This window comes from Papaver somniferum, chromosome 5, assembly GCF_003573695.1.
Source record: "Papaver somniferum cultivar HN1 chromosome 5, ASM357369v1, whole genome shotgun sequence".
NCBI lineage: Eukaryota > Viridiplantae > Streptophyta > Magnoliopsida > Ranunculales > Papaveraceae > Papaver > Papaver somniferum.
In genome coordinates this window covers 119,000,068-119,072,156 of record NC_039362.1, presented here as the reverse complement: position 1 = coordinate 119,072,156, position 72,089 = coordinate 119,000,068, and the positions used below count along the sequence as shown (strand labels likewise).

At 36.3% G+C, this 72,089-nt stretch overlaps 1 protein-coding gene and 1 pseudogene across 1 annotated transcript; both read left to right on the top strand.

The window, feature by feature from the left end:
* Nucleotides 1-29,802: 29,802 nt before the first annotated feature.
* LOC113282509 (protease Do-like 9) lies at nt 29,803-34,408 on the top strand. Its single transcript, XM_026531529.1, has 9 exons — nt 29,803-30,215; nt 31,897-32,096; nt 32,186-32,366; nt 32,466-32,657; nt 32,948-33,180; nt 33,329-33,430; nt 33,545-33,595; nt 33,674-33,778; nt 33,914-34,408. The coding sequence occupies exons 1-9, from the start codon at nt 29,834-29,836 to the stop codon at nt 34,010-34,012; spliced, it is 1,545 nt and encodes a 514-aa protein (XP_026387314.1). The 5' UTR covers nt 29,803-29,833; the 3' UTR covers nt 34,013-34,408.
* Nucleotides 34,409-36,259: 1,851 nt separating this feature from the next.
* On the top strand, nt 36,260-40,081 carry LOC113282508 (annotated as a pseudogene).
* The last annotated feature ends 32,008 nt before the right edge of the window (nt 40,082-72,089 follow it).

The window sequence follows — 72,089 nt, the reverse complement described above, 5'->3', positions numbered from 1 at the left end:
GCCTGTTCAAGAAAAATTTGATTTTGGTAAAGCATCTGTGGGAGATAGAAGTTCACAATTAAATGGAAGTTCTCCAAAGTCTGTATCCAATACAGTACCTCCAATTGACAGAGAGAAATTTGATATATATTTTACACCTGTTACAAGAATTCATCAGCCAACTGAAACACTTCAACATTCTAGTGCGTAGTTATACTTCAAGAATGTTTGGTTCTTTACATAATGAGAATGATGAACTATGAGTGGGGAACATAATACTCTTGATCATGCCAAGGTATTACAGTTAATAGAAGACAATGCTGTGGAAAAGAATGTTATCAAGTATATTAATGGTAAGGATGGATCAGTTTCAGAAGAAAGAATTTCAACTACTTCTTGGTCTAAAATTATTCAAAACCCCGCAACATCAAAGCCTATTTCTGGTGAATCAAGTACTGTTGTACCAAAGGTAATACCTCAACAACCACCTATTATATATAACTTTAGGAAACATCAAGGAAAGGGAGGTACTAAAAACCTCCAATCTTTACAACGAAAATTCGCTTCTGGAGTATAAGGGGCCTTAGAAGAACAAGGGATCAAAATAAATTACGGTCATTAATAAATCAATTTAATCCTTATTTAGTTTTTGTTCCAGAACCAAAAGTTGTTTGTAGTGCTTCTTTTTATAATAAATTGAATCTGCCAGGAATGCAGAATATGGTGATTCATAATTCAGTAGCTAATAAAAAAGGTAATATTTGGGTTTTCTGAAATAAATCATTGCCTACTCCAACTGTGATGTCAATGTCTAGTCAGATGATTACTGTTAGTATTGGATGAGTGCTTGTCTCTGGTGTTCATGCTCATGTGGGTGTTGTTCAGAGAAGATTTTTGTGGGATGAAATGGAACTCATCAGTAAATTGAACCAGCCATGGTTAGCACTAGGGGATTTTAATTCCATTATTTCTTAAGATGAAAAAGTTGGTGGAAGGAGCCCTAATAGAAGAGAAATGCAGGAATTTGCAACTTGTCTTGACAACTGTGACTTAATACAAGCTCCCAAAATAGGAATACTTCACTCTTGGTCTAATTGTCAACATGTAATAGCAGAATCTTATGTAATTTGGATAGAGTGGATCCAAAAATATGCAGATTGGGGGTACAAAGTGGGTCTTAGAATTGCTTTTGATCATGTACCTTTGCTTGGAGGAAGTGCTAGTATCCGTAAACCAAAAAATATTCCTCAAAAATCTCAAAAAATGTGGTTGTCTCATCCTGGATTTATGGAAGTTGTTTCTCAATGTTGGTCTGAAGAAATTAGTGGAGATTCAGCTTTTGTTTTCAAGCAAAAATTAAAAAGACTAAAGAATATCCTCAAAGAATGGAAGTGGCAAGTTTTTGGAAATATTCATGCAAAGCTCAAAGAAGCTGAAGTACAAGTACAAGATGCTATGTTACTCTCTGATAATAATCCAACTGATACTGAGACATTGGAAGAACTGGTAAGAGCTCAAAATAATTATAATTCAAAGAAGTCAAGCTAAGCACTATGTTGAAACAAAAGGCTAGGATAAAATGGTTCAAGGAGGGTTCTACAAATACAATTTTTTTTCATACTAACTTGAAGATCGGACAAGCTAGGAATTTCATCACTGAACTGCAGGATACTAATGGAGATATCATTTCAGATCAAGAAAAAATTGTAAAAATTCTAGCTAATCATTATGAACAGAAATTCAAATTCAAGGAAGTTGAAAAAGTGGAATATTTTATTGATATTATTCCAAAGGTTATAACTGATGAAGACCAACAAATGCTAGATGATGTTCCAACTGAAGAAGAAATTAAGTCAACAATTTTTAGTATGGATCCTGATAGCTCACCAGGACCAAATGGATTTTCAGGATGTTTTTATACAGCTTGCTGGGAAATTATACATCATGATGTCGTAAAAGCAGTTCAATTCTGTTGGATCAGAAAATTCATTCCAAAGGGTCTAATTTATTTTTTTCCTTTTTGGAGTTGTAATTTCCAACTTTGGTTCTTCATTCTAATAAATATGATGTGATTTAGAAAAATAAAAATAAAAATGATTCTCCAGAAAAAAACCTCCGACGTCAGCTAAGCCACATAATCGTATTTCTGTCAAAAACATAGATTCTAATGATACTGACGATGAGGATATGCCACAGTGCTTCAAGTGTAAGGGGTTCGATCACTTTGCTAATGAGTGTCCAAATCATAAGAAATACACTGGCAACAAGAGTCTTGCTGCAACACTTGATCAAACATCTGATAATTATGATTCCGAAGAGGAAGATGGTTCAATTGTAGCACTCTTGGGAGAAGTTGTCAATTTTGATAAATGTAGCAACACTCATATCAATCTTGATAATTTAATTGATGACTCTTCATCAAAATCATTGGAGGATGTAATGGATTTTTCGTATACTAAAGAAAATTTTGTTAAAAATTGGGAATACGTCCCGTTTTCACTAATTCGTTTGGGGATCTATCCCATAACGGAAAAAATTAAGAAATCTATCCCAGAGAGAGAAAAGAAGTGTTAAATCATTAACAGCCCACATGTGTGGGATTACACATGCGCCAATTTTACATTTTTACTCTTCACGTTTACATTTTTGTCTCACTGTGAAATGATGAACATCACTGAACATTTGGAACCTGGGGATGGAAGGACAAACGGGCCTCATTGGTAAGTCACGAAGGACAAACTTCGTTAGGTGTATGAAATTACCCATCACCCTATCAAGCCAGAGCAGAAAATACATAAAAACAATTTGAGAACTGAAGTTAAAACTCAACTGTGGAAAATTTGTGATGATTTGGCAACAAAATAAGAAGATTTCATGAATGTCAGACCCAAAAAACAATTCAGGGTAAAACAAAAGTTCATTAATACAACTGAGATTTTTATATCAAATGGACGATATATAAAACAAAAGTTCATTTCGCTCAAACAGACGATAGGTTCATCAAGGTGCCGTCCAATAAGCTCTCTATAATGCGTCAACCAACATGTATTGTGATGTTGCATTCTGTAGCACCCTTGGACTACCTATTGGTACATTACATCATCACTAAAATCTGTATTCTTGAGCATTTTTCCTTGACCAAATCTCACACGGAATGCTCCATTTCCTTATTTCCACTATTTTTGTGTATCTATTTGAAACCTGCACGAAGAAGAAGAAAAATATTAACATTGGTTGAAACTTGAAAGGAAAAAAAAATAGTACAAAATGGAAAACTAAAAAATCGTAGTATTTAATGAAATTCCAAGCACACAAAGATAAAACCTTGTGGCGCGCTTCAAAGGTTGATGTCAGTGGAAAATAATAACCCGCCTCCTCCCACTGTTGGTGTACGTTACATACAACTAACGACAAAAAATTTCCCGTCAGAGAAACTAGAAATTGCTGCTGCCAATACGCATTTCTCTCTGCGACACCCAAGTACAATATTAATGTAAACCAATCAAGCATATGTCAGTGTAAATGCAAATATTCATCAAGAATTAGAACTAGAAGATAAATGCTCCTAAGACACAATCCCAATATAAGTTACCGCGTCATTTTAAACACAAACTGAGAAGGGAGGTGAAGTTGGTTACTATTCATTTAAACTGCGTAAGAGTATGCGCTGGTTGGTTCTCTGGTATATGTAATCCGGCCAACGTAAAACAAATTATTGTACCAGCTCACATTAAGTAAATTACACCACTAGGTTATGGAAGTTGGAAATTTGCAAGCCTTCCAATCAATAAGTAAGCAAGCCTTGACACAGGACAAGTTTCCATCCTTGTAGTTCTGGGAATCCCTTGAAAATTAACATAATTGCTTATCTGCTTGCAGCCTTATAATGGATCCAACAAGTTCAATAGTACTAAAAGTGGATAGAACTTAATTGAGTCGTATATAGAGAGCTTAAATTGGAAAAGAATCATACTAGAAGCTTTTTATAATGATATCCCAGGCTATTATTTATCATCTCATCTATGTCTATACAACCAAATTACAGATAAACAATTAATCAAAGATAAAGTAATGTTATTTAACCCATAAAACTGATGCTTGAAAAAAAAAATCCACAATCTCAAAACCATAAAATCAATTTTATATAAACCCCATACTCAAAGTTGCCATTAAACAAAAGTTGACCAAATTAGATGTGATATACAACGAAAATTGGAATTGGGTTGGAAGTGCTTACCAGTTTTAAATCACCACGATCTTGATTTGAGCATCTTTACCAACTTTGATGATGAAAAAATCCCAACGTCTCTAAGATTCAAGTTCTTCTTCCTTTAACCATACATAGTCATCCCGAAAAACAAATAGACGAACTCGATCTTCACTATTTCACTCGGTCCATCTCTTTCTTTCTCTTGGTCTCTCGACTTCTCTGTCAATCCTTTGAGTTTCTCTCGATTTTTTTCTCTACGGAGAAGAAGATGCAAAAACTATTATCGTATAATCATGAGGGTGAAAATGTAAAATTGACGCATGTATAACACCAACATGTGCTATATTAACCATCTAACGGATTTTTTCTCTTACTGGGATAGATTTCTTAATTTTTTTCCGTTATGGGATAGATCCCCAAACAAAATTGTGAAAATGGGACATATTCCCAATTTTCCCTTAATGTTTCAGGTATCCTGTGTCTAGCTGCTAATGTTGTTCCTGAATCAATCTCCAAACCAACATGTCCTTATTGTTCCAGTGAAGGTCACGGACTCTCATAATGTTTCAAGTACAAACATAAACTAAAGTATGCCAATAAACTGCAATAGAAGGCTAGTCGTTTGGCAAACATGCTTAGAATTGTTCAAAAGTCCAATCCTGAGGTACTTAAAGTTAAATATTATTCTTCTAAAAGATTGATTGATTCTAAGAAAAAAGAAAATCTCAGTTAAAGAGAAAAGTTTGGAACAAACGTTCTGTATTAAAGGATATTATTTTCGTGCAGGAATCTAGTGATGAACAATCTAACGGTCAACTCAACACAATCTAATTATGTTGAAATGTGCATCTTATGTCATGTGCCCTTAAAATAGACAAGAACTATGCACATTAGGGCTTTGGATCAAGATTGAATATTATTGCTTGGATTTTTATCTCGTATCTGTGCATCCTAATATATGTCCAAGTAATGGTATTGGAAATTTTGATCCACGAAACCTATAGAAGGATAAAAATAACATTTTTATTTTTAGGTTTTATGTATTTTAGTGCGTGAACTTATGGTTCCGAAATCCTCATGATAATATCTTCTACTTCAAGACTCATATCTCTTTCACAAGAAGCTTTGCATGTTGAGCCAAATATATTTGTGTTTCACAAATCCATTTTTTTCTTACGAATCATGGAGGCTTCAAGCACATCATATTCTCGTGGAACCTATGCTTCAATGGTTGTTGATTCTTATCCAACCAAAAAGGAAGAAGATATGTCCTTTCTTTTTGTCTCATCTCTTAAGAGGAAAAGGAAGAATCTGAATAAACCTAGTATCTTTTTAATCTCCTAGATAAGTATTTATTACTATGTGATATCATCTAAATAAGTTGATATGAATAGTTGCATTTTAAGTATGTTATAATGTGAAATCTCAAAACTTCCTTAAGACTTGACATATCTTTTAATTGTTTTCATTACGATCCCGCAATTTTCGTGCCTTTGTTAATATTATTGACAAAAGGGGGAGAATTATTTAGTAGTTTCATACTATATACATATGGTTTACGGGTTATTATGTGGGGGGGGGGGGGGGGGGGGGGGGGGGGGGGGGGGGGGGGGGGGGGGGGGGAATCAATAATCTATAGGTTCTACCTATTATGCAAAAGATGTAAGTATTGATTAAGGGGGAGAAACATATCACTGTAGTATTACTTCAGAGTTAAGATATAATTGAACTTTGGAGAAACGAATGTTTCTGTATAACGACGACTGAGAATATTTGTTTTCAAAAGTTGTTATCGTTATGGAATCGGTTCTTCAACAACAACGATGCTGAGTTGAATACATTCAGAATCAATGCAACTTGGAATTACGAAGAGTTCAAGGAGTTGAAGATGCCAAGGAAATCAAGACATTGTGGATTCAAGAAGTTTTCAAAGCTTTATTTTTTTATCCATATGTATTAATAGTTTTGTCACTAAAATTGACAAAGGGGGAGATTTTTAGAGCATCGCTCGGTCGAACTCACAAGTGTTGTTATCTCAAGCTTGTTATCAAACTTAGTTGTCAAAACTATATCTTAATGCATACCACAGATTGTATCATCTCCTTTACTAAGATAAATCTAATCATTCATTCTTTGAAATGGGAGATTGCGCAATAAATTGCTTATGCCTAGGAACTGCACGTTTACTTCCATCTCTTATATCCCCATCAAGAATACCCATTTCATCATCACCCTGGTAGGTATGTGACTTCATAAGAAATCGAACATCTAGACGAGAACCACGACGAATCATCAACAGAGTGCGAGTTCGAATCGAACTACTGTAATTGAATAAATGTATCAATGAACTGTAGTTACACAAATCTACAATTGCATTTTTGTAAACAACACTTAAACCCTTCTTTGTATTTAAGAAACTAAATCTGATGGTCAAATTGAATGATGAAGAACGATAATCAATTTCTTGAACGAACTAATGGACCTATTTCTTGAAAGAAACACCAATTTCTTTCAGTGCAAATACATTTTCAGATGATAAAAACCCTTCAGAACTAGATCCATCTGTACATCCCCTATCTTCTCAATACATCAAGCTTGAATCAGATGAAAATCCTTCAGAACTAATCTATCAATGCTTCCCAATCTTCTCAATACATCAAGCTTGTATCAGATGATAAAAAATAAAATCCTTCCAAACTAGATCTGTTAACACTTCCCCACTTCCCCCACCCCAAAAAAAAAGTGTATTACAGAAAAACGAGAAGAAGTATGGTTAGCACCGAATCAGGGTTTTGGAAGAAAAAAAAAAACAAAGATTTTTTTTTAAACTTTTAATGGATTTTTGCATCTGAATATGGACAAATATGATTTATTTTCAGATAATGTTTCCTTTTTTTAATCAGAATTTTCAGATATTGTTCCCTAAACCCACTCCTCTCTCTTCCACACTGAGGTGTTGGTGTGTTGCAGAAGATTGGACCTATTTGTAAATAAAAGTATTTTAGGTCCTTACAGAAATAAATAAATTGTTTGATTCTCAGGAAGAACATAAATATAGAACAAATTTATAAAGAATGAATGAAAAAGGCGATAAGGAACGTATATTTTAGTAAAAATTCATGAAATCCTAATAAATTTCTTAATAAACAAAAACAAATGACGACATGATACTAGATCTCCAAGTCTGTTGTCGGATACACGGTAGTAATCATCGACAATAAGGTACAATGATGAGAAAGGTAAACACGATACACCCGCTAAAACATAATATATATTATCTTGGCAAGGAGGTATGTTAGTGCTCTACCCGTGGAGCCATCTGTACCACTGACATGGTACGTCAGAGAACACATGTTCAACAATAAAAATTAGTTAATTACGAGTTGGAATATGATTTTTATAATATAGATTAATTTTAGTGAAAAAATGTAGTCGTGTAAGAGCATCCACAGTGGGCGAGGAAGACTAAAAATTTGGGTTGATTTTCTAATGCAGCGGGACGGAGTAAAGATCAAAACCCAGCCCACGATCAAAACCCAGACCATATTTAGTCGCGACCAAATTCCAAATCCTAATATAGTCGGGCGTAAATTTAAAATCCGTTTGTTGTCAGGCGTAAACTTAAATTGCGTTTGTTAACGGGCGTAAACCAAATTTACGTATGTTGGTGGGGCGGAATTTAAATTTACGTTTGTTGCGGGCGTAACATAAATTTACGCCTGATGAGACGGACAACAGAATTCCGCGCGTTGCCAGGCGGACACCAAAATTCCGCCTCTCTGGGGCGGACACCAAAATTCCGCCCCTCTCAAACGGACTTTTTTTTACGCCCAGTAACTGTTATCAGAAAGATTATGAAACATGAAATGAAAATTTTCGAACGTTAGAATGATAAATTTTTCGAACGTTGGCGTTGGAGATTGCGTAGCAGATTTTTGACCGTTGGTAAGATATTTATCTTTTTCGAACGTTTGAAATTGAATGTTAATAACGGGTTTATTTTATACCTATATATACCAGATGACTTCCTTTAACATTTTCATATCATTCGTTGTATTCGGCAAGAAAAAAATAGTATCAGGAAGAAAAAATAGTTTTCCATATTTCAAATCATTTTGAAAATTTTCATCGAATCGTTTTTAATGGCACCACCACGAATAACAAGAGGTCCAAATTTTACGACAATCGAAGATGTCACGATGTGTAAAATTCATTTATCAATATCTCAAGATCCCGGTGTTGGAGCCGATCAATCAGAGATTGCGTTGTGGACTCGTATCAAGGATGATATTGAAGCTCATTTACCGGATAAACCAGAGCGGTCTTGGAGTTCCTGGCAAAAACGATTTCAGGGAATAAGTAAAGAAGTTGCGTTGTTTTCGGCAAAACAGGCGGAAGTAGAAGGTGAATATCATACGGGATGGGGTCCGGAAATGACCGTGAGTATTCTCTCTGTTTTGAAACAATTATTTTCTAATATTGAGATGCCCATGAACCTAATTGTTTTTAAAAACATTAACAGCTCGAAGAAGTAAACAAACGGTTTAAGGAATGCAATCATGGAAGAAAATTTAGGCACGAAGAGTGCTACCCAATTGTCATAGAAAATATAAAATATAATCGTCGATCGACTTTTGTTTTTGATACGACGCACGATTTGGATAGTAGCGTGAATACCGAGGAAGATGGCACTCAAGTCGAGCCCGGTGACGACACAGATAAAGGAGACATAGAGAATACATACCTTCGTCAGATGGGAAAAAAGCAGCTAAACGACTGAAGAAAACCGGGCGAGAGAAATCCAACCGCCAAGAGGAATTGATGGGAATAATTATTACACAGCAAGAAAATTTCAATTCTCAATACCGGGAACAATCAAGATTCAAGATGGAACAAAAAACGGCCGAGTTTGCACAAAAACAAGCTGAACATGCGGCTAAAATAACCAAGGAGACCGCAGACGATGAATTTCGCATCATGATGATGGATCTTTCCAAATTGGATCATGTACAAAAGGAGTACTTCGAACTTCGAAAGGCTTTAATAGTACGGGACAAAAGGAGCCAATTATAATCGTCAAAACGGGATAGTTCGAACCTTAAGTATTAAGTCTAATAATAAGTGATAATAGTTTTAGTAGTTTATTTACGTTTTAATATGTATTAATTTTGTCATTAGTCGTATTATTATGTAATATTGCAGTTTTAATTTTATCTTCATTTAATTTAATCAACTTTAACTTATTTTGTAACATCTTACTTTAATTTACCAAGTGATGAGTATATGAAATAGAGTTAATACATTTCAATAAAATTATTCGTTAAAATAAAATCACATAATTTTTTCATATGGGAAACAACATTTAATTCCAATATTTTGTCCTCGTCTCCAACCTTTTAATTCCCATATTCTGCCCATATATGTTCGATTAAGTCATCGCGCAAGCGAATATGCCTATCTTTGCTGCGCATATGACGTCGGCGTTGCTCAGCTCTAATTTGGGAAAACTCCTCACTGTTGCCTCTTAATATATTAACCGGTGTCGGGTTGCTACGATGATCATAAACATGTGGCCATTCACCGGGTAGACGCTCATCCTCGACTATCATATTATGTGTGATAATACACGTTTTCATGATATAGGCAAGCACATCTGGATTCCACATTCTAGCAGGTTGTTTGATGAATAAATAAAATAAGATAAAGTATTTGACAAATTTTGTAAACTGTTTTTCAGTGAGCTGTTTGTCGTATTGAAATGACTACTCGCTGAAATTTGATAAAGTATTCAAATAACTACTCGCTGAAATTTGATAGAAATTTGATAAAGTATTGAAATGACTACTCGCTGAAATTTGATAAAGTATTGAAATGACTACTCGCTGAAATTTGATAGAAATTTGATAGAGTATTGAAATGACTACTCGCTGACTACACATAACAAAGATAAATAACATAATAAATGTCTAGTATGACTACACATAACAAAGATAAATAACATAATAAATTCAAAGTTAAACCATATAAATAGTCATCACAGGCTAAACATTTCCCGTATCCGGAGGCGCCGATCGCGGTGGGATAAAAGCCATTCTCTGAATGGGCCTGACCGAGGACGTTGAAGATGATCCTTGACTCATAGAACTCCACACTTGTGGTGGCAATGTTTGGGAAAAGGCGCCGAATCCAATGGAAGGTTGGATGGTGTGTGGCGTTCGGAAAAGAGACAGTTGATACTCCAATTCCGTGATCTTATTATTCTGGTTTCCTATAAGTTCATCTTTCGCTAATAGACACTCCATCCTATCTTTCGTTTCTCGTAATGTAAAATCTCGAAATTGTTTAGTAAAATCAGCATATTCTTGGAATAATGCATAACTATCGCCCTGTCATGAAAAAATGAGATAGATGAGATTTTTTTTTTTGAATTAGCAATGTAAAGTTGAACGAACACTTACGGGCGATAATTGTTGTTGCGGTGGAATAAGAACATGTTCATCTGGTTTTCCAAGTTCGGTAGAATAGAAGTCACTGTCGTACCCAAATGTTTGGACCTCCCAATCAGGATGTGTCACATATTTTCTGAAATTAGTAACCTTTTTCCAATACTCTAAATATACTTCATACTGCACAACTTGCACCACCTCGGTTGCATCAACAAAACTGTCCGCTAGCAGGAGTTTTGCTTGGTCATCACCCAAATGCCCAATAATTACATGTAGTTTGATGGGAACAGCAAACGAGGGATGGTTTTGCCTCCAACATCTTTCTCCCATGTAAACATTATGATGTATAACCAAAAAGGGAATATAATTGTAGTGAGTACGTTATTAATTAGATAAATAACGAAAAATAAAAAACTATGTTATTGACGATTAATATTAATGATATAATATAAAAAATCATGTCTAACTCACAACGCCATTCCAAGAAAATATCCATCTCGAGTCCGACAGCTTCCTAGCAGACTTTCCCATCTCAGAACTGAGGACGTCGGTGTATGATTCCCATGGGTGCCATGTCACTTGGTCAATCGTCAGCTGATTCAGTAAAATCCTACAACGAATAATATCATTCTGACACCTCCTTCCATTCCATCTAGAAATTACATGCCATTTCTGTTCATTACCGGTCATTGAGATGTCTGGTCGACATATGCCTAGGTATTCATACCCCCAAAACTAGTCCATAAAATTAATGAATCAAATTAATATATCCAAGGAAATAAACTTTAATGAAAATATACTTTACGTTGAAAATTAAAATAAAATCGATTACCAAAATACCTCTAATATTTGGAAGGGCCCGCTTAGTGCCTTCTATTGTTTCCTACAAGCTTGTCGGAGACTTGCATACAATCTCGAAAAGGTACTACCGCCCCAGTCAAGGTCGTGTATTTTATCAATTTCTTCGAAAGCAGCTAACCATCCAGCATCAATATAGTTCTTTGCATTAGAAAAGAAAAATTGACCCAAAACATACATAAAAAAGGCAATTGCTATTCTATGGGCGAGGAGAGAATCTTCATTAGCCGCCACCAACTTATCTTCTTTGAAGTATGAGCTTAAATATGTAATTGTAATTGAGTTTGATACCCACGACGCGCCTCTTGTTCCCTGTGTGATATCCGGAAAAATCTTCTCACGGACATAGTCAAATTGGTATAGGCTCGAATCATACGGAACTACATAACCATCACCGATACTCGGTCCAGTTAACATGACCCAATCTAATGGCGTGAACCCCATCTCACCAAATGGAAAATGGAACGTGTTGGTTGTATCCCAAAACCTCTCAACAATATAATCAACAACGGCATGTTGGGTAGCGCTACACTCTATGTTCAACAATTTTTCCCACCCCGCTTTTTCAATCAAATATTTAACTCTAGGACAATGTATTGAAATAAATTTATAATAATGAATTACCGATGCCAGACATCCACGATGTTTAAACTTAAATGTTGGTGCGTCTGAAAATGTAATGTCTTCAGTAGCGTGCGGCTTATCATCTTCCACTATAGGAAACCTCCCTAACCCGGGAACATCGACCTCCTCAATTTGACCGGTAGAGATTAAGTTGTAATCAGCTTCGGTAGATTTTTGTCTCTTGTTGGTCTTTTGGCGACCACTAAACCTCGATATAAACTTGTTCATTCTACGCACAAACATGTTAAATACATAATTAAAAGACCAATCCACGAACCATAATAGACATAAATTTAACCGAACAAAATTTCAACATCATAAAATTCCATAAACATAAATTTAACCAAAAAAATAATTATCCAATTAACTATATTTATAACTATTTATAATTAACAAAAAATTCAATTAAATTACGAAACTAAATTAACAAAAAGATAAATTAAATTAAATCACGTAACTAAATTAACAAAAAATAATTATCCAATTAACTATATTTATAACTATTTATAATTAACAAAAAAATAAATTAAATTACGAAATTAAATTAACAAAAAAGTATATTAAATTAAATCACGTAACTAAATTAACAAAAAATAATTATCCAATTATTAATATTTATAACTATTAAATAAAACAAAAAAATAAATTAAATTCCGAAACAGTAACAAAAGTAATAACATTAACATTAACATACTATTGGATTAAGACGTGATTAACCCAATTTTAATAAGATTTGATTAACCCAATATGAATATCCAATTAGTAATAAAGTCTGATTCAATTTTCAACGTAAAAACCCTAAATAAATTCGAACAAAAAATACAATACATGATATTATTATTACACAAATTGAATAAAGAAAGTAGAAAATACATACCTTATAATGGAGTTTTTAGGGTTTTTGTGGAGTTTTTAGGGTTTTTGTGCGGTTGGTAGATGGGAATGGAGAAGAAGAATATGAAGAATATGAACTGAAGAATATGAAGAATATGGAGAATATGGAGAAGAAGAATATGAACTGAAGAGGGGCGGTGAAGAGAAGAAGAATATGAACTGTGGAAGAATATGAACTGTGGAAGAAGAAGGCTCGTGTAGAAGAGATGGGTTGTGGTTGGGAAGGAAAGGCGGTATTGGTGGAAGGGGCGGTTGCTTAAGAGTACGCCCAATTTCATCATACGGACAGGAAGAGTACGCCCTAATGAAAACCTAATGGGCGGAAATTTTGGATACGCCCGTCTCAGGCGTAAAAATATTTTACGCATGACAAATTCATCACGCGGACAACAGATGTCCGTCCGTACAATTCATCACGCGGACACCAGATGTTCGCCCGTCTGATCTCACACGTGCTGTGTGACCGTGTTTAACTCGGGCGGAATTTATTTTTACGTTTCTTCGAGCGGTCATTTGGAATCCGTCTGATCAACGGGCGGAATTTAAGATTCCGCCCCATACGAAACGTAATTTATATTTACGCTCGATAACAGACGTGATTTATATTTACGCCCGTTTGAAACGTAATTTATAATTCCGCGCAGAAATGAAACGTAACTAATACTTCCGCCCGTCTTCATGCGTAAAATTGTTTTACGCGCGACCAAATTTGGTCTTCTTCCCATAACGTCACAATACAGATTAAACTCATATTTAGTCTTTTTTTTTGGTCTTTGATCTTTGAGTTTAGTCGTACCATTGCAGTCGCTCTAAGGCTAGCTTTAACCTTTGACACCGACGTAAGAAGGTCAGCTGTAAAAGTATCCTGCGTGATGCTCTTGACTCTCAGACAAAAGATATCTAGGAGGCCAAGCATGTATAGAACTACCCCTATTGAAGTTGGGTAGTGAATAAACTGCAAGAGTAATAATAAGATTAAAATAAGTATACGTCCTTGTTTTTTTAAGGATAAATTTTTGATGGGGCGTTTTTGAAGGGGGCATGGGGGACAAATGATACAGTGACACATGTCTTTGATATTAGTGAATTCTGTTTCCAAAATTACAAAAGAAGTATATTTTTGGAAGAAAATTTGTTTTCTTAATTAGTGTTAGTATTTTTGGAAACAAAATTCATGGGAATCAATTAATATCAAATACATGTGTTAACATACCGTTTGTCCCCCCATGTCCCCTTCAAAAAACGCCTCCATCAAAAAATTTCTCCTTTTTAAGCATGAAAAATTATAAGTTCCACGTCCAGGATAACAATAATAAATAAGTAGCATGATATATATATGTAGGTTTGCGCAAAACATTATTAATTTATAATCAGTTTTTCCTTCTCTTTATGTCTATCAAATCACATATCAACATAAACATAAATAAGGCCATTCAAGACATATGTCGCAAAGGAAGGGGCTAATTTTGCTGGAACAGAATCCGAGATCAGCAAACTGATGAAATGAAATGTCATGCAAATGACAAAGGATAAAGCTGATCTTCGAATCAAAGGCCAACCAGTTGCCAAAATCACTGTGTATATTAGATTTATGGAAAATATGGGCCATAGTACTGCATGAACAAACCAGTACAAGATGTACATAAAAGAAAAATATCAAATTAGTAATATATATATACACACATTACTACACCATCAGACTGTCCACAATCAACCCTTTTCAAAAAAAAAAAAAAAAAGATTGTCCACAATTATTTCCTAGCTATTACAAAAATGTGTCCATGATATTTGTTTGACAGAACAACACAATCAAACATTTCAATGTCCACAACATGATGTTAATACTAGTTCCATTCACTACTTAGCATTTTGACTTAAGAAAAATAGATGGTCCACTATTCATATCATGAGAAGTTTTCCCATATTTTTTATATTCATGTGGATACATGTTTCATGGTCCCAAGCCCAAACATAGAGATTGAACGAAAAAAGGAACATATAAATAAATTCATAAAGAATGATATGGTCTCAAACTCCAAACCCTAATGATTCTGTGTAACTAAAAGGGGAAACGGGATTTGGGGATTATTATTCTCACACAAGAACTTAAAAATTAAATTAATGTATAAAAAATGAATGAAACCCTAATACATTTATTCGTAATTTATTAATAGATCGAACATAAGCAGATGATGTTGAATATGAAGTTACCAAGAGAAAGTGGTTATGGAAATAGAAAAAGGTCTCTGACATTTTCCCTGAAATATCCATGGTTTTGATATTCAAGAAAGATGTGAAATACTGCAGTAGTATGTGTTTCTCGCTCTCTCTGTCTGTATCTTTTACCCAAATTTGATTGATAAAACGTTTCTCTCTTTACCCAAATAAAGTCCTTAGTTCATTTAATGAATACATTAGTATTTACATAATAATATTAGTTTTTGATGAACGTGTGAAGTTTTGATAGCATATCTTTAAAAATAATTTCCCAAATCATGTTTTTTTTTTTAGTTACAAATGTTTGGTGTTAGACCATACCTAAGAATAATTAACATCAATTGTATGTCATGTATGCCTCAAAAGTTATATGAGTATGTTGTATATGCTTCGTGTACATGAGTATAAACCTCCATTATGGAAAAACCATATGCTTCTCATGGTGAATCTATCTTTTTGTATTTTTCATGTTAAAATGCTTGCAGTGTACTAAGTAGTCGTATGTCAACTTAGTTATGTACGTGAATCATTGACATCATGTTGTGAACATGTAACACCTTTTTGTTTTTGAAATAAGGAGTTGAAATGTTTAATTATTTTGTTATGTTAATGAAAATTTAAGAATATTTGTATGTGCTGACTTAAAATAGTTGAGTTCACATTCTTGTAATGGCTGGGAAATAGGATAGAAAGCCTATGGAAAATCTGATTATTGGGGATTTTTAAGTAATGTATGTATATTTATTGTATAAATTCAAGAGTATTGTCGATACAAGAGTATTCTGATTATATTTATCATATCGGCCGTTTCGAACCGATATAATCGGTCACCATATCGGCCGATAAAATCGGTAAGGATATTATTGTAATATTAATAAAAAAAATGTGTATTTCTTAAAAAAAATTGACTGTAATAATATTAATAAAAGAAAATTCTGTTCTTCATTTTTTTAAATGTTTTTCCTATATAAATCCCATGTTAGGACTGTTGAGTTATGACATTGACCTTTTCTCACATGTTATACTGTTGACTTTGAAGTTAAATTTCTTGCTTTATTTTGAAATATCAATTTTATTTGTTTCTTTTAAAGGATAAGAGATACATGCATTTAAAAGACAATCATATATCATATACCGTATATAAAAAGCTTACAGAAAACGATCACACGGTTTATCATATATGCTTATCTTATTCTTATTTATTCTTGCAGGTTATTGTATACCCAGTTCCAGTAGGAGTAATATTGTACCTGCTTGGCCTATTCGGCGTCCTTTGGCTGAGAATAAAAAGCATTATGGTGTAAGAATAAAAACAGTTAGATGCACCTTGTTATATAAATACCTTAAAGTGTTATTAAACGCATTTCTCGTGTTGATCTTTACTTTAATTCAACATAGATTGTTATCTTTATAATTAAAGAATTATCACTAGGTCGTAAACTCACTATGTTTATTCAAGGGTCTCCTTTCCCCCCACGAAAGATCATTCATGGAGTATCTATATAGGTCTGAATGTAAAAAAATTAGTGGTGTACTCAGTAACATGGTCTCTTCATAAACAACAACAACAAAATTAAAGGAATGGATGATAAGGCCATTAAGTTTCTAACTATGAGTTTCAGGGATAATTATCCCCTAGTCATAATGTTGGTGTTCGAAGAATATGAAATCTATAGAGTACTTGTATATCCGCTTGAGCGAGACAAATATTTTATTTTATGATATTTATTGGAAGGCGTGCCTTGTAGATAACGTCATGGCTCCAACCGAACACGTGATATATGGATTCAACGGTATTCAAAATATCTCGATAACAGAGATAACCTTGGTAGTAGTTACGGGACCGATTACCATCAACACGTGCTTCGACGCCATTAACACGAAATCATCATACACAGGTAAATTGGAGAGAAAATGGATACACCGGATGCACAACATACCATCAAAGCAACACAAGAACATTGAATTTCATACATTATCTAGACTCACGGAAATCGATGGAAACCAAAAAGCATCAAGAAAATACAACTAAGTGAACGTGCACGAATCAATAAATGGAGGTCGCACATCAAACAACCACAGTCAAAAGCATATTAGAGAGTGATTAATAAAGACATAGCAACTAAACCAGGATTTCAAAACTAGCTTGGGTACTACCGAAACCCTCTGGAATATATTAAATGCAAAATCATGTAACAAACAACAATCAACTTATGAAATTTAGAAAAATAATCAGAGATAAGTAAAGGCCAACACTACGAAGGCGCATGCTCTAAATTTTTTAATTTTAAATGACCAATAAGGAAATTGAAAATCTTGATCTTAAAGTAAAGTATAAGAGTAATCCCTGACCATCTAGGAGTTACAATATACAAATTAATTTTGTCGTGATACACCTTTCTTCTTTATTTAAAATTGAATACCAAAAACTTTAAAACTTCGTTGTTCATATTTGTTATAACCCTAAACCATCCGTGACCTCTTCTTGTCTTTGTTATAACTCTCTTTTGCTTCTTGATCTAAAACCTTATTTATTTAATAATATTTGATTTCTTCAAGGTTGACCAGTTATTGAAGGATAATTCTCTATATCCGATTTTCGACATCAACTATAAGAACAATTACCAACAGAAACAAGACCCACTACAAAAACAACATCAAGATCATCAATAACAATATCATCAACTGCAACAATAAAAGCTCTCAGGACCTAACATCGATTCAAATGTATTTCTACCAATTCTGAAAAAACCAACAAACCTTTGTTATCAAAAATTTGTTTTGCTTTCCTTTCCCAGAAGATTGCACATAATTAGTTGACTAACATTCTCTTCGGACTTAGCTGATATAGACACTTTATCAATTAGTAATTAATTCAGTGACTATTTAAAACTAGATCATGTTCAGGAGGTTTTCTGTAATTACAGTTTCTGCATCTCAAAAGTTTTAGAAAAAAGAACTAAAATCGTAAAAGTACCCAAAATCACCGAATATATCATGCCCATGAAAGCAACTTCACAATTTTTTTTTTGATAAATATATCTTTTTGTTTTAGGATTGAAGGAAAATTAATTTTAAATAAGAGTCTAAGATATTGTGCGTAATTTTTTAAAACATAATTTTTTAAAACATAATTTTTTGAATGAAAAAAAAAAGGATTCCAAAACCAAGTAGAGTTATCTGGACCAATAAGATTAGCCGAAACGAACACCCATTATATAGGTGCACAAATTCAGATTCTTTGTTGGTAAGGCTGATTTGCATAGTGTTAGAGGTATTATGGAAATTCTTAATCATTTTGGTATTCATTCTGGTCATCTTTTTAACTTTCGTAAATCTTGTGTTTATTTTAGTAAAAATATTGGTGAAGGGGGTTGTCTTGATCTAGCAAAAGCCCCAAATATGACTCTGATTATGGATATGAGAAATATATTTAGGTGTTTCTCTTTTCTTATGTGGAAACAAATGTGAGTCTTTTGAACCTTTAATTCAATCTTTTGAGTGTAGACTCAAAAATCGGAAATGAAAGACTCTAAATCAAGCTGGTAGATTTTTTTTTTTTTTGCTAGGAAAAATTGATCTTATTAAAAGTAAGAGAATTACATTTCAGAGTTGAGAAAATCAGGGACATTTCCCATCCATTCTCCTGAGGTTCTAGTCCTCCTACTAAACTTAATTGCTTGATCAGCTAAACTTATATGGTTTCTTTTAAGAAATTCAAACTTAACCAAATGAAACATGAACTAATTTTTTTGCAGTCTTCTAAGACTGATTTATTATAACAAAATATTTGATTACTAGTAGAATTAAAAGCATCTATTACTGTCTTAGCATCACTGATAACACACATTTTCTCGAGTCTTTTAGCTTTTTCCCATGTAACTGCCTCTAGTAATGCTAGACTTTCAGCTTCTTCTGCATTCCTCACTGAGCCGGCTTTGAGTTTGCATCCGATGAAGGAACTTCTAGTGTTTAACATGATCAAACCAATACCTGACAAGTTAGTGTTTTTATCATATGCAGCATCACTGAAAACAAGCACACAATCATCTGGCAAGGAACTAATGATCATGAAAATATTTTTCTCTTCAGTAGAGACTGCAAGGACAGACTCTTGTGAGATAGCATCATTCAAATATGTATCAGTGTCTGTGACCAGTTTCATTGCTAGTCTAGCTGTAACATGATGGTTTAAAGTTTTTCCTTGGAAGACACAAGAACATCTGTCTTTCCAAATACTCCAAGCAATAGTGAAAACAACAACAGCCTTATCTTTCAATCTGCTGTCAGAAATCCATTTGACAACCCAGTCTTGTAAGATGAATAAAGAGTTACTATCTTGCTCAATAATGTCAGCATATGGGGTTAGAGACCAAACAGATTTGGCAAAATGACAGTGCAATAGAATATGCAAGGAGTTTCAAGAGAATCAGTGTTACACATACTGCAAGAATTATTATGCCTATCAACAAACCTAGCAAGCACTGAGTTGGCAGGGAGGATGTTTTCATGGCACTTCCATATGAATATCTGAACTTTAGGGAGAACTGATAGTTTCCATAGGGTTTTATAGAAAGGATTACTTCTTTGAACATTATTCATGTAACCAATCTGACCAGAAATGACTTTATAAGCAGACTTAACAGTGAAAAGGCCATTTTTAGAATGAGGCCAAATAAGTCTATCACACCCTGAAAAAGGAATCCTAGTATTAAGGATATTCTTAGCATTGTTAGGAGTGAAAAAAGCTCTAACAAGCTCAGGGTTCCAAAATTTAGTGTCATTATCTATGAAATCAGAGACAACAAGGTTTGGATTGGGATTAGTAACAAACAAAGGCTCACAAGAATCAGGAATCCAATTATCTCTAAAGGCAGAAATACTCTTACCATCCTTAACTTCCCAAACATAATGTTTCAAAATGAAATCTATACCACGACTAATACTCCTCCAAGCCCAGGAACAATCATCCTTCTTAGAGTAGTGAAGAGGGTGACAATTTTTAAAGTATTTGCATTTAAGAATAACCAACCACAGAGCACTAGGATTGTGAATCAACTTCCAAGCAGTTTTAGATAAAAGTGATAAGTTAACATGCTTAAGATTTCTAAAGCCTAACCCACCTTGATATTTATGAGAACAAACTCTTGGCCAAGATCTAAAATAAATACCTCCAGTTCTAGACTTACCCCACCAAAAATCCCTTTGGGAAGCTTCCATACTATTAATAATACTGTCAGGTATTGTGAAAGTATTCATGTGATAGATTGGAGAAGATTTTAGCACATTTTGGACCATGACAGATCTACCAGCCTGGTTAAAATACTTACCTTTCCACTTAGCAACCCTTTTATCAAAATGATCATTAAGATAATTGAAAGAATCAGTTCTAGACCTAGTTATAAAAAGGGGAAGGCCTAGATATTTTTCATTCAAAGCAATTTTCTTGACTTTTAAATCATTGATGAGAGAGACATCATGATCAGGATGAACATTATTACTAAAGAAACATCCAGATTTTTGAAGGTTAATCACTTGACCAGAAGTCATACTAAAATCCTTAATTAATCCCAACAGATTATTAACTTCAGCATGAGAGGCTTTAGCAAAAATAAGACAATCATCGGCGAAGAGAAGATGGCTTATGCTAGGGGCATTTTTGCTAACTTTTATTCCATGAATAAGGTTATTCTCCTCAGCATGAATGAGATATCTTGAAAAAGATTCCATGCAAATTATGAAAAGGTATGGAGACAAGGGATCTCCTTGTCTCAGACCCCTAGTCGGTCTATAGGATTTGCATGGATATCCATTTAACATAATGGATATGCTAGTGGTGCTAATGCACTGATGTATTAAGTCACACCAATGCTCAGAAAAACCAAAAGCAATAAGAATATCTCTTAAGAAAAACCATTCGACTTTGTCAAAGGCCTTAGACATGTCAAGTTTAAGGCCCATGACACCCCATTTATCCTTTTTCCTCTTCCTTTTCATTGTGTGAACCAGTTCATGAGCAATGATGACGTTGTCTTGAATATTCCTATTAGGGACATAAGCAGCCTGGTAAGGGCTTATCATTTTGCTCAGTAAAGGTTTCATTCTATTTACAATAATCTTAGAAATGATTTTGTAACTAGAATTACACAACGAAATGGGTCTAAAATCAGAGGGACTAGAAGGATTATCAATTTTTGGAATCAAGGACAAGAAAGTATGGTTCATATCCTTTAATAGATGTTTAGATTCAAAGAAACTATTGACTGTATGCCAAACATCATCTATTAAGAGGTCTATATTTTCCTTGTAGAACCCAGATGGAAAACCATCGGGCCCCGGGGAAGTCCAGGGGGTCATTTGGTTTATGGTATCAATAATTTCCTGCTTAGTAACAGGTCTAAGCAGTGTCAAATTATCAATATCAGAGACACAAGGGTCTATGCAATTAAGAATTTCAGTATTTATATAGGGATTAGAAGTAGTCCCTATAGAACTGAAATGATTCACCAAGAGGGTTTCAAGATCAACTCTGTCATTAACCCACTGCCCATTATCATTTTTGAGAGCACTAATATGGTTAAAGTGCTTTCTTCTATTGGCATAATTATGGTAGAAACCAGTATTTCTATCAAAAGATTTAAAGTACGCTTGTCTAGATTTCTGGGCATAAAAGTCTTCTTGAACTTTTTGCCAATGTTCTAGATCAAACTCTACTTTTTTAATCAATTCTACATTCTCAGAGGAATGAGGAAGATTAGTCAGATCATTGAGTTGATTATTTAGAGTCCTAACCTTATGATCAATATTACCGAAATGTTGGATATTCCACAATTTAAGATCATGTTTAACAAACCTAAGTCTGTTAGCTAATTTGTATGGAGAAGAACCTCTAACATCTTTAAAGTAAGCATTGTTGATTACTTCCCTAACAGATGGATCACTGCTCCAACACTTGAAATAACGATAAGGCTTACTACCTTGGTTAGACATGGGATTAGTCTCCAAGATGATTGGTATGTGATCACTGCCTATAGTTTCAATACGGTGGACCACAGAGGAACCATAACGAGACAACCAGTGACCATTACCAAAAGCCCTATCAAGTCTAGCATAAATACAATCATTGCCGGCCTGTCTGTTGTTCCAAGTAAATTTATTCCCAATGTACCCTAAATCTGAAAGATCAACATTATCTATAATAGATTGGATTTCAGGGTACTCTAAAGTTGTGGGAGTGGAGAAAGAAGATCTTTCATGGGCATGCATAGTAATGTTAAGATCACCTATGATTACCCATGGAAGATTGACTGTAGCACCAATTTTCCCAATGTATTTCCATTGTTCCATTTTCTCTTCATGGTATACAAAACCATAGAGAAAAGTGGCTAGAAATTCAGGCTTACTTGGATTATCAGAAATCATGACATTGATCATTTTATCGATGTTATGGACTATTTGACATTGAAAACCAGTTTTCCAAAGAAGAGAAATACCCCCAGCACGACCAACAGAGGGAAAAACCCATGAGTTAGGGTAATTGAACCTCCTAAGATATTGATTCATATTATAAGATTCATTTTTAGTCTCACATAGGAATATCATTTCAGGGTTTTGACCTATGATCAAGTTCCATAGAGAGTTTCTAGTGGTGGGTTGCTGAATCCCTGACAATTCCACGACAAAATTCTCGTGGTGGGGGTATTTAAAAGACCAAAACTGCAGATGTAAAAATTGATACAAACTATGAAGTTACACAGAAAGATGGACTGAATGTCACACACTTTGACTAAACACCCACAAGACCAGTAAACAATGATATTTATGGTATAATAGATAACTAAACAAACAACACAACACACACCAGCAATCAAGTCACTTAGTTGAGTCTCAACATGCCAACTGAAATTTTTAGGAAATAACAAACCAGAGAACAGATTTTTATGAACAGAGTAGTCAAAAGACAAATCAAACAAATGCAATTCAGCAGAACAACTAAAAAGGTTATGATCACTCAAAGCACAACTACCCAAATAAGTGGTTCTGACCAGAATTTCAACAAATCAATCAGTGAAAGATATAATCCCACATCACTTGTTTAACAACTTAAACTCAGATGTGGGGTTATAAGAATGCAAGAGATAACAATTAAAAGTGATTCTTAAGTGGTCTAAGTAACAATTTAGATTCCTAATTAGGGTTCGGATAACAGTAATTCAAGGGAAAAAAGAGTAGAGAAAAATAAAAATTAGGGTTTGAATTTTTAGGGGAAATAAAATTAAAGATTAGGGGTACCTGATTAGCAGCCCCCATGTTATTAATCAGTGAAATTTCTTCCTCAACAGCTGGATCTACTTCAATATCCTCCATCTCCACACCTTCCATTGGTACTGTTTGATTGTTGGCCAACTCGGACTGGTTGCTTTTCATCATGGCTTCAGTGAGTTTCAGATCAGTAACCTTTCTTGAATTTTTGAGCAGAGATGGGTTTAGTTTCTCCTTGATTGAATCGCTTTGAGAAGTTTCAGCAGCTACATTTCTCGACCTTTTGGTTTGTCTCTCTTCAGAATTATCGATCTCATCTCTGCCAATATCTACGGATAAGGACCCATTTTCTATATTGGCACCCATATTAGACATAAGGGCACGAAAAACAACAGCACCCGAATCACCATCAGCAATAGCTTCCACTTCATAATCTTCTTGTTCTAGGCTCCATATTTCATACTCCTCTTGGGACATTGAATCAAGTTGTTGTTGTAGTGCAACTTGCTCACAATTATCATCTGAATGATCAACCACCCAGCACTGATCACATATATGATATGGTTGCTTTTCCCAATGATATTTAACCCAAGATTCTCCTCCAGATGCTGTTCTCAACCAAGCACCTCTCTTCAATGGGGGATGTTAAGTTCATTCGAATTCTGGCCTTCACCATTTTACCAATCCTAGGATGAGCATTTGGAGGATCAATCGCAATTTTCTCTCCCAAATCTTGAATGATTTCGTCTATCAGCGACACGTTTAGATGTACCAACTGGAGATTCCTGAACTTAATAGTCCAGTTTTGATAAATGAACTTTGCATCAGCCAATGGAACTTTGGGATTGTAGATTTCCACAACAAGTAAGTACCCTTTGACAGTCCAAGGAGCTTTCTTCACTATTTCTTCTTGTTCTTTGTCTGTGATGAACTTGAAAACAAAAAGATTAGGACCCATAACTTTAGTTTCTTTGTTTTTGTATTTCTTCCAAATAGCATTAATCTCTTCTAGAACTTCTCTGACTTCCAAAATTTGGGGGCAAATGATTTTACCCATTACACTGTTAGACCATTCGTCAACAGCTTTGTTGACCACTTGAGCAGATCCAAGGGTTCTTCTTTGAGGTTTAACCACCCCAATATTGGTATGTTGCATTTGAGAAGTGATACTGGAGACTTGAGGTTGAGAGTTAGTCTCCATAACAAGGAATTGAAGGTTGAACTGAAAAGTTTGTGCAGAGAAAAGATACTCTGTATGTTTAGGTTTTAGGTGTGGATGAAGAGGCGAGAGGAGGGTATAATTTATAGTGGGAATATGATTACTATGAAAACCTATATTTGCATTTACAAAGATATTTTTTGTCCATGGATAGTTAAGATATATATGGAAATGCAGATTCTTAGAATTATTTTTCCGTCGTGGCTCTAGAAGTTTGTAAGGTAATTCCTTTCATCTAAAATTAAGCCGAGAATATTTGTGAAAGCTGTAATCTCTTAATTGCAATGAATAATTCCTGCGACAGCTGTAATCTTGTACCGGAGAGGGAGAAAATTCAAATTTTGAATTTCAGAAAATGGATCTAAAATTTCTGAAGATGGATCTTGAAACTGGTTGAACAACTTGATTTTTGATGAAAATGCTTTATCAATATTACAACTAACTTAATAGCAGACAACTCTGAGCAACCTTGTTGGAACCATCTCGGAGGTGATGGAGAACACCACTGTTGGAAAACGCACTACTGCCTTAGAATATCCCATGGCTAACATTCGAAATCGGAACTAGTGTTGAGGAAGAAACCACCACTGGATCAAACACCACTGCTTAGATTTGCGACTGATTAATAAACATGGTTACTGCTACAAGAGATCAGCTATCCATGGAACCACACAACATAAAATGAAACTTTAAAAGGGTTAGCAGAAAGAAACAAGAAACACAAAAAAGAGAAGAAAGAAAATAAGTAAGAAATAAAATTAAAAAAGAGATAAAGAAACTATGGAAAAGAAAAAGAAACTAAAACAGATGGATGATCAAACCCTTTCACAATATGCATCATCCAATGAACTTGTTTCCTCAGAAACTTAAATTTCCTCTGAAGCTGGTAGATCTACCATGGTAAAACATGTCTTGAATTCTGTCCCCTCTTATCACATGAGCTGTTTTACGATTCCTAAAACTCTCCTGAATAAAATGGACTCACGTCAAAGAATATTTTGGTGGAACCATCTTGACAGTAAAGGTATAAAATTCATTGCTTGTAACCACCTTCAAAAGCCAAAAGCCTTAGGTGACTTATCTTTCAGAAACCTTGAATTTTTCACCAAATCCCCCCTTCTTGGAAAATCTGTAACAATCCGGATGGTCTGTTTGAGAAAGTCATCAAGGCCAAGTATTCTAAGAATAATGAATTTTTATACAAAAACAAGCTAAATGAGGATAATTTTTGAATCTAGAAAGGTTATATGGTATTGAGATTGTTAAGAAGTTTCTATGAGGGCAGTTAGGTGTGGTAGAAAAACTAATATTTGGTTAGATTGTTGGGTTATATGTCTTGACAGTCAACCTTAACCAGCTACCAGTTCATCTAACTATTTGAGTTGTACTTTTTTTCATGAGATTTTTGTTGAAAATACTATGGATTGAAATGAGGATCCTATTGTCTCTATTTTCTCATCTGGAATTGCTGAGAAAATCCTTGGTATGAGAGTACCATCTACAAGTAATTATATTCTTATTTGAAAACCGTATAAAAGATAAATTTTCTAAAATTCATACAATTCTCTTTGTAATTTTGAGAATGATAATAATCTCAATTCTACTGTTCCAATAGAGATATGGAAAATTCTTTGGCAACTAAAAGTTCCTTATAGGATACAACTTTTTATATGGAAATATCTTCGAGATATCCTCTCTACAAGGGATAATATATTTAGATACAATTTTCGTACTAGTATGAAATCTGTACAACATTTGTTTTTTTGATTGTTCTTTTGCAAGATCTATCTGGTTAGGCATAAACACTAATACAAGTGATTTCTAGTCTCACTTTTAAAACCTTATATCTTGGATTATTGGTCTGTTGAATTTTGCAGGAAGTAACAACCAAACTTCATGTCCTCTGTTTTCTGGGGAGGCTGTACAGATGTTTGATTGCACTTTGGTATATCTGGAAGGACGAGTGCAATCTTATCTTTCAATACGGTAAACAAAATAGGTAAAGGAGCATTCCTAAGATCCTTGACACTACTGATCAATGTGTTAGGGTTGCTTAAAACGGTAGAAATGACGAAATTTCTTGTGTGCAGAACCAAATTTGGTTGTCCCCAGTTCAAGATTACTATAAAGTAAACATGGTGCTTCTTATATTGAAATTATAGGGATTGACAATATTGGATTAACTATTAGAAATTATGTAGGTTCCTATGTTGGGAAAAAAAAGAAATATTATAATAGAGGACTGAATGATGAATATGGTGTTGAACAACTAGAATGCTGGACTATGGAGGAAGCATTTACTTGGGATCAAAGCTTGGGGTCCGAGAAGGTTATTTTAGAGTTAGATTGTGAGACCATAGTTATTTAATGAGGTTGATCCAAGTGTTTATTGGTCAATCCAAAATTCCATTTTAGACATTGCAAATAACAAGTAGCTGACAGTTTTGGTATTATTAGGTCTGTTCATAGACTAGCTAATAGCGTACTCATTCTCTTGCAAAGAAAAAGGCAAGGAATGAGAGTAATGATTTTGAATTATGTGATAACATTCCATTGGACAAAATGAGTTGGCTGAAGAAAGATTATCATGGTGTAATCATTTCTAGTAATTAGTAAAAAGTTTATTGCATCAAAAAATAAAATAATTTGTACTCCTTGAAATGGCTTTATCCGAGGGAGGATCTATATATGGACTAACAAGATTTGTACCAATTTTTCTTTAGAGTCCAAACGACTTGGGCTGCACATGGGTCAGTTTGGGTCGGTTTTGGCCTCACCCACCACCCAACCCACTGATGGCGGGTAACAGAAGTTGTCACCCGCAATCGACCCAACATCACAATGGGTCGGTTTTCACCCGACCCACATTACAGCGGGTTTTGGTCGGGTTAGTGGCGGGTTACCCACCCATAAAATAAAATAAACATTACATATTTAAAGTAATACAGTTACAGTTACTGACAAAGTGTTTACATAATAAAAATCCAGAGAAGTAAGAAGTTGATGCAAAATTGCAAACTCCAAAGTGATAAAGCTAACAATAACAAGAACATAGTTCAATTTTTCAAATCTCAAAAGATAAAATAGTGCATTAATATTGAGTATTACCTACTATACTAAAGCCTAAGATCATATAAAGCGACCAGCAGAAAAGATGTGGATGTTTTACCTCAGAATGCGCTGAAAGCCTGAAATAAAACGAAGTATGTAAATTAGTTACAATAACAAAGATGAAACAGACAAACAATGAACTCAGAAAGATCAAGCTACTGACAATGATCCTTGGCGTCATTACCTTGTCTAAGCCAATAGGAATCAACCATCTATGACGATGGAAGAAGCATCAAGGTCACCAAATAGCTCTGCATCCATTGTGACAAGCAAACACCCACATTGTACGGATGATTTACAGAACATCAACAAACTCAAATATCATTTCATATTTCCAATAAAGTATACCAAACACATTATGAGACAGTCCCCCTTCACCAAGAAGAGAATCAAGCTTCATTCATAATAAAGTCAGAACTAGTAAAGCTATCGATATTACGTGATCAACACAACTTCGAAAGTTAACATGACCAACATCAAAAGATAAACAACAAAGCTGAATTACTTGTAAACTAAAGTGTGTGGCCAAGTTGTGGCTTTATTGCTGTCTTCAAGACTCAAACTTAGAAACCACACCAACCTAAAGTAATCAAAGACATGCCAACACCATCAAAGCCAATGCAGAGGAAACAATAACAATTTATGGAAACCCATATCTTTGGCATCATCAACAACAACACTAGCTCATTCAATACTAGTTATAACAATTAAATACAGAGACAAAATCAAACCAATCTTGAAAGCATGCTAACTGAATCATTGTTGATGACTGACCTATGTCTGTTTCAGTAGACAAAGTAATCAATGAACCTTTGTTTTTCAATTCCAAGACTTTCGGTCTTCTTCAGTTCTAATCAATGAACCATGCGCACAAGAGCTAGCACACGAATATTTTCATATCTGTAACAAAAAAAAAATCAATGAATCAAACAAGTGACTGAAATTGAAATCATCAGTACCCTAATTGAAATAAAAAACAAGTAATTCATCACACCCTAATTGAAATCACCAGTATAAGCACTCAGATTACATAAAGCAGATAAACCCCAAACTGAAATTAAAAAACAACACCCTAAACAGATAAACCCTAAATTGAAAATCACAAGAAATCACATAATCAAAAAATTACAAGTTTACAGCGGTTCCTAGTCTTACCTTCCGTTATTGGTTTGCTGCTGGTGATGCCGGTGATCCACAAAGCGAATCTGATTTGAGAGATGAGAAGGGTTTCGTGAAAAATGGAGTATGACTGTATGAGAAGGAGAGAAGAGGCGGAAGAGAAGGGTTTCGTGAAAAATGCGATTAGGTTAGGTCTTTTATTTCATCTCTTCAACGACTGCGATTTATTCTAGGTTAGAATTAGATAATTTAAGGGTCAGGAATAGTTTTGGGCGGGTGGGTGGGTCGGTTCGGGTGACGGAAGTTTCTACCCGCAACCGACCCAACATACGGTGGGTTCTCGCGTGCCTCACCCATAGTCGACCCATGTCTAGGTGGGTTGAATCAGGTGCGGGTATTTTTTGGCGGGTGCGGGTTGGGTCGGTTATGTGCATCCCTACAAACGACAATGTATTTGGAGCTCATATTTTGATGATAGTTTCTCTTATTAAACTCTAGAGTGCTACCAAAAATGAGTCCAATTCGAAATACCAAACTTCACCGTCTACAGATTTTAATTTCGATCGCTAATTTTCAACTGTTGATTTTCAAAGTTATAGATAACTGTGTTGTGCATCTTGAACTGTGCTCATTTTTTATACGATTGTAGAGTTTTTCATAGCAAAAACGTATTACCAAAATATTGGCTTCGAATTCATTATTGTTTAGACTCTAAATTTCCTCATACCCAAAAACTAGTCTATTGATAATTCTAATCAGCTTCCTCCTCAATCTAGGGCTGAGCTTCCTCCTCAATCTAGGGCTGGCGCTGCCCTATGTAACAAGTTAACAACCCTTTAAAACCCACTCAGTGAGTTCGTTATTCTTTGTATTCACCGTAGCTAGGGTTTTACAATGGTAGACGGAAAGAGAAAAAGAGGTCAGAAAAACCCTAAAAAATCAACCGAGGAAGAAGAACCCTCTAATTCATCTGCATCTATGGATATCGAAAACAATGGGTCAGACTTTGCAACAACAGAAGTAACAACAAAAGGGGTACCATTAATGGATGCTGTAGTCAAAGTATTTTGTGTTCATTCTGAACCTAATTTTTCATTACCATGGCAAAGGAAAAGACAGTACAGTTCAAGTAGTAGTGGGTTTATAATTAGTGGAAGAAGAGTATTGACAAATGCACATTCAGTTGAACATTATACACAAGTCAAGCTTAAGAAACGTGGGTCTGATGTTAAGTATTTGGCTACTGTATTAGCTATTGGAACTGAATGTGATATAGGTAAAAAACAAACTTGTCTAACCTCTTATTTTCTGTGATTATGGTATTATTTTGAGATATGGGTTTAATTGTATAGTAAAAAGGTGTATTCGATTTGGTTTCAACATCTTTGGTCTTGAACTCTTCTTTGTGGAATGTAATGTTTGATTGATTCATCTTGGTTGATGGGAATTTGGAGGAGAGTAGAGCCAAATAATTTGGTATCTGTATAAAGGAATTGGTGTATAATGATATGGCTTATGGATTAGTGAAAACTAATTGGAGTTGAGTTAACCTTTAAAATCTTAAATTAACCACTGCTAGTCACTTATATATGCGCTCTTAGGTATCTTCAATATGCGTTGCGAAAGAGATCAAAAAGCTTCCATCGTTTTTAAGTACTAGAAACATTTGTTCACTTTGCTCTTGTATCTCATTGTTTGATTCATCCGTTCCCACAGATTTATATTAAGAAAATGGTTCAGATAATACATTATTAGCTAATTGTATTGTTACTTGTGTGCTGTAGTAAATATGGATTATGGGTTAGTGAAAACAAACTAGAGTTGCATTGCATCATATGGAATCTGTAATTAGCACTTCTAGTAGTTTGTATCTGCCTTTCAGGTGTTATCCATCTCTAATGTTGGAGAAACTTGAAAAAGAATAATGAATTAGTGTTTTCATGTTAGAAAGTTTGCTTACCTTGTTCTTATATCTAATAAATTAAACTTTGTTTTCCTGAAATTGATGTTGGTTGTTGAAACTGTAGAGGAGGGTGAGTGTGTGCATTAGTTTGGGTATCTGTATGTAGAGAAGGATGTAAGATGGTGTGATGATAACATTGGGATTGGGTAGTTGAAGTGGTCATTATCGTTTAGAGTAATGAGCAATGTTAATGCAAATTTTCGCAAGACCTCATGTGCTTTGTGTGCTGGGCAAACTAAAAAATAATTTTATAGTTGGGTTGGTGAAAACAGACTAGAGTTGAATTACATTCCTATGGAATCTACAGTTAGCCTTACTAGTTGTTTGTATCTACCTTTTAGGTATCATCTATCTCTATTTTAAGAGAAATTTCAAAAAACTTGATGAATTAGTGTTCTCATGTTAGAAGCTTTGTTCACTTTATTCTTATATCTCATTGATTTGATCCGTCCCTTCCTACAGATTTATATTAAGGAAATGGTTCAGGTAGACATGATTAGCTGAAGTAGTCCTATGCTTTTGAGGTAAGGTTAAGAAAGCTCAGTTTGTCGTTTTTGAACTACCACATCCAAAGAGCAAGAAGCTAGCAATGAATATATTTCCAACATCTATCATGTAGATAATAATTTTTTTTTGATGCAAGGTACTAAATCTAGTGGATTTTTAAGTTGTCAGTTTTTTTGTGGCATTCGTGCCTCTGTTTTAGAAGACAATTTTTTGGATCCAAAGTACTAAATCTAGTGGATTTTTCAAGTTGTCAGTTTTTTTGTGGCATTGTTGCCTCTGTTTTAGAAGAAGTGTAATAGCATATCTTCTGTATGTATTTGGTAACGGATATTATGATTATAGTTAGACATAGATGACATAGATGACCATTGAAAGCTTTTGGAGTAAATTTTTTGAACCTAAGCTTATATAAGCAAACCACCAGTACAGGTAGTTCATATTTAGAATCTCATACTGACAACCAATATGTTCCTTCGTGATTCAATAGCGATGCTGACAGTCAAAGATGATGAGTTCTGGGAAGGTATCTCACCAGTTGAATTTGGGTCCTTGCCTGCACTCCAAGACGCAGTCACTGTTGTTGGATACCCTATCGGTGGAGATACAATTTCTGTCACAAGTGGTGTTGTATCACGCATGGAGATCTTGTCTTATGCACATGGGTCCACTGAGCTATTGGGATTGCAGGTTCTCGATTTGGGTTCTAACTGTTTCCTTAGTTTCTTATATACTGCCGAGTTGTTCTGATGTTTTTAATTCCTGAGTTACTTTTACAGATTGATGCAGCTATAAACTCGGGAAACTCTGGGGGCCCTGCTTTTAGCGATAAGGGGAATTGCGTGGGTATCGCCTTTCAGTCTCTTAAACATGAGGATGTGGAGAATATTGGTTATGTGATACCAACAACTGTCATTAACCACTTCATCGAAGATTATGAGAAGAAAGAGGAATATACAGGTAAAACCCTAGTATATTCTTCGTTGGCTTGTCTTAAAATTTCTGTAGACTTTAGGAGCTCGTGTTCGTGCTTACTTTAATCATTTATATACATGCCAGGTTTCCCAACCCTTGGAATTGAGTGGCAGAAGATGGAAAATCCCGATCTTCGCATGGCAATGGGGATGAGTTCACATCAGAAGGGTGTCCGCATCAAAAGAATTGAACCTACATCCCCAGAATATAAAGTTCTGAAGCCATCTGATGTTATTCTCAGCTTTGATGGAATTGATATTGCCAATGATGGCACAAGTAAGCAAGTCTTTATTACGTCTCGTGTTATTCCTTAGTTAGTAATCGTAAACTTATATTGTTCCTTCATCTTCCATCGTGACATTTGTTTCATTGTTCATCTCTATTTATCTTGTTCTTATTCACTTCCCATTAGTTAGCCCTATTTTGAACTACACCAATATGAATTACTAAGATTGATGTGTTTAACTTTTGCTTTTATGACTTCGAATGCTTTGTTAGTACTAGTATGAATAATTGTTGCCCCTTTGTATGGGTGCTATTTCACACCTTTTTGGTGATATTTGCAGTCCCTTTTAGACACGGGGAGCGTATTGCTTTCAGCTATCTTGTTTCACAAAAATACACCGGAGATAACGCCATTGTTAAAGTTCTGCGCGATTCAAAGATTCTCGAGTTCAATATAAAGCTACAAACCCGCAGACGGCTCATTTCAGCAAACATACAGGGAAAACCTCCTTCATATTACATTGTTGCTGGATTTGTGTTTGCCGCTGTATCAGTTCCATATCTCCGTTCCGAGGTGTGACTAACTTTATAATGTCATCACTTCTACTATCTGCTTCTCTTATATCTTTTAATCATTTAATCCGAGTCTATACCTTTTCTTGCTAGGATGTGTGTGTACTTCTCGCGACACCTATTAATATTTGTTTTTTATGATTTACCAGTATGGAAAAGATTATGAATATAACACACCTGTCAAACTGCTGGACAAGCACTTGTATGCAATGGCGGAGACAGAAGATGAACAGCTTGTGGTGATCTCTCAGGTTCTTCTTTCATTCATTCTTTCCTCTAGTTTTGTGTTTGCCAATTTCTTTTTTTAATGATATTGTAGTTTGGCCTTAAGAACTAATAGTAAATGGTCTTGGCGATTTGTGTAGGTGCTTGTATCTGACATAAACATCGGATACGAAGACATTGTCAATACTCAGGTAAGAACAGGATATGAGATACTACAAGTTTTAAGTCTTTTCTCCTTGTGTCTTTGGTTCTTATGCATACTTGTTCAGGTTCTTGCTTTTAATGATAAGCCTATCAAGAATCTGAAGGATTTGGCGAGCATGGTCGAGAACTGTGATGATGAATATCTGAAGTTCGAATTGGACTACGAGCAGGTCTCTTTCTGTCTCTCTCTCTCTCTCTCTCTCTCACACACACACACACACACACACACACACACACACACACACACACACACACACACACACACATTTCATGGTTCTTCTCTCATCATGATTGTTCCTGTGCAGATAGTTGTTCTGCAAACCAAAACAGCCAAGGCAGCAACACTAGATATTCTTTCAACTCATTGTATACCTTCAGCAATGTCTGCTGATCTCAAGACATGAAGCAGTAATGCGAGAGAGGTACCCAGCATCACTCGACTACCCAAGTTATTTATTATTACTCAAAACTCTTTAGAGTAGTGACATTCGACTATGTCCTTCCAGAAAATATAAAACACTTGGAGGTTTTCAAATTCGTTAGATTTGTAGAAGACCCACAAACACACACACACACACACAACAGAAGTGAGTTTCTGTGCTACATGGCAACTATTCATTTATTTGGTGATGGAGGATGGCATGAATCAAATTGTTATCCCTTGCCAGTTTTGAAAATTAATTGTTGAGAACAAGAAATTGTAACGTTGATATTACATTTTTCTTTTTGCTGTCGAAAGAAAGAAGGTCCGATATCGTAGGAAAACAACTATCATAAATGACACTTTTTATTTTGGTTTCTGTTATTTTCTTCTCTGAGGGAGAGCAAGAATCTTAGTCAGGCACCTATTCAACATATCATTTCCTAATTTGAACCAAAATAAATACCCCTTCTTAATATACCCAAACATACATATTGAATCAACCCCGTGAATCAACATAGATCAAACACTTCAAACTTCTTTTTGCTCTATGACTGCCTTCCCGCATTTTGTTTTTATTCAGTAATCTCTATTTTAACACGAGGAAGAACTATAAAACCAGACATCCTGCTGCTTTCAAAAATTACGAAAGCGAAGCTTTCTTAAACTTGGATATTCTAAAACTAGTCAATCATGATTAACATCATAGATCTCTGAAACTTGGAAGTTCGAACCCCCCAAAAGAAACCCATGAGTGAAGCAGGAAAAGAAACTTGAAGCTTTCTATTTAAGGATAAAGTTAGACCAGTTTTTAGGATTGTAGTCCGATACCTGGAATTGAATATAGCTGACAAGGGGAAAGAAATAAAATCGAAAAAGAAAAAGTAATAAACATGTGCAATTAGATTTACTGTTCTATAAAGATCTTCTTCCTCCTACATAGAGAACACCAGGAACTACAGGAAGAGAAAGAGGCGGAGGTTCTTCTCTGGGTATGGAATCGTATTTAAATCCGAGTTACAAAATATATGGAATAGGTCCTAATTAATGAGTCGATTGTGACTTTTGCTCTCCTCATTCACTGCGCGCTCCCTGACCCCCTCTAATAAACAAAAAACTTTTGTTTTCTTGATGAAATTCTGTGACGTCTCACATCACATTTGTGCAATTGCTAGCTCATCTTTATGCACCTATCGGGATATATCCCTAAGATGCTTCCTGCCTCTCAAGCACTTCACTTTTCTTTAGCGGCCCTGCGAGGCTTTATTTAATTTTTTACTTTTTTTTTTTGTTCCTATCAAAAAGTTAATCCTACTTGAGCTTGGTAATTTCGAAGAAATATCCACGAAATCAAGATACGGAGAAAAAACGTGGAATAACTATTTGTTTAGTCTGATTAGAGCAACTGCAGTGGTGCGATCAAAACCAAAGATCAAAGATAAAAAAAAAGACCAAATTTTGGGTTTAGTCCGTGTTGTGACGCAACGGTACATGATTAAAATTTCGTCAGGCGGACTGTTATGGCTGCGTCCCATTTTACACTTTCATCAGGCGGACCTTAAAAGTCCGCCCCATTTTTTCGTAACTTTCATTAGGCGGACTTTAAAAGTCCGCCTCATTCTTTTTCTTTTTTATTTAATTTGAATTTTCATCGGGCGTAATTTAAATCTCCGCCCGTTAACAAGCGTACTTTAAATTTACGCCCAGCAACAAGCGTACTTTAAATTTACGCCCGATTATATTAGAATTTGGGATTTGGTCGCGACCATATTTGGTCTGGAATTTGATCTTTGGTTGGGATTTGATCTTTACTCCGTCCCACTGTGTTACGATCTCATCCCAAATTTTTGGTTATACTCGGCCAGTGTGAACGCTCTTATGAATGATTTCACAAGATCAAACACAACAATGACTCATTTCAACAACCCCAATTCAAATTTGGTTTGCCAACTCTAATATTTATACCTGTCAGACCCAAGAGGGAATCCCCACCAAGCACCATGATGAATCTCTTCAACCTTAAATATCAAAATAAATTTGACAAGGGAGAAAACCAACCGCACTTGCATATTATATTATTTTCAGTGAGTCCATAAATAGTGAATCAGGATACAGCGAGAGGAAACGGAAGCAGTGGAAGAGTTATTTAATTTCCAAACAAATAATTTGCTAAAGGGAAAAATGGGAATATGTCCTAGTTTCACTAATTGGTCTGGAGATCTATCCCATGACGGCAAATATTAAGAAATATATCCTACCCGTTAGAAATTCACGTTAAATAGTCAAGATGCAACTCGTGTGGTTTTCACGTGTTACCAAAATACTATTAAGCCCTCTTCATTATAAGGACTTTCTGATCTAATTTTCCCAATCACCGCCTCTCTATTTTTCCACTCCAAAATTTCTGAAAGTTCTTACCAAGCTCTCTCTAAAACCACTTCAGTCTAGGATTACACGAGATATGGGTGATGGTGGATGGTTCTGGTGGATTTTTAAGTAAACAAAAAAGATGTAGGATGCTATTAATTCATGATGCTACGAGGAAAATTGTCACTGATATTGATGTTGTTTGTGACTTGCAAAGACATAACAACTCTTTATGGATTCGGGATTTAGGATTTTCCTAGTTAGTTTGTACAGGGAGTTGAAACTAGGATATTTAGTTTTGTCACTTCTATTGAATATCTAATATTCATTGATTGGGAATATTCATAATAACGAAATTAACGTTTTTGTAATTTATATGTTTGTAACTTGCAGTTGATGATAATTACTTATCAAATCGGTTTAGAGGTACTCATTGACTCCGTAGAACTTTAATTGTATGAGTTTGATTATATTAATTTGAATCTTTAGGGATTTAGGATTAAATTAAGGTTCATCATCAGTAAGGGTAATGACAATTATCAGTAAGGGTAATGATAATACTGTTTGGATTCTTATCATCTCTGACGTGAAGATGGAATCATGTCTTACTTTAGGATGCATACAGAGCTTTCAAGCTGCTGCCATGGCTACAGGTTGAAGAAAATGGAGATGAATTGATAAGGGGGAATATGTAAATTCATTATGCCTTGATATCTCATTAGGAGATATTTTGACCAGTCAACCCACGAGTTTGACTATTTAACAGTTGATTCTAACGGGTGGGACATATTTCTTAATATTTACCGTCATGGGATAGATCCCCAAACGAATTAGTGAAACTGGGATATATTCCCAAATTTCCCTTTGCTAAAATCCGATCAGCTGCCATGGGAGTGAACACTAATGGTGATATTGGGAATATGGTTTCTGCGGATGTAAAAAGCAACGAGGACTGCGTGCTTGCTGCATCTGTAGCCACCAATGGTAAGCTCGCGGTAAGGGCGGATGTGGCAAAGGTGATGCCTTTGATGGATGCTGTTGTAAAAGTGTTCTGTGTTCATTCTGTCCCTAATTTCTCACTTCCATGGCAACGCGAACGACAATATAGCTCAACTAGTAGTGGTTTCATTATAAGTGGACGGAAGGTCTTGACAAATGCGCATTCAGTAGAACATTATACTCAGGTGAAGCTCAAGAAACGTGGGTCTGATGTGAAGTACTTGGCTAAAGTGTTAGCTATTGGGAACGAGTGTGATATAGGTATTTCTCGCATTTTTCTCCCTCAATATGATTTTTGGTTCTCATAATTTCAAGGTGTCAGCATGATATGGATTTCACTAAAGATTTGAGTTGCATCAGTCCTATTTAGATTAGAGATTCACGCATATTACATATATAGGTTATCTGGGGACAGGGATGAATTTAGAAACTACTAGTAATCAGTGATGGAACACTGCATATACTTTGATTTCTCATAAAACCCCTTAGTATACTTTGGAACATATTTTGCATTTTCAGAATGTTGATCAGAAAGGTTCAATTTTGATATGCCAGCAATGCTGACAATAGAAGATGATGAGTTCTGGGATGGTGTTTCACCAGTTCAATTTGGGTCCTTGCCTGCTCTCCAACATGCAGTCACTGTTGTTGGCTACCCAATTGGTGGAGATACAATTTCTGTCACAAGCGGAGTTGTTTCACGCATGGAGATCTTCCCTTACGAACACGGGTCCACTGAGCTATTGGGATTGCAGGTTATTTTGATTTTGAGACTATATCCTTGTTTTTTCTTATACACTGTTCTAATGTGCTGATATTTTTCATTTATGAGTTACTTTTGCAGATTGATGCGGCTATAAACTTTGGGAACTCTGGGGGTCCTGCTTTTAGTGATAAGGGAAAGTGCATTCCAGACAATTAAACGCGAGGATGTAGAGAATATGGGTTACGTTATTCCAACCACCGTTGTCATGCACTTTATTGAAGATTATGATAAGAAAGAGGAGTACACAGGTAGTTTTGGATCAAAACTATAGTACAATCATTACTTTAGCCATTATGAATTTCATTTTATTTTTCGTGCATAAACTCTGAACAAATTGTTTCATTCCAGGTTTCCCAACTCTCGGGGTCGAGTGGCAGAAGATGGAAAATCCTGATCTACGTGCAGCGATGGGGATGACTTCACAACAGAAGGGTGTTCGTATTACAAGAATTGAGCCTACATCTCCAGAATACCAGTTTTTGAGACCATCCGATGTTATTCTCAGCTTCGATGGAATTGATATTGCTAATGATGGAACAGGTAATTCAATGTTTATATGTCATTCAGATTTAATCAATCTTACTTTTTCTCTTTTGAGCTAAACAAATAAATACCAAACTCTTTGCTTCTCTGTTCTTCAAAGCTTAGTACAATTATTCTCAGCGCTTCGTAATACTCATGCCGTTTGGCCTTTCCAGTCCTCTTTACGCATGGAGAACGTATTGCTTTCAGCTATCTTGTTTCTCAAAAATACACAGGAGAAAATGCCATTATTGAAGTTCTCCGTGATTCAAAGATTCTCGAGTTCAATATAAAACTAGCAACTCGCAAACGGCTCATCCCTGCAAACATCAAAGGCAACCCTCCTTCATATTACATTGTTGCTGGATTTGTCTTTACAGTAGTATCCATTCCGTTTCTCCATTCAGAGGTGTGCATAGCATAACTTTGTAGTGTCACTGCTGTTCTTTTACCCCCTCCCTATTGGCTTTGCAAAATATTTGGAGCAATTGTTTTTTCCAAAGGGTGTGTAGTTACTTTTTCCTAATCGATGTGTGTTTTTTATTAATGGTTTACCAGTATGGTAAAGAGAATGAACAACAGAACATCCCAGTCAAACTGTTGGACAAGCACTTGTTTGGTATGGCACAATCAGAAGACGAACAACTCGTGGTGATCTCTCAGGTTTCCCTTCTTTCCTTTCTTAACATTTTGACAATTTTTTCAGCTGAGGTGTAAGAGTTAATTGTACCAATTTTGTAAATGCGTGCAGGTGCTTGTGGCTGACATAAACATTGGGGACGAGGACATTGTCAATACGGAGGTCAGTAGTACTGGATGGGAGAAACTACAATTTAGTTATTGCTGATCCAAATTTTAATAGCTCTCTCGTATGCGTACTTGTTTAGGTTCTTGCTTTCAATGGTTATCCTGTCAAAAATCTGAAAGGCTTGGCGAGTATGGTGGAGAACTGTGTTGATGAATATTTGAAGTTCGAATTGGATTACCAGCAGGTTTCTCTCTCTGTCTCTCTCAAGCACACACACACAAGCACCACTCAGTTACTTCCCCTGTAACTCTTTCTTGCCGGTAATTTCTATTGTTCACGTGCAGATAGTTGTTCTAGAAACCAAGGCCGCAAAAGCAGCAACACCAGATATTCGTTCAACTCATTGTATTCCTTCGGCAATGTCTGCCGATATCATCAATATAGTATGAGATATTATTAATCCGGACTTGACTTGACTACGTCTTGGGAAAATGAAAAAATTGTAATCTTCCACCAATAAAATGTACTAAAGGCTATTATTGAGGGTCACACTCGAATAGAGGGGCTTCACTTGGATTCTTAATGTCCAAAAAAGTGGTTATGGGGTATCCTAACACATACAAAATATCTAGATTACCCTTTAACTAGAAGTGATTTTACGTCCAGGTTTGGATTAATTCCAACCATAGAATTTTATTTGCATGTAATTTTACGTTCAGGTTTGGATTAGTTACAACCGTAGAAGCTCATTTTACGTCCAGATTTCTTTTAATTCCAACCGTAGAATCCGATTTTACGTCCAGTTTTCTTTTAGTTCCAACCGTAGAAGTGATTTTACGTCCAGGTTTGGATTAATTCCAACCGTAGAATTTTATTTGCATGTAGTTTTACGTCCAGGTTTGAATTAGTTCCAACCGTAGAAGCTCATTTTACGTCCAGGTTCCTTTTAATTCCAACCGTAGAATCTGGTTTTATGTCCAGTTTTCTTTTAATTCCAACCGTAGAAGTGATTTTACGTCCAGGTTTGGAATATTTCTAACCGTAGAAGTGATTTTACGTCTAGATTTGGATTATTTCTAACCGTAGAAGTTTATTTTACGGCCAGTTTTTCTTCCCACAAAAACTTTGTCCCAGAATTTACCAAGTATACAACAAAATTCATTAATTTAATTTTTAGGGATTCCACCATTCACCAAAATTTATGTGATTCAATAACAATTCTTATCATGCAATTCTAGACAATATAACTCCAATCAAAGGAAATTGTGATTCTAATCATTGCCTAAATTAGATTTTGAAAACATCCACTGTTAATCGCGAGCATGAAGTATCAAAATCAATTTACTAAGCATACTCCATCAAGAGAAAACACAATTGATTAATAAAAATCATTTACTCCATTTTTATTCGGTGCAATTAATCATAAAAGAGTTGCATAAATAAATTTAAATAAATTTTACCACATAACTTTTGGAAGAATGGCTTCCTCCGTCACCCCTGGGATTGGTTTTAGATACTCATGATGAAAAACCTCTCAAATCGATTCATTGATACTCAAAAGTTGTTTACAATCAAGAGTAAATGGAGAAAAACGGTTTACAACAGTGTTTGAGACACATATAGAGCGTTCAAAAAGAATGATACAACAGAGGTGCTGTTGTTCCGAAGTCGGGGAAAGGAATTGAGTATTGTCGCAATTAAGCGACACTAATCAACGACTGTCCCTGAGGGTATTATGTTCTTCGTGTTCTTCCTTGCACCAGCAGCAAGCTTTTCTCCTGCGTGACTTTCTTTCGATTCTTCTCGGCTCCTAAACTCTCCCAAAAACTCTCCAACTCTTCTAAACTCTTTAGCCTTGTATTTATAGTGTTTTAGAACAAAAATACCGACCATAACACCGTATAATCTCCCATTAATCCCTTCATTGCTCGCTGCCCATATTTAACAATAATTTCCATTTTTGGCTTCTACACACGTAAACTTTGATCCTGCACGCTCTAGTTAACCTTCCCCACGCCTCCGAAGTCATCGAACTCCTCCAAAACACTCCATGCATGGAAAACACACAATCAAACTCGTGTTACAGGACACGTTGCTCTGTTTTGAGCTCGTGACTCAAACCAGGATTTCCATCCAATTCCGATCGAATCCGATGCCCACAATGTGTTCCCTATCCCATGTTCCCTATCCCATATCACAACTTCCCACCAAATTTCAGCGATTGAATCGCACTAAAACACCTTCATTTTCTCGATCACAAATATGCCAGTTTTGAATATATTTTTCCCGCCAAAAAGCTGTTTTTGAATTTAAAGAGAAGATGGATGCCTGATGAGTGCCAAATATTGTATATATCTATCCCTTTTTGGCCGGGGATAATTTCTATACCCTTTCGAGGCCTACCAAGTTTTTGGCGCCGCTGCCGGGGATTGGTGCTGTGTTTTATCTGTGTTTTTCGTAGCTATTTTGTATTTCATTTCATAGCATTTGCATCTGCATCTGCTTCACTTCATTTGCTGTTGGACCTGCTGTTCTGAACCTGTTTTTCCTCTGCTGGGACGCCACCAAGGAAAAGAACCAAAGCCCAACTGGGTTTTTGCAACAATATCAGAGCAGCTGGGCTGTGCTAAAAAGGTAAGCCTAAACCCATTCCATTGAGAGAACCCAACCTGTGGGCTTCCAATTTTTTTATTGTGGGCATGTAATATTAAAGCCAATTTTTGGGCTTCTCTTATTTTCTGTTGGGTTTGTAATAATTTATTTGTGGGCTTGTTTTTTTTTTAATTGTGGGCTTGTTTAAATTCTTTCATTGGACTTGTATTTTGGACTCTGGGTTTAAACCCAGCTGAGCTTATAACTGATTGTGGACTTGCTTCCACTCAAGAGTGGACCGCGAAACCAAAGTTTTAAAACAAACGTCGGGCCTTAACCAACTGGGCCAAATTAAACTTTCAAAATTAAAACTTGGATTTTCGTAGGCCGCAGCCTTCATTCCATTCCATTAGAGGACAACAGTGGGCGTGCTCCCAATTCAAAAACCAAATTTTTTTTTCTAAAAAAAAAAAAAAAAAAAAAAAAAAAAAAAAAACCAAAATTTTCTTCTTGCTCCCATTTCAAAAAACCAAATTTCATTTTCTTTTTCAAAAAAAAAAAAAAAAAAAAAAAAAAAAAAAAAAAAAAATTCTCTCACTCCCATTTAAGTCCAATTTAGTGTTTTGAAACTTTCTTTGTCTCTACACTTTTTCTTTTGGGTTGATCCTCAACTCTTTAGACTGTTAGTGTATGATGAATTTTTGTATATAATTCAGTAGATAAAATTTTAAAAACCCTTTTGTTCCTTTTGTATATATTTTGCTAATCCAATATGATCTCGGCTGAAATATGTTGGATTTTTTGCCTTGAATAACGGAGTTTTAATTCTGCTTTCGCCGAAATCGGGTATTCTCTCTCCTTTACTCTACTCAGCATGTCCTTTTCCATATGTTGCATTTTAATTCTTTCCATATTTTGAAACATTGAGGACAATGTTTAGTTTAGGTTTGGGGGTATAGAGTAGATACCACGATAATATGCCATAATTGAAAACAAAACTCCATCTTTTTGAAAAAATTGAAAAATTCCAAAAAAAAAAAAAATTGAAAAATCGAAATTCAAAAAAAAAAAAAAAAAAAAAAAAAAAAAAAAATTAAAAAATTAGAAAAATCATAAAATGGAGCTCATTTACCTTGAAATGCTGACTCTTGTGCAATATGTATTTTTATTAGGAGTCTTAGTCTAGATATTTAGGCACCCTGATTCTAGCACAATTCACATAGTGATAAGAAATTTGCACGCGCACGATCTACCAATACATGTATGGCCTCGATCTTCAAGGTGTTGGATAGGAAGTTACGATTGCCATCACTTTAGAATACTGAACGAAACTGGACTAGCTTGTTCTTTGGTTGGTTGGGATAGAAGATGGAGGTTACATTAAGAAAGACAACCATCGAATTTAACTGGGTGCATCAAAAAGGGCTACCTCTTGCAAAGTGTCATGTAATCTTTTGTTTCTTTTGTTATGTATCAAAAGTGTTTCCAGTTACAAAAAAAAAAAAAAAAAAAAAAAAAAAAAAAAAAAAAAAAAAAAAAAAAAACTATGTATATATTCAGAAAAAAAAAAAAAAAAAATCAGAAAAATACCAAAAAAATCAAGTATTTATCAATTCCATCATCTCTTGTTCCAAAAATAAAAAGAGAATAGTCAATGTAAATAAGAGTCATGTAAATAGTCATCTTTTGTGTTTTTGTGTTGTAAGCAAGGAGGGTGTATGCCATTGATGTACAACGCGAGTAATTGTGAAATACCTCCAACTCATTCACAATTCTCGTAAAGTCCGGACAGCTAGCTAGATTTCGACCTCAGTTCTTAGCCTGAGAAACTATCTCTTGGTGATTAGTAGTCATGACTTCAGATCTTTCTTTACACATGTGTAGATACACTTTACACTCTTATCACATGTCTTTTTTTGTTATCAGTGCTAGGATTGTGCCTTCGATAGCTAGATTGACATCTCCATTTTGCTGTGAGCTTAAACTGTTTTGCACATGTCACGTTTGATGGAATCTGAGCTTATATTTTGTCCTTAGGTTTTGTAGGCACACCTCTGGTAAACCTTCACGAGACTTCACTCGTCACTAGGGACACTTAGTGGTTTAAAAGGCTTAGTGCATACGCTAAATGCATTCGAGAGACCAGCGACAGTGGTATAGTTAGGATTTCCCTAGTTTTGTTTTACTTGAGGACAAGTAAAATTCAGGTTTGGGGGTATTTGATGAGTGCCAAATATTGTATATATCTATCCCTTTTTGTTGGCATTTAACTCATCTTTTATGCATTAATTCTACATTTTATCCCATATTCTGTATTTTCATTGTTTCAAGAATAAATATTTTTATTAATTATTTTGCATTTTTAGGTAATAAATAAAGTTCGGATGAGTCGCGGAGCGAGAAAAGAGCAGAAAAGTAGTGAAAAGCCGGGAGAAATTACGCAAGGAAGCCGCGAAGAATGGTGCGCACAACCTCATTTTCTACACACAAAAGCGCCTCCGTTCTCAGCCATCAGATCATTTCTCAGAAGCATCCGACGGTCGCTCCTTGCTGAGCATCAAAATCTGATGTCTCTGCCAAGCACCACAGCGCTGAAATTCCAAGCCTTCAGATTAGATGGTAGTTGAATCCAACGGTCGCTCCCTTGCTGTTCATCAAAGTTTGATATCTCCGCCTAACACTACAGTACCTAACTCCATCAAGTACCGTTCATTTTGTTGTATCATATAATCCAACGGTCGCTCATCGCTTGCCTCCGCATCACCGTCCGATCTACCTACCATCTTCGCATCTCGCAGCTCAGAGTCACAGAACATCAAAACTAGATACACCCGCCTTACACTCTAGTGACCGAGCACCATCCACCTAACCAAACAACCCCTTCTCCCAACCAGTCGACCTTCTCCTCCACCCACCCCTCTGCAGAACCATCACCCTGCTGCAAACCATGTCTGCCACCGCACCACCATCATCACCACCAACTCCACTGCCACCACCACACCTCCACCATCATACACACTCGACCCATCACCTATCACGTTCTAATCTCTATCAAACAATTAATTTCGCCCATTCTCTCACCACTGAACCCTAAGAGTGAGTTGGTGAAATTAGTTGATGATACAGAGCAATTGGAGGTATGGGAAGCAAGAGAAGATGACAAGGAAGATTGGGTCGAAGCTATTGAGTGCTATCAGTGATTAGGTAACACCCAATTTCAATTTTTACCAAACCCTAGTTCACTGTTTTGGGGGAAAAAGATATTGTGTATAAATTAGGTTGATGGGTTGTGTTAGAAAGTTATGTTGGGATTAGCCCACATCCAGGACTGCTAAGTTCTGTTAATTCTCTTGTCCTGTTGAATTTTCATGTTTCAGTTAAATGTGCTAGTAGTTAATTCTCTTGCTGTGTTTTGTTAATTTCTTGCTTTGTTCTGTTATATGTTAAATGTTCTGTTAATTTCTTGCTCAGTTAGTATGTTCTGTTAAATGTTCTGTTATAAATATGTTAAATGTTCTGTTATTGTTAGTTCAGTTAGTTGTATCCTGTTTAGATGTTGCTCACTGTTAGTATCAATTCACTTTCATGTTTGTTGTTGCTCCTGTCACTGTCAGTACATGATGGAATGCTAGGCTAGATTTCTTTGAAGCTTTATGCTAATTGTGCAATGGCAAGAAATCAGTGCTCATAGCAAGCTGATTTTCTTGCCATTCTTGTTGTATGCTTAGGTTGTAGTGTTGATTGTGCATTGGGGGAAATTAGTGCTCACTAGTGACAATGAGCAAGATTTTCCTCCCATTCTTTTAGTTTGCCTGTATCCTGCCTAGTATTGCTTCTTTTCAGTTTCTTCACCACATCCCTGCCCTTGGCTTAGGCCTTGGTTCATCTTGCACTGTTTTATGCTTGTAGTTGCTTTGTTCTTTGTTTCTGTCACTGTTTTACTTCCATGTTTATTTGCTGATTTACTTCTAGTGCTGCAACTCTGTTGCATTTCTTTTCCCACTGCCTCTGCACTTGTGCTGCTGCCTTCCCTGCTGCTGCTGTGCAGCACTTGTGCTGCTGCCTTCCCTGCTGTTGCTGCTGCCAAGCTACTACCTGGTGCTGCCACTCCACTTCTCCTGCCAAGCCAAGTCCAGTTCTTGCTACTCCTGCAGCCAAGCAAGGCCTAGTTCAATAACTGAGTCCAAAGCCCAAAAGGCCTAGTTCAATAGCTAAGCCCAATACATCCCAAGCCCAAGTCACACTTCAAACTGAAGCCCAATTCAGTCAACTGTGGGCTTAACCAAAGCCCAGTTGTTCAACCCAAAAGCCCAAAACAAGGTTTAAGACCTAAAGCCCATAGTCCATATTTCTGAGCCCAAGCTCAGTTCAGCCCAACAGTTCCAAAGGGTATTCAAAGACCATTGATATTCAAGACCCCTTTGGTATTCAAAGCCCATTAGCAAATTTAGAACCCAAAATAGCTAGAAACTCCAAAACACACCCAGTCTCTGTGGATCGACCCGTACTTGCACATTTGCCACTTTCGACACCGTGCACTTGCGGTTATAATTTGTAGGACCTTTTAGAGGCCTACCAATGCCCCTTAACTAGAACTTGGGTGCGAATAGCAATTGGGTGGAAATAATAATTTTTGGGTGGAAATAGTAATTTTTATGGGTTCCTCCGGGACATTTCTGGGATGCTTCCGGTGCATTTCTGGGGTGCCTACGATACATTTCTCCGGGGTGTAAAACACTGCTTTTTGAGCCCATTTCGCCACAAGGGCTTATTTCTCTAAAAATTCCTACAAAGACATAAAAGAACACAATAAATACAAAATTGAGCACTAACAATACATACAATAGAGACATATTAGACACATAAATGCGTCTATCAACACCCCCAAACTTATTATTTGCGAGCAAATTTATTCTAAAAAGGAAAATCATTTGAACCCCTAGGTGGCCCTAGTGGCGGAGTGTTGTCTCCGGAGGGTTTACCAGAAGTGTACCCACAAAACCTTTACTCCATACCCTAGCTATCTACGCAAAACCTTGGAAAGCACTAAAGAACCTCCTTGGTTGGCATACAATTATTGACTCTAAGAGGAAGAACCCTGATGCGAAATTCCAATTGCTGTACACGAGTTTGCACTCAAGCATACTAAAATTCATATAAGTGACAGATCTCTACTAAGATAGTTTCACGATGGACATCATACTCGGAGTCAGACTAATCACATGAAAAGATTAGTAAGATGGAAAAAGAAAAATGTAGATGGTTGAAAAGCGAACGGTGTTTCCCATATCTGTCTGAAGGCCTCTGCCAAGATGAACCTAACCTAAATGACTGAGATACCGGTCTGACTAATATTAACACACTGGCATATACAAGGGAACCAGTGGTTAATAATCCTAACTCTAGGTCAACACAACTGGCATATACAAGGGTACCAGTGGTCGACTTTATTAAACACACATTTATTTAAGAACTAACAACATGATTGGACCTTGTGGACCGAAGCGCATGTTTCTTGTCAGCAGATTACATGGTGATTCCCGTGGATCCTGCATTCCACGCTTGTTTAGGCGACGGAGACAGGGAGAACACACACATATTGCTATCCAAGTGTTAGTATTTATTCCGATTGGTCTACTGGTCTGGTCTATTTTTTTTTTTTTTTTTTTTGAAAAGGTAACTCAGTCACTCTATTTCACCCTAGCAAAGGTAACAACTTGAATCGTGTGCCCCACCAAATCACTTGAAATAAAAGAAAACTAAAAATAGAAAGTGAAAAGGACTCGACGAGATATGGCGAAACTATCATGTTAATTCTAACACCTGAGCTCTGTGCTTTTATGAATAGACTCTATAGATGTTTCCATCTAGTCAGATTGGTTCCTCAACTCCTAAAACAAAAATGTTTCCATCCACTTAGATTGGTTAGTGCTATCCTTAATAGGCGTAAATTTCTAGGCTCTGGAGTTTATTTATTGCAACTAAAAAGTTTCTCCCATACCCCCAAACTTAAAATTAACATTGTCCTCAATGTTCTAAAGATGAAATTAAAAGCATGAACAAGGAGAGACAGTTACTATTTGAAGCAAAAGAGTGAAGGAAGGATATTACCGGGTTGCATGAGATTGGGTTACCTCCCAAGAAGTGCTAAGTTTATAGTCTTCAGCCAGACTAAGAAAGGTTTAATCACCTCGAATCATATAGCAATAGCCGAAATAATTGTGGGTTATCGAAACCAAATAGAGCTATCACAAGTAAAAGGAATCTGCAACAAGCCAAGAAAATGAACATGTACTGCATACCCTTATCTAGTTTCCTGATTAAGATACCTATGTCCCATTGTGGTTCAGGTTCAGGTTCTATGAAAGGATCTTGATAGAATATTTTCATTGGATGCACTTCCTCATAGCTAAGATCCAACAGTTCAGGTTTAAAAGTCTGGAAAAACTCAATTAAAAATAAAACAACCTGAATAACTGGGGATCCTTAAAGTCAATCAGATTTGACTTACACAGCTGACCACAAAGAGAGTGGTGGTCTTCCTTAAACAGATGTGTCGACCCTAATCTCCTAAAGTAATTAGGTTTAGTCTCAAAACTTAATAATTGACACATCTGAAATTTATATGTTCCCACAATTGGTAGAAAAGTTTTTGGTGGGAAAACAAAGTCAATCTTGGTATTATTGCCTGGGCTAACCTCATCAACCAGAGGATGGGTTTCTAACAGTTGAGACTCGTGTTGAATATTATTAAGTTCGGGAAAACGAGTACGAAGATAGTCTTGTAAGATGGTTGAGGCATTGATGTCAAGTCCCACGTGAGGGATTTTTGTAAGAGTTAAAGAACATGGAGAATGATAATCACCCCCAAACTTAGAGTTTTCGGCGTCTCTAGGTAGACTGGTCATAATCTCCCTAATTTCTAGGTCATCAGATTCCTGAAAGTGGGCGATTGATTTTTCTAAGTCAGGTTCATCCCCGCTAATCTCTACGAGTTCATCTAAGACTATTGTTTCTAAATCGTTTGACTCGAAAACAGTACTCTCAAGATAAACTGGTTCCTCTAAACCATCATCGGTTTCGTAATCATCGTCTAAAACGGGGGTATTTCTAGTCAAATCCTCGTCCTTTTGAATAGGTAAATAATTATTAAAATTATTTGGATTTGAACTAGAAATATCATTATAATCATCATCACCATCCTCCTCCTCATCATCATCACAATATAATTTTTGATATTCACGAATTCTCAAGCTTTGTTCCCAACTACATGGTCTATGTTTATAATATTTCTCATAGATCGTTAGAGGTGATTCCTCAATAAAAGTTGGAGTATCCATATATCGCTGCCCACGCATATATTCACCAAGAGTCATTTCCGAAGACGTCTCTTGATAACGAGAATTTCTAGACATATATTCTCGTAACGTCATCTCAGGTGGCGTCTCCTGAAAAGGATTCATCACCGAGGAAACACAAACTACAGAGGAATTCTACACAATCACAAACAAGGCTGACTCGACCAAATCAAACCTATAAATTCTAGCAAACAAAAAGCATGATGGCTCCACTTAGATTGTTTCTAGACCAGCTTCTATCTTTCGAAAGGGAATTCGTTGCAATTTGAGCAAACCCCTCTGGAATCAATCCGAGTCAAAGTAAGTTGAATAGAGACGAGGGAAGCTTAGTAGAGCTTTGATACCCAAGGCCTCACCGCATTAGAAGGCGGCGCAGTCACGCATTCAACTCACAGAAACCATCATGAACTTTGAAGTGTGCTTAAAGAGCAACCAATATTTTTCGAACGAGTTTCCTATTAAGCTCGTTACCCTATAGGTCTCGTTCTAGTCAAAATTTTAGGCTTAGGATCGCGTTTGGTTTCGTTTTCCTAAGGCGGGCAAGAAGAGAACGGTGATGAAATCCGAACCCTTATCTTGTATTGGCCAGGCCTTGCCCTTTACTAGGAATTTAAAACAGCCGTATTCAAGTCCTCAGCATATATTCACCTTAAGGCAAACAGTAAACCCGCTTGCAGGAGATTCGCGGGTGTTTAGAAGTTTACCTCCCGTACCAGACGGGCGAAGAACCGCTGTAGTCGACTCGGGCCACTGACTCCGGTGTCAGTGTGCGAACCCGAGGGGCCGAGACGATATAGTAATCGTCGTCCTTCCCTGCAAACAGTTTGTATTTTTTTTTTTTAATTTATAACCCTTCCGTAGGGTTTTAAAAATAATGTCCAATGTTCAATGTCCGGAAAAAAAATAATGTCCAAAAATAAAAGATTACAAAAATAAAAACTTTAATTACAGTTTCTAAAAAAAAATTAATAAAAAAAAATATCTAAAAAATAATAATAAAAAAAAAGTCCTTCGTCTTCTTTCCGTTCTTTTTGCTTTAAGCTTTGCTCCTAGTCTTTATGAAATCGCCAAAAATCTTTGACAACTTCTTCTTCTTCTTTTCTTTTCGATCCAAGCCTCAAAACCTGTATCACATAGACAAATACCCAAAGAACGTAAAAAAGAACAAAGAAAAATAAATCTAAAAAAAAAAATTCTACCTAAACACAATTCCGCGTCGGCGGCGCCAAAATGATTAGATTTTTCGTGGTTGTAGTAGTGAAGGTTCAAACTCTCGGATTTGTGAAGGATTTTTTTTAGACTTAATAAAAATAAATAAATAATTTTATATGCACAATATTAACAAAATATGGGAGAGAATTTTTACCGGGGATCAGGATTCCACCATTCACCAAAATTTATGTGATTCAATAACAATTCTTATCATGCAATTCTAGACAATATAACTCCAATCAAAGGAAATTGTGATTCTAATCATTGCCTAAATTAGATTTTGAAAACATCCACTGTTAATCGCGAGCATGAAGTATCAAAAGCAATTTACTAAGCATACTCCATCAAGAGAAAACACAATTGATTAATAAAAATCATTTACTCCATTTTTATTCGGTGCAATTAATCATAAAAGAGTTGCATAAATAAATTTAAATAAATTTTACCACATAACTTTTGGAAGAATGGCTTCCTCCGTCACCCCTGGGATTGGGTTTAGCTACTCATGATGAAAAACCTCTCAAATTGATTCATTGATACTCAAAAGTTGTTTATCAAAAAGAGAAGAAAAACGGTTTACAACAGTGTTTGCGACACATATAGAGCGTTCAAAAAGAACGATACAACAGAGGTGTTGTTGTTCCGAAGTCGGGAAAGGAGGAGAATTGAGTATTGTCGCAATTAAGCGACACTAATCAACGACTGTCCCTGAGGGTATTATGTTCTTCGTGTTCTTCCTTGCACCAGCAGCAAGCTTTTCTCCTGCGTGACTTTCTTTCGATTCTTCTCGGCTCCTAAACTCTCCCAAAGACTCTCCAACTCTTCTAAACTCTTTAGCCTTGTATTTATAGTGTTTTAGAACAAAAATATCCGACCATAACACCGTATAATCTCCCATTAATCCCGTCATTGCTCGCTGCCCATATTTAACAATAATTTCCATTTTTGGCTTCTACACACGTAAACTTTGATCCTGCACGCTCTAGTTAACCTTCCCCACGCCTCCGAAGTCATCGAACTCCTCCAAAACACTCCATGCATGGCAAACACACAATCAAACTCGTGTTACAGGACACGTTGCTCTGTTTTGAGCTCGTGACTCAAACCAGGATTTCCAGCCAATTCCGATCGAATCCGATGCCCACAATGTGTTCCCTATCCCATATCACAACTTCCCACCAAATTTCAGCGATTGAATCGCACTAAAACACCTTCATTTTCTCGATCACAAATCTGCCAGTTTTGAATATATTTTTCCCGCCAAAAAGCTGTTTTTGAATTTAAAGAGAAGATGGATGCCCCTTAACCAGAGCTCGGGTGCGAATAGCAATTGGGTGGAAATAGTAATTTTTGGGTGGAAATAGTAATTTTTATGGGTTCCTCCGGGACATTTCTGGGATGCTTCCGGTGCATTTCTGGGGTGCCTACGATACATTTCTCCGGGGTGTAAAACACTGCCTTTTGAGCCCATTTCACCGCAAGGGCTTATTTCTCTAAAAATTCCTACAAAGACATAAAAGAACACAATAAATACAAAATTGAGCACTAACAATACATACAATAGAGACATATTAGACACCTAAATGCGTCTATCAATCAACTACGGGGGTGCTTGGAGTTAAAGTTAATTTCTTCCAAAATGGATGAATATCATTGATGTCAATCACATCGACGTACCTACCCATTTTATGACGACATGGGAGACCAATACCTATCATATCCTTGCAAACACAAACCGTATTCTCGTCATCATAAGCCTTATATAACTTCAATTGTTCCATCATGTGATTTATTGCCCATTTTGAAACTTTATGAACGATGCCCCTTAGAAGCAATCTTTCCTTTTCATGTTCCGTAGGAAATTTATGCACACTAAATTGCATTGAATTCTTAATCTTTACGAGATCACGATTGGTGAATTCATGGATTGCTTCTTGGATCGACACAACTCCATTTTGATTAACTAGAATTATTTTCTTTAATCGGCCATGATACCCCTCCGCAATGCTCGTCGCCTCGTTCTTGAAGTTACGATATTCATATGTCCATGCATACACAAACCTCTCCTTAATCGGTAACCATTGTGTTTTACAATACTCAACGACCTTTGGGTAGTCCGTGCCATATTCATCCTCAAACTTCTTCAAGTTACATTCGTATCTTTCCTCGGTTATTGACCAAACGATCTTGTCCCATGATTTCATGAACGCTCTCCAAATTATTCTATCCTCCTTCCATTTTTCATCAAATAACCTCTTCTCTTCCTCTCTTTGTTCCACGGTTAATTTACCAATGCGCTCGTCCTCTTCCTTCGACCTCTTGGTACCCTTCCTTGGTTTTTTAGCTTGGAAATGGAGATAGCAATTGTGTTTGATGTTGCATTGAATGTGCCACGTACATTGCCGATTTAGGGCTTCAGGAAACACTACCGCTATTGCATGCATTAAGGCTTGATCGTTATCCGTTACAATATCCCTTGGAAAATTATCGCCATTATAAATGGACCTCAACGTCTCCAACATCCAAATGAAACTCACGTTGTTCTCATGATCCATTAAACCCCATGCAATGGTAAACGTGTTTTTGTCCGAAGTGTGACAAGCAATGTTCAACAACGACATGTTATATTTGTTTGTCTTTATGTGGCATCTATCAACAAAATTTGATGAAAACACTGAGCTAATTTTATCATTTAGGGATGTGCCAAGAAAATACGTACCACTTTACCATCATTTTCTTCCGTTCTCAACGTGTAGTCGTGTAACTCAGCTAACCACTGCGATTGTTGCATGACCGTTCTACCATCCCATTCTGTCCTTTTGATCGTATCTAGGGCCGACTTAATTGTAGACAAATAAGACAAGTTGTCGGGGTCGTCCACCTTAATTTTACTTAAGATCGCACTCGCCTTTTGGATACGCATAGACCTCACCGTCTCCATTTCATGTGGTTTTAACTTCGCAACCATTACATGTCCAATAAGAGTATCCGGATCATCGTGGTTGTGACAACCATTAGCAACTTTAGACATTTTCCACTCTTTACTTTCCTTACCATAGGGCTTATAGAAGACAATCTTAAATGGGAATCCAATCTTCTTTGTATGAGTTCGGTACTTCTTCCTCTGCGTCTTCTTTACATACTTATTATTCTTTCCCCCGTGACTCTTTTTCTTCCCACTTCGCTCACACACCATTTCAAACCTAACGTCCTTCACACAAGGGTTCTGAACTACCACGCACATATTCTCTTTTGCCTTGTTCACAAGCCATACCTTTGCCTCCTTCTTACTTCCAAATATCTAAATGCGCATATAACAAAACAAAAATAATAAGCATAACCATGTAACATACATGATTGGAAAAATAGAAGATGATTCATGACCATACCAAATCGTTTGCATAGCGTAGGGAAGTATCCGGCCTCAAATAATAATCGTCATTAACCGCTACAATCGCCTGCGCACCATACGAACAAGTTGTTGATTAATAATCGGAAGATAGTTTAGAGACAACACACCCGATTATAGATTAATCGGGTACCATTAGGGCACAGACCGACTGATTATAGACTAATCGGTAGCCTAGTACGACCATAAGCTACCGATTAACGAAATAGACAAATGAATAATTTTCCTGTAAAGAAAACTTCAATAATCGGAGGTAAAAGTAATTCATAAACAACCGATTATGAAATATCAAGAATCACAAATATTTCATTTTTGGAGAATTTCGTATTTGGGGCGAAGTTTTACGATCGGACGTTTGTGGATGTATAAAACTTCCGATTGTGAGAAATTGAAGCTTTCAATATGGGGATTTTTTCCATATTCGGCAGATTATTACATCAACAGATATCCGATTTCTAATAATCGGTAGATACGGTACTAAATTAACTACCGAATATATGTCGTTCATGGCATTCAATGCACGCAGAAATCGAATTTTCACGTTCAAAAACACACACAAACACACATAACATGGATAACTGGGGTATTAGAGTTTGATAGCAACATACCTGTACGTTTGATGCATCGTTAGCTTCGATCTCGGGTGATTCTCCATATTCTTCCATGAAAGCGTCGTCGTCTAGGGTTTCATCTCCATTAAAGTTTTGATCATTCAACATATACCCCAAATCGTCATCTCTAAACGGTAGTGAACCTTGAACTTCAACAACTTCACGTTCTTCTTCGTACCCATCCATGTTTATGAAAGTTGGAAACAATCGGAAGTTGGCGACATATACCCCTTCTTCTTCTTTTTTTCTTTTTCTTCTCTCACTCAATCGGAAGATATCTCACAATGACCCAAAAACAATTTCCAAACACTAATATATAGAACCCAGACTACCGATTACAGGATTACACTTCCGATTATTTATATAATCGGGAACTTTATAAGTTGTATATCCTACCGATTATAACAGATTTCAAAATTCACGAGCCACATGGTTATGCATGGCTCTGTACCCTCTAAACCTATGGATTTTGGCAAAGGTTGGATTTGGGGCTTCGTATAATCGGACGGTAAGAAGTAATATATCCTACCGATTAGGCTAGATTTCAAAATTCATTACATGAAGGATTTTTGAAAAAACTCATTTTGGGGCAACTTATAATCGGAAGGTTGTGGAACATATTAAAATTCCGATTACTGCTGCATCCAAAACACGAACCAAGTGGTTGTGGCTGGCTGTGTACACTCAAAACCTATGAAATATGGCAAGGGTTCGATCTGGGACTCCTTATAATCGGTAGGTTGTTAAGCTGTACAAACTTCCGATTATAACAGGTTTCAAAATTCATTACGTGAAGGATTTTAGAAAAAACTCATTTTGGGGCAACTAATAATCGTTAGGTTTTGTAACCTATTTAGTTTTCGATTATGGCTACATCCACAACTTAAGCCAAGTGGTTATGGTTGGCTCTGCACCCCTCAGAACCTATGGAATTTGGCCACGGTTGAATATGGGGCTCCTTATAATCGGTAGTCTTACAAGTTGGACAACCTACCGATTATACAAGGGATTATTAGCCGAAGTATCTACACTATAATCGGTAGGTATAATTTCAATTCAACCTACCGATTATGGTGTAGGCTCCCTATTATATGAGGGCATATTGGCCATTTCAAAAAATCAGAGATAAGGGGTAGCTTAGAATTACGTTTGGGTGACCTTTTTTGTCTTTTAGTGTCACCCCTAATTCTTTTTGGTCGCCCCTAAAAATGCCAGGCTATTTTGAACCAAGTTGAGTGATTCTAGTGAGAAATTTAAGGTGGGTGATTGGGAAACAAAATTTTACATGCCTCATGATGGAGATCGAGAATCACCCAACCAAAAACACGATTTTTTAGCCTTTTAAAATGGATTACGGTTGGATTTTTCCCTTCGTAGTCAACCGTAAGTTTAACCTACGGCTAGGTGATGATGAACTCCTAACCGTAAGGTAAAACTGAGAAAATCCTATTATAAACCAGTTACGGTTAGGTTTTTGGTTTTTGAAAGCAAACATAACTTATTTTGTAGTCAATTTTAAGTGGTTTTTGGAAAATTTACGGTTATGTTTTATCTAAACCCAACCGTAACTCCATCATTAGCTGTCTTGACGGAAATTGAGCAAGACAGAATATTCAGTCCGAAAAAGCAGACGGTGATCAAGACCTAATATTCTGTCCCGAAGGAACCAACGCGTTTATCTCAAATAGAGGAATGGAATTCTTAACAACGTGTCCATTTAGGAATGGAATTCTTAATACGTAAGTGATACATGTTTATCTCAAATGGAGATAAAACCGGCCAACAATACACGTCTTAATAGTACAGGTTAGTTCCTTTTTTTTTATGAGAATTACAGGTTTGTTAGGTTGGTAATAAAAAAGCCAACCGTAGTTTTGTGATCCACAAAATTAGGTAATTAAAAGGTAATTAAAAGAAGTTAGTTAGACATTAGGTAAATAAAATACTTTCATATTAATTAAGACGTGTTTAGTTAGGTAATTACATATTCACGGTTAAATTCATTTAAAAACTTCAGTTTCTTTTTATTTCAGTTTCTTTTTAGTTCGAGATTTTTTACGGTTAGGCTTAGGAGAGTCGAACCCAACCGTAAATCCATTTACGGTTAGAAATCTAACCGCAACACATACTGTTTTTTTTTTAATTTACGGTTATAAAAGTTCTCAGTTTGCTAATCGTAACACCTCCAGAAAACAATTTTACGGTTAGGAAACTAAAAATACCTAACCGTAAGTGAATCTGCAACTTGATTTTTTTTCTGATTTCAACCAATTTAATCCGTTTCAAACACCCGGAAGAGAAAAAAAAGATGGGTTTTTCGAATCCAAAAAAATTCAGTTAAAAAAGACGAGGAGATAAAAGTGTACTTAGATAACCGAAATTGAGGTTTTTCGAAGATGATGAAATGATTTCAATTGGAAAACAAAGGGAAGGATTTACGATTGATGAAGGATATGAAGAAGAAGAGGAGCAAATTTTAGAATTAAAAATGAGTTTTGATTTTAGTTTTTAGGTTTTATTTTTAGTTGTAGGGTATTTTAGACATTTGGTATTAAACCAAGAATACCCCATAACCAATTTTTTGGTCACTAGGAATCCATGTGAAGCCCCTCTATTGGAATCTGACGCCCCAATAATAGGCTTCTTAAATTATGAATGTAATTTTTAATTCAGTACATTCCACTTGCTCTGAAGTCTGACTCTGAAGTCTGACTCTGCACTGATCTAAAAGTTTAAAATTTTTATATTTTAAATTCCATGTGATGGGGTCCAAGAGCATAGCTCAGTGGTATCCCATCAACTCCAATAAGGAGGAAGTCAGGGGTTCAATCCCCGCCGCCGTAAAGGTTTGTAATAGGTTAGTTATATACTGAGTTTAACGGTGTTGGGTCTGACAATAGGGCCATTCCAACTGACTGGATTCGGATAGGGACGTGGTGCGGCTTTCGCGTATCAAAAAAAATCCATGTGATGAAATAATAGTGGCCAAATCCTTACTTCAATGGGCCATAGCCATTGCTCTAAGAAGCAAAAATGTGAACCACCAAAATATAAAGTACAAATTAATGAAAGACGACGATATCTGATTTCCGCATGGGTCCAAAAACACCACATGACCAAAACAATACTGTAAAAATGCACCTAATGACCAACCATTCGTAAGTGTTATGGTGGTTGCTACATCATAATCAGAAGATGAACTTTCTGTCACTCTCTTGTCTCTATCTTCTTTCTCCGTAAAATACTAATTAAGAACGTGAATTCCCACATTCCATCATTTCTATGGATAACTATTTGTAAGGATTTCCAGAAAATTGAGAATTCTATTGTTCATGCTTCTCTCAAGTTCCGCAAGAGAGGTACATTTTCTGCTGATGGTGGTCTCACCCTATCGTTTACCTTAACTTCCTTGTCATTCCCTCTTGCTTCTTTCGACTGTCCCCATATAACACCATAAAATCCTAATACAATTATCGCTGCTCCAACCAAACTGCACCCACATGAATAAAATCACAAAATAATCCTCAATCGTAGAAGAGGCCCTAAATTCTTTATAAGTAAAAGAAATTTGCCGAAGACGATATACCTTCCGAGATGGAGAGTATCCCATGGCTGCAACAGCTATACCCACAGGAGTAAACATGGCTACAAACACTGGGCCTTTCTTATGCAAACATCATGTTTGTAAAGTTGGAGTAACTACACTCCCAAAAAACGCCTACATAGATGTTGTAATATCAATTATGGGTGTCAAGACAAAAAAAAACTCTCAAAGGAACCAAAACGTAGACAACAACTAAGTTAATTGCTTACAGAGTAGTGTTAGGGTACCGATCCTAAACTCGTCATAAGCCCATGGGTAGAACTCAATTCGAAAACCGGTTGACTAGAAAAGGGAAGCCATTGACTTATAAACTACCAATTAAGCCCCATCTAACCAATGTGGGATTAGGATCCCAACATCCCACCACGCTTCCAGACCCAACATCCTCGTTGGCCCACTCTATCGACACCGACCCGAAGGTAGCCCTTGCTCTTATGGCGGCTTCACTCCCATATCAGTATTCAATGCGGGTGACAACTACGCCCATACATAGGTGTCCCAACACTTTAATCTAGCCTATAGGTCACCCCTTCCGTGGAGCGGGCATGGATCGTGGTGGTTGGCTCTGATACAAGATATTAGGATACTTAACCAAACAATAGTTAGAACTCAAGAAAGAAGTCAAGAACCCTAGATAAACCCTTTTTTTGGGGTTAACAACCTCTACTTTGGAGTTTAAGGGAAGAAAATCAGTTAAACTGAATTTGTATTAATAAAACTTACGGTTCTGTTACATCTCGAGCAAGTATTTATAGCTAATCATTGCATGTTCAACAAGTAATGCAATTAAAAGAGTTCTATTTAAACTAGGAAAGCCTAAACAATAATTAAGGTAAGACTAAATAAGGAAATCATAATGTAAGAAGGTTTGGTGTCGCAACATCCCACCCTCCTTGAAAAATGGCTTGTCCTCAAGCCTCAATATCTGGAAAACGCAAAAGAATATCATCTGCATCTTCCCATGTAGCTTCTTATGGTGAATGATCCTTCCATTGTATAATACATTTAGTACCAGCACAATTATCCTTTTTGAACATTTTGCGTTCTAAGATAGCTTCAGGTTCCCACTTCTCGTAATCAACCACAGTAGGCAAGACAACTTCAGTAACCACAAAAGTACCAAGTTTCAGTTTCAATTGAGAAACATGAAAAACTGGATGAATACGGCTCTCAGCAGGCAATGTTAACTTATATGCAACTTCCCCTATCTTTTCAATCACTTTAAATGGTCCATAATATCTAGGGAAAAGCTTAGAATACGTTTGATTTGACAATGACGATTGTCTATAAGATTGCAAACGAAGAAAAACCCAATCATTAACTTGAAAACTTCGTTCAGTACGGTGATGATCATCATAAGACTTCATACGAGCTTGAGCAGCTTGAATATGAAATTTAAGTAACTTAAGTGTGTGGTCTCTTGCTCTTAAATTAAGATCGACAACATTGATAGCAGTACTTCCAGGTAGATAACTAGAAATAGTTGGTGGAGCTCGACTATATACAGCTTCATATGGTGACATGTTAATGGAAAACTGATGGCTGGTGTTATACCACCATTCAGCCCAAGGCAACCACTTACTCCATTCTGAAGGTCTAACACAAGAAAAACAACGTAGATAACATTCAAGAGTTCGATTTGTTACCTCTGTTTGTCCATCTGTTTGTGGATGATAAGCTGAGCTGCTGCAGAGTTGAGTGTTGTATAAAACAAAGTAAGCTTTCCAGAATTGGCTCATGAAAATCGGATCACGGTCACTGATTATAGTCCTTGGCATTCCATGCAATCTGACAATCTCTTGAACAAAAATATCAACAATAGAGGCAGCTGAATATGGATGCACTAAGGCAATAAAATGTGCATATTTAGAGAGTCGATCCATAACCACTAATATAGATGTCTTTCGATAGGATTGTGGAAATCCATCTATAGAATCCATGGAAATATCCAACCATATATCTGTAGGTATAGGAAGAGGCTGTAATAAGCCTGGAGGAGCTATAGCTTCTGTTTTACTCTTCTAACACACATCACATTGTGAAATAAACTCCTTAACTGAGTGCTTTAATCCTTTCCAATGGAAATTTTGTTGAATGCGCTTAAGAGTTCGAAAATATCCAGAATGACCTCCCAATGTGTAGAGTGAAACTTATGCAAAAGTTTAGTGCACCATTCAGATGAAGTAGATACCAGAATTCTTCCTTTGTAACGCAGTATGCCATCTTTGTATGAATAATGTGGCTTAGAGTTAGGATTGTCACGCAATAAACTGACTAGTTTACGGAATTCTTCAGCATTGTTGCTTTCTTGAATAATATCAGTGATCCCTGAGAAAATAGGACTAGAGACAGCAGAAAACTGCAGGTTTGTAATTCTGGATAAAACATCTGCAACAATATTCTCTTTTCCCCTTATGAAAGTAATCTTATAATTATACCCAAGTAACTTTGAAAACCATTTTTGTTGCTCTAACGAAGAAATACGTTGATCCAGAAAATATTTTAGACTATGATGATCTGTAAGTATCTTAAAATGCCTTCCCAATAGATGTGGTCTCCACTTTTGCACTGCAGAGACTATATCAAGCATTTCTTTGTCATAAATTGATAAGTTCAAATTCTTACCTGACAATCCTTTACTATAGTAAGCAATTGGCATGCATGTCTGCATTAAAACAGCTCCTAAACCCATCCCAGATGCATCACATTCCAAACAAAACTCTTTGGAGAAATCAAGCAACATCAAAACTGGAGTGGTAGTGAGTGCTTGTTGGAGTGCTCGAAAAGCCATAGTAGCTTCATCATTCCAGATAAAGGAATCTTTCTTAAGTAACTTAGTTAATGGAAGGCTGATTTTACCAAAATCTTTTACAAATTTCCGATAATAACCTGCCAAACCAAGAAAACCTCTCAAGCTTTTAACTGTAGTTGGAATTGGCCAATCAAGGATGCTTTGAATTTTATCATTCTCCAATGCGACTCCAGCAGAAGAAATAACATGTCCAAGGTACCCGACTGAGGGTTTTGTAAAAGTGCACTTAGATTCTTTGACAGACAACTGGTTCTGACGCAAAACTTCAAACACAATGTTCAAGTGCTCCAAATGCTCCTTCATACTTTTGCTGTAGATCAATATGTCGTCGAAGAAAACGAGAACAAATTTTCTAAGATATGGTCTAAAGATTTGATTCATGAGACTCTGGAATGTTGCTGGTGCGTTTGATAACCCAAATGGCATAACCAAAAATTCATAGTGGCCATCATGAGTTCGAAATGCAGTTTTCGGAATATCTGGTTTGTAGAGACAAATATGATAACACCCAGAACGTAGGTCAAGCTTTGTAAATATTATTGCACCATGGAGTTCATCTAAAAGTTCATCTACCATTGGAATGGGAAATCGATCCTTTATGGTAATCTTGTTTAGAGCTCCATAATCTACACACATGCGCCAGGAACCATCTTTTTTGCGCACCATTAATATAGGAGAAGAAAAAGGACTTGAACTTCAACGAATGAAACCAGCTTGGCTTAGTTCAGCTATAATCTTGTCAATTTCATTCTTCTGAAAATGGGGATATCGATATGGACGCACATTAACTGGAGTTGATCCTGTTAAGAGTGGTATTCTATGATCATGCAACCTCGCAGGTGGTAGTGAGGTTGGAGGATGAAAAATGTCAGCAAATTGAGACAATAAGTGCTGAATTTCAGGTGGTGGACTTGGTGTAGTATTTAATGAAGTAGTTGTTGCAGATAGTTGAAAAAAAACACCATAAAATTATCGATCAAGTAAACGTTGCATGGGCACACTGTCCAAGAGCATGACAGAAGAAGAATTATTTCATAATAATTGTGTGGCTGCACCATTAACTTTGAAGTTCATAATTAACCTGTCAAAATCCCAAGTAATTTGACCCAATGTTCGCAACCATTGTACCCCTAATACCGCATCACAACCACCTATTGGTAGAACGTGAAAATCAGTAGTGAAAGAGTAATCTTGCATGCTGATGGGAACATTCAAACAAGTACCCAATGTGTTCAATTTACCTCCATCACCGACAGTAACACACAATGCATTGGCTGTTGCTTGTAAGGAATATCCACACTTTTTTGCCGACGCAGGATGAATAAAATTATGTGTCGAACCAGAGTCGATCAAGATGGTGAGAGGTTGAAACTTAGAAAACCCGTTAATACGCATTGTTCTAGGGAAAGAAGAACCCACCAGAGAGTGCAGAGAGATCTTAGCTGTATCTTCATCTTTAATTGTAGTTTCAGGCAACATTGTAGTTTCATCAGACACGGTATTTGCATCAACTGTAATTGTTTCTGGAGCTCCTTCCAAGATTAATAATCTTGGTTTTAAACACAAATGGCCAGGAGTATGAAATTGGTCACAGTTAAAACAAATACCTTTCTCCCTTTTTTCTTTTTGTTCTTCCCAAGTAAGTCTCTTAGCTCCAGGAGGTAAGGGATTTTTTTTTAATTGAGGAGGTGAAGGAGTAGATGAAGGTCGGAGCGGAGGAGGATGATAAGGTTGTTTAACAGCTAACAAAACATCCCATTGATTGATAGCCTTAGTAAAAGCCGCAGTTAAAGTTTGTGGTTCAAGTAACTTAACCACATAGCCGATTTCAGGTTTCAAAGAATGAATAAAACAGTTCACTAAGTGATCTTCAGGCAAGTCAGAGACAAAATTTAATAGACGTTCAAATTCTGGTATGTGTTCTCGAACCGTACCTTTCTGTTTGATTGTGCTAACTGCCAGACGTGGATCAACAAATTTTTTTAGGAGAAAAACGAGCACGTACCAGAGAGCAAAACTCCAGCCAAGTATTCACAGGTGCTTGTGTCCTTTTCCAACAATACCAGGAATTTGCATCACCTTTAAGATGAGCAGAAGCAATAGCAAGCTTCATATTATCAGCAACAACATGCAAGTTAAAATACTGATCTGCACTAAAAATCCAGGCATCTGATCATCCCCATCAAAGGTTGGAAACTTAAGATTGATTGTTCCAGCTCGAATATTAGTATAATTACCAACAGGAGGAGGTGGGGTTGGTGGTGGATCACCTCTATTACGCTAAGGAATCTAAGGAATGAATTCACGAAATACTTCTCGTAAAGTAGTACGAAAGGCAGCGGTGAGTTCTGTTGTCAGAGTGGTGGATAATTCTGTGGCATGTTCAGACAAATCGTCCTTCCTAGCAGTACGATCTTCTTCCCGTAATTGTTTTTCATCAGCGTTCTTCCTGATACGAGCCTCTTCATCATGATCATGGTTTTTGTTAATGGTAGTAACAAGAGTATCCAATTTTTCTGATAAAAACACAAGACCGTCTTTAATCTCCTTCATGTTATCGGTATAAGTCATCTCTAAAAAAAAATTGGTAAAATTTAGGGTTTAATCTAACCTCGCTCTGATACCAAATGTTAGGGTACCGACCCTAAACTCGTCATAAGCCCATGGGTATAACTCAACTCAAAAACCGGTTGACTAGAAGAGGGACCCCATTGACTTATAAACTACCAATTAAGCCCCATCTAACCAATGTGGGACTAGGATCCCAACAAGTAGAGAATCGCGACGAGTTCAAGATTAGGTGCCAGTCTCCAAACATTTGGTTTTTTTTTCTGCAACCAGAGAAACTACAAGACATTGAATAGTTGCAAAGAAGCTATTGAAGGAGACTATTATCATCTCCGCCGGATACATTTTCACAGTTTCCGCCTGTGGTCAACAAAATTTGTTGAATAAGTTACACATTTTACTCTGCTGTGAAGGATTTTATTTTTCTTTTTCTTCTGGTGGTGGAATTACATGTTGATAATAGTACCTGAAAAATCTGCCATATCGAAGAAGATAAAGATGCTATTGCAAGGAAAAGTCCTCCAAGGACCCAATAGTTTGATGTCAAGGAGTTGAGATTGGATGAACCGATGGATACTTAAGCGAGCAGTACTATCCCGCACGACCTTGCGGGAAGCTATCCCGCTCAAGCGGCTTCTTTACTGTTAGATCATGCTAAAACCCAGATCTAACAACCTTGAACCCTTTAGGGAAAGTGGTGGGTCCTTTCCTGAAAGTGGTGGGTCTTATCCTGAAAGTGATGGGCCCTTTATTGAATGTGAGTCTAACCGTTGATTTGACCATCCAACGGTAAAGAAGCCGCTTTTGCGGGAAGCCATCCCGCAAAGTCGTGTGGGATAGCATGTGTTTACTGAAGCAACTTGCAGAACCTCATCAGAAGTAATTGAAGGCGGCACTCGATATGTCCCGAGTGAAAGGGCCTTTATAGAGTTACCATTGGTGCCCCAGAGATTGATACTAGTGTTCCCATGACCTTTATCTGACTTCTTGTGCTTTTTATATCAAGTTTCTCCATCATTGAAAACAAAACAATTACTATTTTTTTTTTTTGCTTAAGTTGGCTGTTGTACATCTATTACTGTTGTGACAATGAGCGAAAGAACTTACCTGAATAGGAGGGCCAGAATGAAGGTGAAAGCAGGGGTCAAGTTATTAAGAGCTGACCCAAGAGTTGTTGAGCTATAGTTTATCCCAGTGAAAACACTGTTCTGCAGTAAAGTTATCCTGTGCCGGCAAAATGTGGTGCAAAATTTCTCTAAGTAATTCATTTCAACATCAATGTTGCAAATAAAATGTAACCCAGTTCATGATACAACGCAACAGAGTAAGCAAAAACAACAAAAAGAAAGGAAACAAAAACAACCACAGAAAACAATGAACTGTTAGTACTAACCCAATTAGAGCAAGAGTGAAAAATCTACAAAGAAGAGAGAGCGTGAGAGGATGTCTCTTTGTCCTACAAGGAAGTTGAATGATGACGAAGACGAAGATGTTTATTAGTATTACACGCCAGTGAATACTGTTTAGAGTTAAAGATAAGTAGTACCTGTGGAAGATGAAAGATGAAGGAAGAAGGATGAGAGTAGCAAGAGCATTTGAGTAAACTACAAATACAAAGTGACTCGCTCCTTTATCCATGGCAGCTTTACTTAGTGTTGTTAGACCCACGTCGAAACATACCACCGCCACCATTGCTACATATGGCAACCCTTCCCACAAACATTCATACTTGCTCCTCATCTCTCTTCTGCCAAAATCAATCTCACACCCGCTAAGGGATGTTTCGATTTTTTTCTTTTCCTTTATTTTTGGACTGTTAAATCATCTAGTATCATGTAAGAATATCATCATCAATTATTGTTGAAGTAACCAAGCATGTGCATCATGCACTTGTATGTATTTGGTCTGTGTAGAGTAGAAAAAAAATGGATGTTCAGGCCCATTAAATGTACCTAACCTTTTGATTTCAAGGGAAAGCTGTTTTTGGGCGTACATGAATCTTATTAGGCATATCTAATAAAGATAAAAAGAAAGATGTGAAATAACAAAATCAGAAGCCCCCTTAACCGATTTTTTTAATGGAAAATCTGCCCTTTTAGGATTAGTGTTAATACTAATGGTTAGTTAAAATAATTCTGATTAGTGATTAATGATTAGTGATTAGTGATTAGTTTTAAGATTATTTAGTTATAAATTTGTGAAGATGAAAATTTTTGAGTAAGAAAAAAAAAGTTAGATTTTTTTAGAGAAGGAAAAATGAGAAAAAAGCTTGTATTCGATTCAATGGATGAGGAGGGTACACTTCTATCTTATGTTTAATCTCACTTTTGTAGCTTAAAATCATAAAAAGTTTGTGTTTTTTCACTAAGGTTCCGCGAGTCTGGAATATGTTCGGCTTAATATATCAGCCGAACCCACCTGGATATTGACAACTAATGAACAATTCGGCAAGCTGAAAGTGTTATTATTATGAGCTGAACCCACTTTGTAGCCCCTAGTTCGACTTGTTTAAAAATGTCATAATGAGCCGAACCTAATCCTGTGTGATCTGAAAGAAAATTTATGTGAGGTTCGGCTTATATTGAGAAAATCGTAAGCGCCGAACCTTTTGGTAGTACATGATTCGGCTATTTACATAATTATTATATAAGACGAACCTGATAATTTATATTCCTGATAATTGTTGGGGTAAGAATTTTGTATTGGTTCGGCACATAATGAGAATATCATAATAGCCGAACCTCGTAAATGTGCTAGGTTCGACACATATTATGATTATCGAATTTGCCGAACCTCTATGCATCTCTATCTATGACTAGGTTCGGCTTGAAATTTCATGAAATTTCATGCCGAACTGTTCATATACAATTACATGAAGCTTTTGTGAAGAACAGTTCGGCTAAAAACGCAACTCAATTTTGAGCCGAACCCAACACCGTAACCGTCCTTTAATCGATGACAAACAACAAATAGGAGATTGGGTTTGTAAAACTTACTTTCTTATTCTCATTTATGGAGTTGGAGATGCAGTTGGTTCAATTTCTGGTTGATTTTCAGTTTCTACACCTTCATCTTCAATTGGTTCTTCTTCTTCAATTGATGGTTTAGACGACGATTTGGTTTGTCTAGTCCCTTCTTTTTTTTGTACGAGTCATTATGTGGTTGAGTTTAATCGATGATCAAATTTTTACGAATCGACAATTAATCACGATGATGAATTTTTTTTTCGCGGGAGGGGAAGAGTTCGACTAGAGGAGGAGGAAGAAGAAGAGATGTTAAGGGAAAATGATTTTGATTTTTTAGAAAATTGATTTTAGATTTTTGTATTAAGGGTATATAGGTAATTGAACTACCCATAAGGTACCCCTTATAAGGTCACCCAAGATGGGACTATTGTTTTGTATGCCTAGAAAGATTTAGGTATGCCTAAAAACAGCCTTCATTCAAGCTGTTCGATTTAGCCAAACATTATGAAGGAAACTTTTCCTTGGCGTGTTCCAAATTGGTTCAAAACCCACATGACATATCAAATGTGCATAAAGACGTGGTTCTTGAACCCCTGTCCTTTCTTCTATGCGCCCACATATTTTAGGTTTTTTCTTTTACAATTAGATGATATGTATAAATAATATGAGAAAGAAAAGTAGGTGTTGTTGTAGTACAATGGTAAAGCTGTTGTGTGGTGACGATAACATCGACATCGGGGATTTTTCTTTCTTTCCTTTTTGCCTAACTATCTGGGATTGTAGGTAGCAGGCCTATTCTTAGATCAAGGGCTATGGGTAGTCTCCAAATGGAGACTAATTCTTTCCTATGAAGGAGGACTAGTTCATATGAAGGAGAGAAGCTGCTATGCGCAATTTTTTTATTTTGATAATGTGAGACTATACGAGGGACTGTCCTACATCCAAATCGATTTTTATTAATAAACAAGGGATTATCTGTTAGAGCACTGCTCGGTCAAACTCACATGCGTTGCTATCTCAAGCATGTTTGTCAATGTTAGTGATCAAAACTATAAGTCTTGATTTCTAGTCTCTTATAGCTAAGTCTCGGACTAGGATAGTAAGTGTAGTTGAGCTCAAGGACTTCATGGATATTCATCATATAAGTAGAAGGACTACTCAAGGAACCGGTGGAACTTCTCGACAAAAAGGTATGTGGAGACTCGAACTTATCTGTCACTCAAAAGTCTATCTATTCTATCTCCTACTCTTTGAGACAAAAGTCGTATGCTATATATATAGACTAGATTATACACATTTGGTATTTCGAGCCGAGTATACCTCACCTATCTATATCTCGAAATATGTGTTCGTAAGCTTTTCGCTTCGACCAAGTCTATCTTTACCTAGTGACGAAAGTCATGAATGTTTCAATCACTTTGAAAATTGTTTTGACGAGAAATGGTTTAACAACTATATAATGTCCTTTAAGAATGTTTCAATGATTGGAATGAGAGTTTAGATTACATAACCAATGTATTCCTTGAAATGAAGTTCTCGAACTTTGTTGATCAAGAGAACCAGAAGTATGGCAAGTGCCAAGTCCGCGAACTCAGTCCGCGAACTGTCGAAGTTCTCAAACCCGAGAATTTCTGCTGGAGTTGACAAAGTACTTGCATGAGCCAAGTCCGCGAACCCATTCCGAGAACCGGCGAAGTTCTCAAACCCGAGAATTTCTGTTGGAGTTTGTAAACTCTGTCCGGTATCTTAAGTCCGCGAACCTAGTATGCGAACTTGAGAAGGTTATATATCTATAGATGATCTCTGAACTTAATCTTAAAAGACTAAGGAATGCTTTTGCAAACCGTGGCTATTAAATCTCATGAAACGATTCTTGTGAATCAAATCATCTTTGCTTCAATTGTGTCTTGTGTAGTTACATAAGATTTCCTTGCAATTGAACAACGCTCTTAACTAGTTCATTTGAGTCATTTGAACTAGTTATGGTGAAGAAGAACATGGTTGGTATGAAATGCTCTTATGGTTAAACTTTTTGGTTAAACTATTGTTGAACAAATAATGTACACGTTTCGGTGTGGTTAACAAACCTATAAGCGTACAGTCATTTGTGTATGACAAGCTAAGTTTTCGATCTAACGGTTGAGAAATATTAGCTTGAATCTAAATCAGGTTTTCATCTAACAGTGGATATTGATTATTTTGTAACTAAGGCAAAACCTTGATTTGAAAGGCTATATAAGGGGACATATAGCAACTCTGAAAAACTAATCCCCACACCTTACATGTGCTACTAGTTTGCGTGCTAGAGTCAGTTCTCCTTTAACCTTTGTTTTTCTTCTTCTAAAACCAGGTTAACGACTTGAAGACTTCATTGGGATTGTGAAGCCACACCGATACTAATGTCGGGAAACCGAGGTTACGTTCATCTCGAACCGGCATGTTTCCATAAAAGTCAATTCCATGAAACATCCTACTTTAGATAACTTAGCTCGAATCCTTTACTTACATCTTTAGATTAGCTTGATCGGATAATACTAGCACGAATATATAATCAATACGATAATAGACAATCAAAACGACACAAAGATTACGTGGTTCACCTTCGTAGGCTACATCCACGACCAAAACCACCCCGAGAATCTTCATTATCATAACAAGTTATTACATCGTCACACATCATATAATCAACTAGTTATATAACCCATTAGCGCTAAAACGATAGAAACAACAAGACATATTACGAAGAGTTTACCTCTTCCTTTGTTCTTCTTCTTCCATAAACCTCCACCCCCATGGTTGCTTCGACTTTAGACAAGAACATGAAGAACATCATGAATTCTAGATTCTCCCATACGAACCCTAGAAATCCTAGATTTCTCCGATACCCGTTCTCACTACAAGTCACTCTTCTCACATATATTTTTCCATCACCAACCATCATAGGACACAACTGTTGTGACCCTAAAACTCTCATAAAGAGAGGATTCTTCAAGAGAATAATCAAGAGAATGGATTTCTACACACAATATAAGCCCTCTTATATAGTAGACAAATCCTTGCTCCTCAATTCTTAGAACTCCTAAAAATAGACTCACACCTTAATTAGGAAATCATAAACTAGGAAACCACATAACTTGGGAAACACCCAAGTGACGTTCCGGTAAGTTCCGGAATCTTCACGGAACAAAACCCCAACAATCACCACCTTTTGTGACGTGAACAAAACCTTCGTCTTCACTCCAACAAAGCATGAATGTTTACCACCTAATACAAGGTCATCCTCGCGGACATCATCACCAGCACGAATCAAAATTTTCTTTTACTTTGAGCTTGAACCACCACCTAGGCCAAATTCCTCCTTTGCATTTGCACCACCGGAATCGCTATTTGTCGATCTTCTAGCATCACCACAGACAAATTATTCATATAATTTATACAAGTTTCTGCACGACTTGTATCAAACTACTTCGTCGCCATGATCACTCATTATTCCACCTTTTATAGAATATTTCTTCTCCGACATATGTCTAACACTTGACATTATTTGATCTGAGCCACCAAACAATTCCAGACGGAATTCACCAACTTCAAGAACCAACAATCTTGAGTCATCCTCCATGTAGACAAAACATGCTACAATCTTCATATTTTGTGTATGAACGATTGTCACTTAGCACCACCATGATTCAAAATATTCTCCTGATAATATTTTGCAGACGCCAGTTGAACCACGAATGATCTTCTGTTATAAAGAAAACACCTTCAACACGAATCACAGTCACATCAAGCAAAGTTGTCGAATCTTTCTTGATATCATCTCATTCTTTGTTCGACCCTGATTTACTCATCATCTTCACGAACTATATCATTCCTCTACGAACCAAGATTTTCTCTTCTTTGAAACCTCTTGTTCAAATTACCGAATCACTGCCATCTTTATCCACACTCACCGCACCACTTGTCGGGAAACCGAGGTTACGTTCATCTCAAACCGGCATGTTTCCATAGAAGTCAATTCCATGAAACATCCTACTTTAGATAAATTAGCTCGAATCCTTTACTTACATCTTTATATTAGCTTGATCGGATAATACTATAACACGAATATATAATCAATACGATAATAGACAATCAAAATGACACAAAGATTACGTGGTTCACCTTCGTAGGCTACATCCACGGCCAAAACCACCCTGTGAATCTTCATTATCATAACAAGTTATTACATCGTCACACATCAAATAATCAACTAGTTATATAACCCACTAGCGCTAAAACGTTAGAAACAACAAGACATATTACGAAGAGTTTACCTCTTCCTTTGTTCTTCTTCTTCCATGAACCTACACCGCCATGGTTGCTTCGACTTTAGACAAGAACATGAAGAACATCATCAATTCTAGCTTCTCCCGTACGAACCCTAGAAACCCTAGATTTCTCCCATACCCGTTCTCACTACAAGTCACTCTTCTCACATAGATTTTTCCCCATCACCAACCATCATAGGACACAACGGTTGTGACCCTAAAACTCTCATAAAGAGAGGATTCTTCAAGAGAATGGATTTCTACACACAATATAAGCCCTCTTATGTAGTAGACAAATCCGTGCTCCTCAAGTCTTAGAACTCCTAAAAATAGACTCACACCTTAATTAGGAAATCATAAACTAGGAAACCACATAACTTGGGAAACACCCAAGTGACGTTCCGGTAAGTTCCGAAATATTCACGGAACAAAACCCCAACAACTACTTTTATCGTAGTTGTGTGATCTGATCTTGCATCTTCTATCGTAATAGTACAATCATATTGATTGGCTAGAGATTGTTTGATTTCTCTGATAGGCAAGATATAAAAAGTAATCACAAACACCTTCGTCTCATTGTTTGTGATTCCACGACATCTTGTTTCGCAACCATACGATTAAGATTGTTGTAAGGTGATTGATTAATCTAGGTTGTTCTTCGGGAATATAAGACCGGATTATCAATTGGTTCCTGTTCACCTTGATTATTATCGAAAGACGGTACAACAACTTTAGGGTTTTTCTGTGGGAGACAGATTGATCCTTTGATAGACTTGTCTGTGTGAGACAAATTTTTTATTGTTAAAGCCTGCGATTTTGGGTCGTAGCAACTCTTAGTTGTGGGTGAGATCAGATAAGGGAATCAAGTGCGCAGTATCCTGCTGGAATCAGAGGCGTAGGGAGTACAACTGTACCTTGGATTAGTGGGAGACTGATTGGGGTTCAACTATAGTCCAGTCCGAAGTTAGCTTGGAGTAGGCTAGTGTCTGTAGCAGCTTAATACAGTGTGTATTCAATCAGAACTAGGTCTCGGGGTTTTTCTGCATTTGCGGTTTCCTCGTTAACAAAATTTCTGGTGTATGTGTTATTTCAGTTTCCGCATTATATTGTTTATCTTTATAATTGAAATAATACAGGTTATGCGTGTAGATAATCAATTAGTATAATCCACCTTTGGTTGTTTGATTATCATTTATTGTTCCTTGGACATTGGTCTTTG

Bases quoted from the DNA above. Each gene is read 5' to 3' on its own strand.
- LOC113282509 (XM_026531529.1), top strand. From the start codon at position 29,834: ATGGTAGACGGAAAGAGAAAAAGAGGTCAGAAAAACCCTAAAAAATCA. The intron at 32,367-32,465 runs GTAAAACCCTAG...TATACATGCCAG, and splicing joins GAAGAAAGAGGAATATACAG to GTTTCCCAACCCTTGGAATT. The intron at 33,431-33,544 runs GTTCTTCTTTCA...CGATTTGTGTAG, and splicing joins AGCTTGTGGTGATCTCTCAG to GTGCTTGTATCTGACATAAA.